Source organism: Anomaloglossus baeobatrachus, chromosome 4 (genome assembly GCF_048569485.1).
Source record: "Anomaloglossus baeobatrachus isolate aAnoBae1 chromosome 4, aAnoBae1.hap1, whole genome shotgun sequence".
Classification (NCBI taxonomy): domain Eukaryota; kingdom Metazoa; phylum Chordata; class Amphibia; order Anura; family Aromobatidae; genus Anomaloglossus; species Anomaloglossus baeobatrachus.
In genome coordinates, this window is record NC_134356.1 from 451,741,775 (window position 1) to 451,813,863 (window position 72,089).

Here is a 72,089-nt window from a genome sequence, read left to right on the forward strand (position 1 = left end):
CGCTATTCCAGAGAATAGTAGTCAGGCAGGGTCAAAACATTAATTGAGGAACAGGAACAGAATGGGACGGCCAGGACTTAATCAGAAAACAAGCAGAGGTGAAATGCGGATCGGCCAACAAGGTACATAAACAGCAAGCAGGAAAAGTAGTCAGGTAACAAGCACACAAAATCATAAAACTGAACTGGGGGTAAAATTAACCAGAGGTTCATAGCTATGTCTGGCAGTGGTCTGCAGACAGGATGGGCATAAAAAAGGGTGTGGTGTCTTCCCATTGGTTGTAGCTGAATGATGGTATTTCATCTGTGAGATACCCACCAGCTACATTCAGCCAGAGATTCTGCATCTGTCAAGGTAATGCAGCCCAGTGGGTGAGCATAACCTGCGTCCACCTGCGCCGCTGGCATCGACTACTCTCCCATCATCAGCACTATTCATGAAAGGAACACGTTGTCACCTGGCGACCGGACTACAAATTGACGGAGCGGACTCCGTTGGTGACTTAACAGCCGTGTGCGGCAATGATGCAAACCTGGCTGCGGGCCATCCTCAGGGCAATGTGACACACGTGCCTTGTATGGCTCACGTGTTGAACCGAATTCTCCAGCAATTTTTAAAACACCATCACGGCCTACATGGCCTTGTGCAGCGGGCACGCTCGCTATGTGCTCACTTCCATCGTGCGCACACAGCAGCTCAACAACTTTCATCACTCCGGAAGTCTTAGGGTCTGGCAGTTAAACGCAGGAAATGCGATGTTCCGACACGCAGGAATTGGAATCTGCACATGTTGCAGCGTGTGTGGCAGCACCGCAGAGCCCTGCTGAAATACGGTATGACATATAGCCTGGGATAACTTGATCAAGAGGTGGTGCAGATCACGCTGCTGGAGTGGTGTCAGATCAAGGACCTATGCACCCTGCTACACAGTTCACAAATGTCGACGAAGATGTTTAGCACTGGCAATGTCATTCTCAGCGTGACAATTCTGGTCATCTACATGATGGAGCACACTGTAATTATTATTCGGAGTCAGGTGTTGGGACAAGAGGAAGGGGAGGAATAACAGGAGGAGTCATATGCGGAAGGGATAACAAGATCTACGAGGTCCAGATGGTCAGCGGCACCTATGCGGCAGTCATGGTGAGGGAGAGGGATTAACAAGGGCGCATAGTATCAGCAAAAAGTGTTGATGAAAGTGCAGGAGCCCATGAAGAAATGGAGGACGAACTGGCGATGGGCATGGAAGACTCAGCAGATGAGTGAGAGCTTGCTCACATTTCGGTTGTGCGAGGTTGTGGGGAGAGGGCAGAGGAAGGATGCACGATTCTCACCTCTCTGCCACCAACACACCAAGGACTTGGTCCTCCTGGATGCACAAGACACATGAGCGCCTTCTTGCTGCACTACCTACATGACCCTCGGATTGTATGAATTTGAAGTAATCCTGAATACTGGGTTGCCACACTGTTAGATCCCCGGTACAAGACAAAATTTGGCGAACTAATTCCTGCCATAGAAATGGACGCACGTATACAGGAGTATCTGCAGAATGTGGTACGCAATCTTAGATCTACTTTTCCACTAAACACCAGTGCTGCACAGAGTGAATCTCAACGCTTTGTCATGGATAGGAGGAAATGGTCTTTTACTTGTCCACATCGGAGGGACCGAGGGATGGCTGCTGTGCTGAGATGGCGTTGAGTACGGTGTCCCTGCACAGTTGCACTTTTGGTCATATCCCAAAATGAGTTGAAAAAGGACAGATGCTGTTGGAAAGGGGAACAGGTGTGTTGGAAAGGGGAAAAAAGTTTTGGTCCGTGGATTTGGTGGTTAAGCAACTGTAACATTTGCTGAAGAAACACCATCTGTTACAGTGGGACTGGCAGATTTGGATAAAGTGGTATATAATCTGTGACCGCTATATAACGAAAATTAATAAGAAAAGAAAGAGAAAGGTATATATCCCCATCAGCAGTCAGTGTCCACCGTGCTCCCAGTTGGAAAAGGAGAGGTTGGCAACTGGAAGGTTTGGTGGAGGATACAGAGCTGTGTGGCTATGAAACTAATAGTAGCCTGAACCGAGTTAGACGCCATTCGGATCTGGAGACTGTGAGCCCTGTTAGCGTCACAGGGTCCACATGCCCACCCAGCCCAGGAACTCCCTGTTAACAACACAGGGGCCATTGAGTACGCTGACCGTGTGCGTAGGGGCCACACCTGTGGACAGCAGGCGCATCAGCAGCAGCAGGCCTGTTAATGCCACTGGGCTGCACAAGCAGGACTGGTAGGACAGGAGCTGGTCTTAACCATTCTGCGTTACCAACTGTGGTGGTGGCCTGCATCCACCACCCTATCCCTGCCTACCTCTGGCCTAAAGCCGCAATGGGTTCAACACATGGAGGTGTGCTCTTTCGGAGCATAATAGAAGACTGCGCACCTCCTTGTTGGCTCCAGCCCCTTTTATAACCTGGGTCCGCCCCAAACCAGGGTGAACCACAATGCACCTCCTGGAGACAAAAGTAGAGTGACACGTCATGAGTGGCATAACTAGCGTCCTATTTGGAAACGCAACTTCAATGATGACCTCATGGCTGCCATGACCCAAACACCTCACCAGTCATCGTCTGACCATCAATAATGCGGTGACAAGTCATAGGTGTGGGCCTCTGCAAGCCATTTGGGAGGACACCTGATGCCCTGTGGTCTATATGGGACCCCCACATCAGGGCCAGGGCCAAAGAGTTCATTACCGGACCTAGTCTCTGATGCAGGAAGTGCCTGAGCATGCTCAGTAGCATGAAATACAGTCTCTGAAAAAAGACTATCAGCTTTAGCATGGTGTCTAGGCACAAAACAGGACTTAGACCCGGCACGGAATGCAAGCACCTGTGCAAAGAGGCTTTTCACACTTAGTGTGGGAGCATGCGCTGTATCCCGAAAAGAAGACTTAGCGTCAGGAATAACACAGTCAGGCTGAGCATACTCACTACGCGAAACACTGTAATTATGCTGCAGCTGGGGTACATCGGCACACGCATGCGCACTAGCTGCCTCTCCACACTTAGATGTGGAGGGGAAAATGGTCTTGGAGATGCTGTCTATGAACAGAAGGAAAAGCTAAAGGAAGCCTGACTTTCTATCCCTCCGAATTATGAAATGCAGCAATGAATTCCATGAGTTTGCTATAACATTAGCGTAGCAAAATGTGCATGAGGGTGTGATGTAGAGGTGCTAGAAATAGCTTGTCACCAGTGGGGCACTAATGGAATACAACAGCCAGTTCTATGATGCCACTAAATGGCAGTATTTTGTGCTATCATTATAGCTTATTAAAAACAGAGCAGGAGGTTGTCATGCAGAGGTGCTGCACATAGATTTGCAGTAGTGTGAATAGACAAAAGTCCAATAGCCACGTTTAGGATGCCACTAGGTACACTGAGTGTTTGGTAGTATAATGGCTTAGTTTAAAAAAGTTTGAGTGTGCAATGCAGGCAGACGTGCTGCAAATATGTTTACAATAGTGTGAATAGACAAAAGTACAATAGCCACGTTTAGGATACCAATAGGTACACTGAGTGTTTGCTAGTATAATGGCTGAGTTTAAAAAAGTTTGAGTGTGCAATGCAGGCAGACGTGCTGCAAATATCGTTACAATAGTGTGAATAGACAAAAGTACAATAGCCACGTTTAGGATGCCACTAGGTACACTGAGTGTTTGCTAGTATAATGGCTGAGTTTAAAAAAGTTTGAGTGTGCAATGCAGGCAGACGTGCTGCAAATATGTTTACAATAGTGTGAATAGACAAAAGTACAATAGCCACGTTTAGGATGCCAATAGGTACACTGAGTGTTTGCTAGTATAATGGCTGAGTTTAAAAAAGTTTGAGTGTGCAATGCAGGCAGACGTGCTGCAAATATGTTTACAATAGTGTGAATAGACAAAAGTACAATAGCCACGTTTAGGATGGCACTAGGTACACTGAGTGTTTGCTAGTATAATGGCTGAGTTTAAAAAAGTTTGAGTGTGCAATGCAGGCAGACGTGCTGCAAATATCGTTACAATAGTGTGAATAGACAAAAGTACAATAGCCACGTTTAGGATGCCACTAGGTACACTGAGTGTTTGCTAGTATAATGGCTGAGTTTAAAAAAGTTTGAGTGTGCAATGCAGGCAGACGTGCTGCAAATATCGTTACAATAGTGTGAATAGACAAAAGTACAATAGCCACGTTTAGGATGCCACTAGGTACACTGAGTGTTTGCTAGTATAATGGCTGAGTTTAAAAAAGTTTGAGTGTGCAATGCAGGCAGACGTGCTGCAAATATGTTTACAATAGTGTGAATAGACAAAAGTACAATAGCCACGTTTAGGATGCCAATAGGTACACTGAGTGTTTGCTAGTATAATGGCTGAGTTTAAAAAAGTTTGAGTGTGCAATGCAGGCAGACGTGCTGCAAATATGTTTACAATAGTGTGAATAGACAAAAGTACAATAGCCACGTTTAGGATACCAATAGGTACACTGAGTGTTTGCTAGTATAATGGCTGAGTTTAAAAAAGTTTGAGTGTGCAATGCAGGCAGACGTGCTGCAAATATCGTTACAATAGTGTGAATAGACAAAAGTACAATAACCACGTTTAGGATGCCACTAGGTACACTGAGTGTTTGCTAGTATAATGGCTGAGTTTAAAAAAGTTTGAGTGTGCAATGCAGGCAGACGTGCTGCAAATATGTTTACAATAGTGTGAATAGACAAAAGTACAATAGCCACGTTTAGGATGCCAATAGGTACACTGAGTGTTTGCTAGTATAATGGCTGAGTTTAAAAAAGTTTGAGTGTGCAATGCAGGCAGACATGCTGCAAATATGTTTACAATAGTGTGAATAGACAAAAGTACAATAGCCACGTTTAGGATACCAATAGGTACACTGAGTGTTTGCTAGTATAATGGCTGAGTTTAAAAAAGTTTGAGTGTGCAATGCAGGCAGACGTGCTGCAAATATCGTTACAATAGTGTGAATAGACAAAAGTACAATAGCCACGTTTAGGATGCCACTAGGTACACTGAGTGTTTGCTAGTATAATGGCTGAGTTTAAAAAAGTTTGAGTGTGCAATGCAGGCAGACGTGCTGCAAATATGTTTACAATAGTGTGAATAGACAAAAGTACAATAGCCACGTTTAGGATACCAATAGGTACACTGAGTGTTTGCTAGTATAATGGCTGAGTTTAAAAAAGTTTGAGTGTGCAATGCAGGCAGACGTGCTGCAAATATCGTTACAATAGTGTGAATAGACAAAAGTACAATAGCCACGTTTAGGATACCAATAGGTACACTGAGTGTTTGCTAGTATAATGGCTGAGTTTAAAAAAGTTTGAGTGTGCAATGCAGGCAGACGTGCTGCAAATATCGTTACAATAGTGTGAATAGAGAAAAGTACAATAGCCACGTTTAGGATGCCACTAGGTACACTGAGTGTTTGCTAGTATAATGGCTGAGTTTAAAAAAGTTTGAGTGTGCAATGCAGGCAGACGTGCTGCAAATATCTTTCCACTAGTGTGACTACACAAAAGTACAATAGCCACGTTTAGGATGCCACTAGGTACACTGAGTGTTTGCTAGTATAATGGCTGAGTTTAAAAAAGTTTGAGTGTGCAATGCAGGCAGACGTGCTGCAAATATCGTTACAATAGTGTGAATAGACAAAAGTACAATAGCCACGTTTAGGATGCCACTAGGTACAATGAGTGTTTGCTAGTATAATGGCTGAGTTTAAAAAAGTTTGAGTGTGCAATGCAGGCAGACGTGCTGCAAATATGTTTACAATAGTGTGAATAGACAAAAGTACAATAGCCACGTTTAGGATGCCAATAGGTACACTGAGTGTTTGCTAGTATAATGGCTGAGTTTAAAAAAGTTTTAGTGTGCAATGCAGGCAGACGTGCTGCAAATATGTTTACAATAGTGTGAATAGACAAAAGTACAATAGCCACGTTTAGGATACCAATAGGTACACTGAGTGTTTGCTAGTATAATGGCTGAGTTTAAAAAAGTTTGAGTGTGCAATACAGGCAGACGTGCTGCAAATATCATTACAATAGTGTGAATAGACAAAAGTACAATAGCCACGTTTAGGATGCCACTAGGTACACTGAGTGTTTGCTAGTATAATGGCTGAGTTTAAAAAAGTTTGAGTGTGCAATGCAGGCAGACGTGCTGCAAATATGTTTACAATAGTGTGAATAGACAAAAGTACAATAGCCACGTTTAGGATACCAATAGGTACACTGAGTGTTTGCTAGTATAATGGCTGAGTTTAAAAAAGTTTGAGTGTGCAATGCAGGCAGACGTGCTGCAAATATCGTTACAATAGTGTGAATAGACAAAAGTACAATAGCCACGTTTAGGATGCCACTAGGTACACTGAGTGTTTGCTAGTATAATGGCTGAGTTTAAAAAAGTTTGAGTGTGCAATGCAGGCAGACGTGCTGCAAATATCGTTACAATAGTGTGAATAGACAAAAGTACAATAGCCACGTTTAGGATACCAATAGGTACACTGAGTGTTTGCTAGTATAATGGCTGAGTTTAAAAAAGTTTGAGTGTGCAATGCAGGCAGACGTGCTGCAAATATCGTTACAATAGTGTGAATAGACAAAAGTACAATAGCCACGTTTAGGATGCCACTAGGTACAATGAGTGTTTGCTAGTATAATGGCTGAGTTTAAAAAAGTTTGAGTGTGCAATGCAGGCAGACGTGCTGCAAATATGTTTACAATAGTGTGAATAGACAAAAGTACAATAGCCACGTTTAGGATGCCAATAGGTACACTGAGTGTTTGCTAGTATAATGGCTGAGTTTAAAAAAGTTTTAGTGTGCAATGCAGGCAGACGTGCTGCAAATATCGTTACAATAGTGTGAATAGACAAAAGTACAATAGCCACGTTTAGGATACCAATAGGTACACTGAGTGTTTGCTAGTATAATGGCTGAGTTTAAAAAAGTTTGAGTGTGCAATGCAGGCAGACGTGCTGCAAATATCGTTACAATAGTGTGAATAGAGAAAAGTACAATAGCCACGTTTAGGATGCCACTAGGTACACTGAGTGTTTGCTAGTATAATGGCTGAGTTTAAAAAAGTTTGAGTGTGCAATGCAGGCAGACGTGCTGCAAATATGTTTACAATAGTGTGAATAGACAAAAGTACAATAGCCACGTTTAGGATGCCAATAGGTACACTGAGTGTTTGCTAGTATAATGGCTGAGTTTAAAAAAGTTTGAGTGTGCAATGCAGGCAGACGTGCTGCAAATATCTTTACAATAGTGTGAATAGACAAAAGTACAATAGCCACGTTTAGGATGCCAATAGGTACACTGAGTGTTTGCTAGTATAATGGCTGAGTTTAAAAAAGTTTGAGTGTGCAATGCAGGCAGACGTGCTGCAAATATCGTTACAATAGTGTGAATAGACAAAAGTACAATAGCCACGTTTAGGATGCCACTAGGTACAATGAGTGTTTGCTAGTATAATGGCTGAGTTTAAAAAAGTTTGAGTGTGCAATGCAGGCAGACGTGCTGCAAATATGTTTACAATAGTGTGAATAGACAAAAGTACAATAGCCACGTTTAGGATGCCAATAGGTACACTGAGTGTTTGCTAGTATAATGGCTGAGTTTAAAAATGTTTGAGTGTGCAATGCAGGCAGACGTGCTGCAAATATCGTTACAATAGTGTGAATAGACAAAAGTACAATAGCCACGTTTAGGATACCAATAGGTACACTGAGTGTTTGCTAGTATAATGGCTGAGTTTAAAAAAGTTTGAGTGTGCAATGCAGGCAGACGTGCTGCAAATATCGTTACAATAGTGTGAATAGAGAAAAGTACAATAGCCACGTTTAGGATGCCACTAGGTACACTGAGTGTTTGCTAGTATAATGGCTGAGTTTAAAAAAGTTTGAGTGTGCAATGCAGGCAGACGTGCTGCAAATATGTTTACAATAGTGTGAATAGACAAAAGTACAATAGCCACGTTTAGGATGCCAATAGGTACACTGAGTGTTTGCTAGTATAATGGCTGAGTTTAAAAAAGTTTGAGTGTGCAATGCAGGCAGATGTGCTGCAAATATCTTTCCACTAGTGTGACTACACAAAAGTACAATAGCCACGTTTAGGATGCCACTAGGTACACTGAGTGTTTGCTAGTATAATGGCTGAGTTTAAAAAAGTTTGAGTGTGCAATGCAGGCAGACGTGCTGCAAATATCGTTACAATAGTGTGAATAGACAAAAGTACAATAGCCACGTTTAGGATACCAATAGGTACACTGAGTGTTTGCTAGTATAATGGCTGAGTTTAAAAAAGTTTTAGTGTGCAATGCAGGCAGACGTGCTGCAAATATGTTTACAATAGTGTGAATAGACAAAAGTACAATAGCCACGTTTAGGATACCAATAGGTACACTGAGTGTTTGCTAGTATAATGGCTGAGTTTAAAAAAGTTTGAGTGTGCAATGCAGGCAGACGTGCTGCAAATATCGTTACAATAGTGTGAATAGACAAAAGTACAATAGCCACGTTTAGGATACCAATAGGTACACTGAGTGTTTGCTAGTATAATGGCTGAGTTTAAAAAAGTTTGAGTGTGCAATGCAGGCAGACGTGCTGCAAATATCGTTACAATAGTGTGAATAGAGAAAAGTACAATAGCCACGTTTAGGATGCCACTAGGTACACTGAGTGTTTGCTAGTATAATGGCTGAGTTTAAAAAAGTTTGAGTGTGCAATGCAGGCAGACGTGCTGCAAATATCGTTCCAATAGTGTGAATAGACAAAAGTACAATAGCCACGTTTAGGATGCCAATAGGTACACTGAGTGTTTGCTAGTATAATGGCTGAGTTTAAAAAAGTTTGAGTGTGCAATGCAGGCAGACGTGCTGCAAATATCTTTCTACTAGTGTGACTACACAAAAGTACAATAGCCACGTTTAGGATGCCACTAGGTACACTGACTGTTTGCTAGTATAATGGCTGAGTTTAAAAAAGTTTGAGTGTGCAATGCAGGCAGACGTGCTGCAAATATGTTTACAATAGTGTGAATAGACAAAAGTACAATAGCCACGTTTAGGATACCAATAGGTACACTGAGTGTTTGCTAGTATAATGGCTGAGTTTAAAAAAGTTTGAGTGTGCAATGCAGGCAGACGTGCTGCAAATATCGTTACAATAGTGTGAATAGACAAAAGTACAATAGCCACGTTTAGGATGCCACTAGGTACACTGAGTGTTTGCTAGTATAATGGCTGAGTTTAAAAAAGTTTGAGTGTGCAATGCAGGCAGACGTGCTGCAAATATCGTTACAATAGTGTGAATAGACAAAAGTACAATAGCCACGTTTAGGATACCAATAGGTACACTGAGTGTTTGCTAGTATAATGGCTGAGTTTAAAAAAGTTTGAGTGTGCAATGCAGGCAGACGTGCTGCAAATATCGTTACAATAGTGTGAATAGACAAAAGTACAATAGCCACGTTTAGGATGCCACTAGGTACAATGAGTGTTTGCTAGTATAATGGCTGAGTTTAAAAAAGTTTGAGTGTGCAATGCAGGCAGACGTGCTGCAAATATGTTTACAATAGTGTGAATAGACAAAAGTACAATAGCCACGTTTAGGATGCCAATAGGTACACTGAGTGTTTGCTAGTATAATGGCTGAGTTTAAAAAAGTTTTAGTGTGCAATGCAGGCAGACGTGCTGCAAATATCGTTACAATAGTGTGAATAGACAAAAGTACAATAGCCACGTTTAGGATACCAATAGGTACACTGAGTGTTTGCTAGTATAATGGCTGAGTTTAAAAAAGTTTGAGTGTGCAATGCAGGCAGACGTGCTGCAAATATCGTTACAATAGTGTGAATAGAGAAAAGTACAATAGCCACGTTTAGGATGCCACTAGGTACACTGAGTGTTTGCTAGTATAATGGCTGAGTTTAAAAAAGTTTGAGTGTGCAATGCAGGCAGACGTGCTGCAAATATGTTTACAATAGTGTGAATAGACAAAAGTACAATAGCCACGTTTAGGATGCCAATAGGTACACTGAGTGTTTGCTAGTATAATGGCTGAGTTTAAAAAAGTTTGAGTGTGCAATGCAGGCAGACGTGCTGCAAATATCTTTACAATAGTGTGAATAGACAAAAGTACAATAGCCACGTTTAGGATGCCAATAGGTACACTGAGTGTTTGCTAGTATAATGGCTGATTTTAAAAAAGTTTGAGTGTGCAATGCAGGCAGACGTGCTGCAAATATCGTTACAATAGTGTGAATAGACAAAAGTACAATAGCCACGTTTAGGATGCCACTAGGTACAATGAGTGTTTGCTAGTATAATGGCTGAGTTTAAAAAAGTTTGAGTGTGCAATGCAGGCAGACGTGCTGCAAATATGTTTACAATAGTGTGAATAGACAAAAGTACAATAGCCACGTTTAGGATGCCAATAGGTACACTGAGTGTTTGCTAGTATAATGGCTGAGTTTAAAAATGTTTGAGTGTGCAATGCAGGCAGACGTGCTGCAAATATCGTTACAATAGTGTGAATAGACAAAAGTACAATAGCCACGTTTAGGATACCAATAGGTACACTGAGTGTTTGCTAGTATAATGGCTGAGTTTAAAAAAGTTTGAGTGTGCAATGCAGGCAGACGTGCTGCAAATATCGTTACAATAGTGTGAATAGAGAAAAGTACAATAGCCACGTTTAGGATGCCACTAGGTACACTGAGTGTTTGCTAGTATAATGGCTGAGTTTAAAAAAGTTTGAGTGTGCAATGCAGGCAGACGTGCTGCAAATATGTTTACAATAGTGTGAATAGACAAAAGTACAATAGCCACGTTTAGGATGCCAATAGGTACACTGAGTGTTTGCTAGTATAATGGCTGAGTTTAAAAAAGTTTGAGTGTGCAATGCAGGCAGATGTGCTGCAAATATCTTTCCACTAGTGTGACTACACAAAAGTACAATAGCCACGTTTAGGATGCCACTAGGTACACTGAGTGTTTGCTAGTATAATGGCTGAGTTTAAAAAAGTTTGAGTGTGCAATGCAGGCAGACGTGCTGCAAATATCGTTACAATAGTGTGAATAGACAAAAGTACAATAGCCACGTTTAGGATACCAATAGGTACACTGAGTGTTTGCTAGTATAATGGCTGAGTTTAAAAAAGTTTTAGTGTGCAATGCAGGCAGACGTGCTGCAAATATGTTTACAATAGTGTGAATAGACAAAAGTACAATAGCCACGTTTAGGATACCAATAGGTACACTGAGTGTTTGCTAGTATAATGGCTGAGTTTAAAAAAGTTTGAGTGTGCAATGCAGGCAGACGTGCTGCAAATATCGTTACAATAGTGTGAATAGACAAAAGTACAATAGCCACGTTTAGGATACCAATAGGTACACTGAGTGTTTGCTAGTATAATGGCTGAGTTTAAAAAAGTTTGAGTGTGCAATGCAGGCAGACGTGCTGCAAATATCGTTACAATAGTGTGAATAGAGAAAAGTACAATAGCCACGTTTAGGATGCCACTAGGTACACTGAGTGTTTGCTAGTATAATGGCTGAGTTTAAAAAAGTTTGAGTGTGCAATGCAGGCAGACGTGCTGCAAATATCGTTCCAATAGTGTGAATAGACAAAAGTACAATAGCCACGTTTAGGATGCCAATAGGTACACTGAGTGTTTGCTAGTATAATGGCTGAGTTTAAAAAAGTTTGAGTGTGCAATGCAGGCAGACGTGCTGCAAATATCTTTCTACTAGTGTGACTACACAAAAGTACAATAGCCACGTTTAGGATGCCACTAGGTACACTGACTGTTTGCTAGTATAATGGCTGAGTTTAAAAAAGTTTGAGTGTGCAATGCAGGCAGACGTGCTGCAAATATGTTTACAATAGTGTGAATAGACAAAAGTACAATAGCCACGTTTAGGATGCCAATAGGTACACTGAGTGTTTGCTAGTATAATGGCTGAGTTTAAAAAAGTTTGAGTGTGCAATGCAGGCAGACGTGCTGCAAATATCTTTCCACTAGTGTGACTACACAAAAGTACAATAGCCACGTTTAGGATGCCACTAGGTACACTGACTGTTTGCTAGTATAATGGCTGAGTTTAAAAAAGTTTGAGTGTGCAATGCAGGCAGACGTGCTGCAAATATGTTTACAATAGTGTGAATAGACAAAAGTACAATAGCCACGTTTAGGATGCCACTAGGTACACTGAGTGTTTGCTAGTATAATGGCTGAGTTTAAAAAAGTTTGAGTGTGCAATGCAGGCAGACGTGCTGGAAATATCTTTACAATAGTGTGAATAGACAAAAGTACAATAGCCACGTTTAGGATGCCAATAGGCACACTGAGTGTTTGCTAGTATAATGGCTGAGTTTAAAAAAGTTTGAGTGTGCAATGCAGGCAGACGTGCTGCAAATATCGTTACAATAGTGTGAATAGACAAAAGTACAATAGCCACGTTTAGGATGCCACTAGGTACACTGAGTGTTTGCTAGTATAATGGCTGAGTTTAAAAAAGTTTGAGTGTGCAATGCAGGCAGACGTGCTGCAAATATGTTTACAATAGTGTGAATAGACAAAAGTACAATAGCCACGTTTAGGATGCCAATAGGTACACTGAGTGTTTGCTAGTATAATGGCTGAGTTTAAAAAAGTTTGAGTGTGCAATGCAGGCAGACGTGCTGCAAATATGTTTACAATAGTGTGAATAGACAAAAGTACAATAGCCACGTTTAGGATGCCACTAGGTACACTGAGTGTTTGCTAGTATAATGGCTGAGTTTAAAAAAGTTTGAGTGTGCAATGCAGGCAGACGTGCTGCAAATATGTTTACAATAGTGTGAATAGACAAAAGTACAATAGCCACGTTTAGGATGCCAATAGGTACACTGAGTGTTTGCTAGTATAATGGCTGAGTTTAAAAAAGTTTGAGTGTGCAATGCAGGCAGACGTGCTGGAAATATCTTTACAATAGTGTGAATAGACAAAAGTACAATAGCCACGTTTAGGATGCCAATAGGCACACTGAGTGTTTGCTAGTATAATGGCTGAGTTTAAAAAAGTTTGAGTGTGCAATGCAGGCAGACGTGCTGCAAATATCGTTACAATAGTGTGAATAGACAAAAGTACAATAGCCACGTTTAGGATGCCACTAGGTACACTGAGTGTTTGCTAGTATAATGGCTGAGTTTAAAAAAGTTTGAGTGTGCAATGCAGGCAGACGTGCTGCAAATATGTTTACAATAGTGTGAATAGACAAAAGTACAATAGCCACGTTTAGGATGCCAATAGGTACACTGAGTGTTTGCTAGTATAATGGCTGAGTTTAAAAAAGTTTGAGTGTGCAATGCAGGCAGACGTGCTGCAAATATGTTTACAATAGTGTGAATAGACAAAAGTACAATAGCCACGTTTAGGATGCCACTAGGTACACTGAGTGTTTGCTAGTATAATGGCTGAGTTTAAAAAAGTTTGAGTGTGCAATGCAGGCAGACGTGCTGCAAATATGTTTACAATAGTGTGAATAGACAAAAGTACAATAGCCACGTTTAGGATGCCAATAGGTACACTGAGTGTTTGCTAGTATAATGGCTGAGTTTAAAAAAGTTTGAGTGTGCAATGCAGGCAGACGTGCTGCAAATATGTTTACAATAGTGTGAATAGACAAAAGTACAATAGCCACGTTTAGGATACCAATAGGTACACTGAGTGTTTGCTAGTATAATGGCTGAGTTTAAAAAAGTTTGAGTGTGCAATGCAGGCAGACGTGCTGCAAATATCGTTACAATAGTGTGAATAGACAAAAGTACAATAGCCACGTTTAGGATGCCACTAGGTACACTGAGTGTTTGCTAGTATAATGGCTGAGTTTAAAAAAGTTTGAGTGTGCAATGCAGGCAGACGTGCTGCAAATATGTTTACAATAGTGTGAATAGACAAAAGTACAATAGCCACGTTTAGGATGCCAATAGGTACACTGAGTGTTTGCTAGTATAATGGCTGAGTTTAAAAAAGTTTGAGTGTGCAATGCAGGCAGACGTGCTGCAAATATCGTTACAATAGTGTGAATAGACTAAAGTACAATAGCCACGTTTAGGATGCCACTAGGTACACTGAGTGTTTGCTAGTATAATGGCTTAGTTTAAAAAAGTTGGAGTGTGCAATGCAGGCAGACGTGCTCTGCAAATGTCTTTGCACTAGTGGGACTATAGCAAAGTCCAATAGCCACGTTTAGGATGCCACTAGGTACACTGAGTGTTTGCTAGTATAATGGCTTAGTTATAATGAGTTGGAGTGTGCAGAGGACAGGAGGGTACAGTGCCAGGATTGTGGTGCTCTGGGTAGAGGAATGGAAGCCTGCCTTTCTATTCCCTCCTAATGGTGAAATGCAGGGAGGAAATCCCTGACCTTGGCTACACAGACGCTGTTGCTGTTTGCAGGACCTGTCACCTATGGCTCTCTGACCCTGCCGGTTTGAGCCCTTAAAAGGACTGCTATAAAGTGCTCTCCCTAAGCTGTCTAACGCTGTGTATGCAGCGCATACAGCTGTATCGGCGATAGGACTCAGGAGGACGGAGCTGCGACAGTGATGTCTGACACCAAAGACGCAGAAGGCAGATAATGGCGTCCTGGAAGAAAATGTCCGGTTTTATAATGCAGGGACATGTGACATGGACATCCTATCACACATGCCATTGCTTCTCTGGCTCAAAGTCCACTTAGCTGTGTGTGTGTCTGGGATTGGCTGACATGCTGGCCCGCCCCACAAGACGCGCGCGCTTAGGGAAGGAAGACAAGAAAAAAAAAAAAAAAATGGCGATCGCCATTATAGAAACAGCAGTGATCTGAAGGCGCTGTTCACGCACACTATACACTGAAATGTCATAATAGTGTGATTCACAGAGTGACTTACACTATTACAGCAGAAACCAAGCTATGATTTAGCTGGTTTTTTGCTGCTAGAACCGTTCTCGAACGTTTCTAGAACTATCGAGCTTTTGCAAAAAGCTCGAGTTCTAGTTCGATCTAGAACAGGCCCCAAAATCACTCGAGCCTAGAACTGGAGAACCACGAACCACGAACCGCGCTCAACTCTATTCCCAAGCTCACCAGTCAATTCCTTTTCTCTCAGAATGTACCCGACTGTTGATTTTGCTACTCCAAGCATGTCTGCTATCTCTCTGATGGATTTTTTCTTTTTTTTCAGCCTCAGGATGTTCTGCTTCACCTCAATTGAGAGTTTCTTAGACCGCATGTTGTCTGGTCACAGCAACAGCTTCCAAATGCAAAACCACACACCTGTAATCAACCCCAGACCTTTTAACTACTTCATTGATTACAGGTTAACGAGGGAGACGCCTTCAGAGTTAATTGCAGCCCTTAGAGTCCCTTGTCCAATTACTTTTGGTCCCTTGAAAAAGAGGAGGCTATGCATTACAGAGCTATGATTCCTAAACCCTTTCTCCGATTTAGATGTGAAAACTCTCATATTGCAGCTGGGAGTGTGCACTTTCAGCCCATATTATATATATAATTGTATTTCTGAACATGTTTTTGTAAACAGCTAAAATAACAAAACTTGTGTCACTGTCCAAATATTTCTGGCCCTGACTGTATGTAAATAGTGAAATGTGTGACTTGCCCTCTCCTTTTCCAGAATGAAATTTGTATCAGTAAATGCCACTACAGATTTTGTTGCTGGAGGTCCGCAGTGGAGATGCTATATGGAAATGTAATCTAATTATTTTGGCTTTTTGGAACTTGAATTTTCGAGACTGATTCCATGAGCCGCACAGCAGCCAAGGAGGTGCCACACTCATTACTGTCGTTTTCAAGAACAGCTCCCCGTCTGGTCATTTTTGAGCTATATTCTTCTGTACTAATTTTTTTTAACCATGTCTAATTAAACTTTGGATTTTAAGAAACCTTTTATTACTAAGGCTAAATCCTCACACTGTAAAACACAGCCAAATCTTTGGTGCATATTTTCTTACAGATAACTGCTGCATTTCACAGGGCCAGCATAGTGCATGAGATTTTAAGAAATCTACAAAATATATTCACAGCATAAGGTGACAGGAAGTATGGATAGAAGTTTGTAATTCACTGGATGTCAAATTATGCTGTAGATCTAGATGCAAATTTCAACTTTTGCAATTCAAAGGGTGGAACATGTACCCAGGGCCGGCCTTAAGCGGGCTTTACACGCTACGACATCGCTAATGCGGAGTCGTTGGGGTCACGGAATTCGTGACGCACATCCGGCCGCATTAGCGATGCCGTTGCGTGTGACATCGATAAGCGATTTTGCATCGTTGCAAAAACGTGCAAAATCGCTAATCGGCGACACGGGGGTCCATTCTCAAATCTCGTTACTGCAGCAGTAACGAGGTTGTTCCTCGTTCCTGCGGCAGCACACATTGCTGCGTGTGACGCCGCAGGAACGAGGAAGCTCCCCTTACCTGCCTCCCGGCCGCTATGCGGAAGGAAGGAGGTGGGCGGGATGTTATGTCCCGCTCATCTCCGCCCCTCCGCTGCTATTGGGCGGCGGTTCAGTGACGTTTCAGTGACGTCGCTGTGACGCCGCACGGACCGCCCCCTTAGAAAGGAGGCGGTTCGCCGGTCACAGCGACGTCGCCGGACAGGTAGTATGTGTGACGGCTGTGGGCGATGTTGTGCGGCACGGGCAGCGATATGCCCGTGTCGCGCAACAGATGGGGGCGGGTACCCACACTAGCGATATCGGGACCGATATCGCAGTGTGTAAAGTAGCCTTTAGGCTAAATGGTGCCCTGTGCCAAATTACCCTTTGGTGCCCCCAAACCATGTCACAGGCGACCTGCAGCCAATCAGCAGCTGGTTTACTCTCTCATCCTTTAGATAAAACGGACATCCAGAGGAAGTCATAAAACATCAGCAGCTCTCACTTCTTCTGGATTACAGTTTTGAAAGAGGGATAGTGAAGCAGCTGCTGATTGGCTGCAGATCACAAGACCCCGGGGCCCGGTTGTATTGCTTTTCTGCTGCGTTTGTTTTTTTCATGTACTGTAAAATGACAAAAAAGCCTCGCCCTAAGCATAATGCAATTTAGTTATTTAAAAAAAATAAAAATCATTTGCAAAAAAACATCCTGAAAGTCTATATGTATGCGCCGCTGTTACTGGCTTCATTTCTGGTGTCTATTCAATGACGGTATTCTGTGTCCTTTAAGTATATAGAGCGAGGGGCTTCTTCCAATTTTAGCTGCCCCACGAATGAGAAGGTTACTTCTTTTAACCGTTTCATGGCTTTTGAAGCCTACAGCAGCTAAAATAATTAACCAAAGACACAACATGTGCACAGCAAACTCATTTTGAAATTGCTGTGCATCATGTCCCTTTGCTATGGTGTATTTGCAGCGCTTTTTTAGGCAGGTACGCCCTGTTGCTCACACGCTTTATCTGTTGTGCACAGAAACATGTCTGCTTTTTTCCGGCATCATTGATGTCCCACAGACCACACTATGGTGTGATCCGTGAAACATGTACCAGAAAAACACGGACATTGAAAATAAAGTGATTTTTACATTCAACTTCTCCAGCTGTCTACGGCCTCTGCTGACTGCTGCTTCCTGCCCGGCTAATTACTGTCATGCATATTCATTTATGCATGGCACAGCCAACCCGGAAGTACTTGCAGAGGGGAGTCACAGCGGCGGCCAGATGCAGCAGAGCAGGAGAGTTCAGCACCACGGACAACAGGAGCCGGGGCAGGTGAGTTTATCTCCATGTGCTATCATGTATCACAGATCACGGATTGCACATTGACAACCCACGTGTGCTGTGAATCACGGCACACAGAGGCACACATGCGCTTTTAACACGTCAGTGAAAAACGTCTGTTTTTCACTGACATGGAAAACAGGCCTAAAATCTTAAATCTTAGAATATGTCAGGACGGATGCAGTCAGTAATCTCTGGTGAGGTAGCAAAAACCTGCTGACAGATTCTCTTTGTTGGTGCTGTTACATTGATACCAGATTTATATTGTTCAGCTTCTATCACACAGTGAAAATGCTTTTTTTTTAAAAAAAAAAAAAGTTTTTTTCGTCGCCATATTGTGAGAACTGTAACTTTTTTCTTTTTGGAGCGAACAGGGCTGTGTGGAAGCTTATTTTTTGCGCAATAAGCTGAAGGATTTTTGGTACTATTATGGGGTACATACCAGTTCTTGATTGCTATTTATTCAGATTTTTGAGGGAAACCAGCAATTCGCTTATTCTTTTAAATTTTTTGCTCAGTTCACCATGCGATAAAAGTGATGACTGATTTATTCCTCTTGTCAGAACGATTACACTATACCAGATTTATACAATTTTTTTATACTTTGCGACTTTTGCACACTCAGGGTATGTGCGCACGTTGCTTTTTACCTGCTTTTTACCTGCTTTTTTGCTGCTTTTTCTTCTGCGCTGTTTAATGCCAAAATGGATGTGTTCTTCTATTCAAGCAAAGTCTATGGGAATTTGGGTTTCTTGTTCACACTATGTTGTTCAAAATGCTGCCTTTTTGAGGCAGAACTTTGGTCAAAAACTTAGCTTTTCAAAGAAGCAACATGTCAATTGTTTTTGCCATTTGGGTTTTGCACTGCAAAGCTGAGTTTTTGACCAAAGTTCTGCCACAAAAAGGCAGCATTTTGAACAACATAGTGTGAACAAGAAACCCAAATTCCCATAGACTTTGCTTGAATAGAAGAACACATCCATTTTGGCATTAAACAGCGCAGAAGAAAAAGCAGCAAAAAAGCAGGTAAAAAGCAGGTAAAAAGCAACGTGCGCACATACCCTAAAAGCAATATTTTACAAAAATTATTTTCTTTTTGCATCGCCATATTCTGAGAGCTGTAACTTTTTTAATTTTTTTTTGTTCAAAAGAGCTTTTAGGGCTTATTCCTTCACATATGACTTTTGTTGGCTTTTTATTAAATTTTTGTGTTTTCAGTAAGACTAAAAAACATTTTTGGAGTGATTTTCCACAAAGTTTTTTTTTTTTAAATTTACGGTGTTTGCGTAACAGCATTATAATTTCTTTATAATAACCTACACCTTAGGTTAGACATTTTCCTTCCACATTGCTTTGGTTGCTGTGAAGCACCTAAAGGGTTAATAAACTTCTTGGATGTGGTTTTGAGCAGTGTGAGGGGTGCAGTTTTTAGAATGGGGTCACTTTTGGGTATTTTCCATCACCTCGGCCTATCAAAGTCACTTCAAATGTGATGTGGTGCCTAAAAAAAATTCTTTTGCAAATTTTGTTGGGAAAATGAGAAATTGCTGATGAACTTTGACCCCTTCTAACTTCCTAACAAAAAAAAATTTGTTTCGAAAATTGCGCTGATGTAAAGTAGACAAGTGGGAAATTTTATTTAGTAACTATATTTTGTGTGACATATCTCTCAGATTTATGGGCATACATTTTCAAAGTTTGAAAATTGCAAAATTTTCGCAAAATTTCCTAAATTTTCACAAATAAACGCAAAAAATATCGGCCTAAATGTAACACTGACATGAAGTACAATATGTCACGAAAAAAGAATCTCAGAATCGCCAGGAAGGATTCGTTGAAGCGTTCCAGAGTTATAACCTGTCAAAGTGACACTGGTCAGAATTGCAAAAAATGGCCCGGTCATTAGGGTGTTTTAGTGGCCGGGGGTGAAGGGGTTAAGAGGTACTTTGCACGCTGCGACATCGCTACTGCGATATCATCGGGGTCATATTGAAAGTGACGCACATCCGGCGCCGGTAACGACGTCGCAACGTGTAAAGCCTAGATGCGCCGATAAACGATCACAAAAGCGTCGTAAATCGGTGATCTGTGTAGTGTCGGACATTTTCATAATGTCACACCAATAGGAGATACGATGTTGTTCCTCGTTCCTGCGGCAGCACACATCGGATGTCACAACGGATCAGTCGTTTTTTAGTTGTCAACTGATGCAACGGATGTGTTTTTCACAGGATTCCTTTCACAGGAATCCTGTGAAAAAACTGATCCATTGCATCCGCTGTGTTTTTTTGACGGATCAGTCATGATCCGTTTGTGTTTGGGACAGCCCAGTGGGTGTGCCAAACATGCTGGGCATGCTCAGTAGAGCATGACGGAATCCAGCGCTGGATTCCGTCGTAAGATGGATTAAGACGGAATCCAGCACCATAGACATACATTACAAGCGTGACGGACTGCGGCGGATTCCTGCGCGGTGCGTCAATTTTGACGGCCAGAAAAACGTTATATTCTGCGTTGCTCCCACCCGGCGGTCAGTCAAAAAATGACTGACTGCGACGCAGCGGATGCAACGCAAGGTCATCAGTTGCAATCCATCACTAAAAGAAGTCTATGGGGAAAAACTTTATTCCTGCAAAATATTTTGCAGGATACCGTAATTCCTCAAGGCGACGGATTGTGACTGATGCAAAACAACGGAAATGTGAACCTAGCCTAAGGGATCAGGGACTGGTGACATCTAGTGGTGGCTGGGAAACCTTGTACCTGAAGGCACACACATAAATAACATTTCACAATAATACACATATATTAACCATGACAACTTTAGGGGGGTTGCAGGGCACTGTACACCCTCCTACATTCTAATGCTGGGTGTGACCTGCTATGGCAGTCCAATAGCTGGTGATTCTGTGGGTAAATCATTCTGTCATTACTCACTGCCTGTTATGTAGACATAGTCTTCTTGCCGAAGTGTGAAAACCCAATCTTAATGCCTGTATCTACAGAGCCAGTGTTTAATTAGTCATTTGATTTGTTGGCTAACAGAGCTGACAGAAAGTTTAGTTCCAGAAAAATAAATTTATCTTATTCTGAATTCTCAAACCTTAACTCAAGATGAAAATTGCACTGAACTAAGGACACAATGGGAGAACGAACATGCCAGAAAGCCAGAATCCAAAAGCTGAAAGACGTGATAAGAGAATAATCAGATATGTAACGTTTTCAGAGTTTCAGTGCATTCACTCTAAACAATGGTAGACTATGAAGGAATGTGCTAAATTTGTCAAGTGAAGATATAATTAGAAAAAACACCAGCATCTTATATGGGAAAATATAAATAATAAATGTTTTCAGCTAAAGATAGCAGGGTGTTGGTATGTCAGTACCTTGCTATGGTCAAAAGTTACTGAATCAAGCTTCAAAATGTAAAAAGCTCCTGGATGTGTATGTGAGCCGACTAGAAGCCAAGTAAGAACATTGATTAAGTAAGGTTGGAGCAAGACGTGATCCAACTGACTAGAACTGAAATAATTGAACAAGATACTGTAGATATAATACCTAAAAAAAAAGGTTACCCTTAGATATAGACCAAACCAATGTATGGGGTATGATTCTAAAGCCCGCTTTACACGTTGCAATGTATCGGCGGGGTCACGTCGTAAGTGACGCACATCCGGCATCGTAAGGTACATTGTAGTGTGTGACAGCTACGTGCGATTGCGATTGAACGGTAAAACGTTCAACGCATGCACATCGTTTATTTCTCTAGAATTGAACGTCAGATTGTTCATCGTACCCGGGGTAGCACACATCGCAGTGTGTGACACCCCGGGAACGATGAACAGATCTTACCTGCGTCCTGCGGCTCCCGGCCAGCAATGCGGAAGGAAGGAGGTGGGCGGAATGTTTACATCCTGCTCAGCTCCGCCCTTCCGCTTATATTGGCCAGCTGCCATGTGATGTCGCTGTGACGCCGAACGTCCCTCCCACTCCAGGAAGTGAACGTTCGCCGCCCACATCAAGGTCGTATGGACAGGTAAGTACGTGTGACGGGGGTTAATCGTTTGTGCGGCACATTCAACAAATTGAACGTGCCGCACATACGATGGGGGCGGTTACGATCGCATACGATATCGTAAGGTGTAAAGCAGGCTTTAGCCAGTGATTTTGTATGAGTTAGGCTGGGGCCACACGGGCACTACTGCGATCCACTTGCATGAGACTCGGCTCGTGCTGGCAGTACAGCAGAGCCGAGTGTCATGCCTCTGTCCTTGCAACTGAGGTCCGTTCGTGCGAGCAGACCTCAGCTGCGGGGGGCGGGCCGGCACTCAGGAGGGGAGGGAGGGATTTCTCTCCCTCTCACCTGCATAGCCGGCTATTGCCATTCTCGCACTGCACTCGCGGTACACCGATGTACTGCGAGTGCAGTGCGATTTTTCTCTCGCCCCATTCACTTGAATGGGTGCGAGAGAAAGAGACTCAGCTTACAATCGCAGCATGCTGCGATTGTTTTCTCAGTCCGATTAGGGCTGAGAAAATAATCGCTCATGTGTGCTGACACACAGGCTAGAATTAGTCCGAGGGGAATGCGATGTTTTATCGCACTCCACTCGCACCGTTTTTCTCGCCGTGTGGCTTAGCCCTTACCTGCTAACTTGTGTCCTCATCTGGTACTTTGCATGCTGTAGTATTGCCATTTAATACATTTTTCTTGGCTGTGATTGACCTATTATATACTGGTTGCCACTTGGAGGTTGGGGTAGGTTTTTTACTCTGTTTATTCTGTGGGCTTTTTTCCATCTCTGCACCCCCACTTTTACTGCTGCTGCACTTCTATGTAATTTTTTTCAATAAAATAATCTCTCTTTTTTCATCTAATTGTGGTCCTGTGGTATCTCTTGGGTTTCCCCCCATGCATTGGTTTGGTCGATATCTAGGGGTAACCTTTTTTTAGGTTTAATGTTTATGCCTTTCGGACTGGTCTTTCCTTCTAGGAATAATTTTGTAGGTTGTAAAGATACTGTAGATAATTGCAGTCCAACAATTGCAGACGTATCGTTGTAACTGTAAATGTGGCAGTGCCACAGAATGCCACCTTTTTCCACAAGTCATTTTTTTCAAATTTTTGATCTGGTAATTCTCCTTGGTTAAATGAAAGAGTTTTTGAGTAAGAACAATTCGGCCACAAAGAAATAATCCATGATCCATAGAAAGTCACTGAGAGAGGCCATCAAGGGCTGAAGTGAGTGGCTGTTCCTTTGCTATTTCAAACATTAAGGCTAGGTTCGCACACTGCGACTTTTTGACGCTGCGTTTTTGTGCGTTTTTGGCCGCTAAAAACGCACAAAAACGCACCTGCGTCGAAAAAACGCATAAAAAAACGCATGCGTTTTTTCCGCGATTTGGTGCGTCTTTGGCTGCGTTTTGCTGCGTTTTTGATCTCTGCGTTTTGCTGCGTTTTTCAAATGCATTGCATGGGCGGAAAACGCAGAAAAACGCAGGAAAGAACTGACATGTCCATTTTTTTTTTTAACTCAAAAACGCAGGTAAAAAAAACAGATGTGTGTGGACAGCAAAAATGAAAACTCATACACTTTGCTGGGGAAGCAAAGTCCTGCAGTTTTGAGGCCAAAAACGCACCCGAAAAACGCACAAAAACGCCGCGAAAAACGCACTGTGCGCACATAGTCTAAAGAGTATATAACTTCAACTCATAGTGACCTCTGCACAAGAGCTGGGAATCAGGAGGTCCATTAACCGAAATTGCACATTGTGAACTCCAGGCAACATACCAGTTTTACAGTTTATGCACATTGTGATTTTTATATGCTGCCATCTGGGAAAAATAAATGAACATTGTAAATGCATAGCAACATTTATATAACTACATAGATCTGCTTACTGACTATAGAGTCGAGCATTTTTAAAACTGATACTTGCAAAGTGTGTAATAAATGAATAAATGGGTTATAAGGTTGACCCAGTAGACACAAGCCTAAGGTGCAATGAAAAACGACGACAGGACTGATATAAACAATGCCACCATTAGACTGTGGAGCAGTGGAAACGTGTTCTCTGGAGGGATGAATTTATATTATGTTTAATGGGCAAGTTTAGGTTTGGAAGTTGTCTGGAAAATACTACTTGCTGGTATCAGTCAAGTGATGGTGTGCTTCATATTACTGTAGCCATTGATGGTTTTAGATAAAAGTTGTTCATCCATAAAAAAACTATTTATGAACTTACTGATATACAGGACGATAACTAATAGGATAGTTGATAATGTTGCTGATCTCTTTAGGTTCACCCCAATGATCCAGGGGTGGGAGTTTCAAGTCCCCTGTTTCAATTGGATGGGGGTTAAGCATGTCCATGTCTATCAGTCCCATAGACTTTGAATACAGTGGCAATGTGTATGCCTGACCTACAATCCATTTAAAAGGTGGAATCTGGACCATCATTTTTGTGACTGCTTAGCATTCCACATGAACAACCCCCTGCAATCAAGTTACCACCTACTCTGTGCATTAATGTTAATTTACAATCTTATTACAACTTCTTTAAAGGATTTTTGTGGATATGGCCAAATTTGTTAAATATGAGGAAATATGATAAACCTCCCTCTAAATCCCTCTGCAGTTCTAGCATTGCTTCTCTGGTCAATCACAATGGTACGCCACTGAAGTCAGTAAATGAGAGCATTGGTCACTTGTGGTAAACTGCATGTCATCACTGCAAGCAAGTAAGCAGTGGGGAGGACCTGAGTGGCAATGCTAGAAGGGCTAATTGATTTAACAGGTAAGTACTGATTTTGCTAGTATTTAATTATTTTATCCCACTTACCCCCTTGGCAAATTTTATATGTTTACAAAGAAATCACTGCTAAAACGGAGTTCTCCCTAGATCACAATTATTTTTTTTCTTGCATTTCAACCCAGACTATTTGATTAGGTATTGCTCCATCCTCAATTGGCCAATGTTCCTTAGACTGGTTTGGCTCTAAACTCACCGAGTGTCATGGCAGCATCAGATGCTGTTCATACTTCAGACTCTGACATTTGACACTGTGCTTTCTTTGATGCTTCTAAGTTGCACAGGCAGGCTTGGGCATCGACCACAGTGTGCTCATTAGTGATCGGGCTAGCAGAAGTTAATTTCTGACTTTTTGAATCACATGTTGTGGGAGACTTATCACAGTTACTCCTTGACTTTTTAAAATGGAGGAATCTGTCTTCCCATGCCAACTATAGCTTTTGCTAATCTGTGCTATTGTGTTCCAGTTGGTGGTGATTTATTGCATGCTGCTTGGTGTGCTGTGAAAATCCTCTCATCATCTGGTTATTTCCTCACTGCTCTTTATTTCCTTCTTATCACGTAATGTCTTATATCTCCGTGTGTGCTAGCTGTGTGATTGCGTTTTGGTTTCCCCATTTTTCCATATCTGTAGGTTCAATCACTCCTGTCCTGGCCTTCCCCTGGGGTTGGGGAGAGGGGATATTAGATCAGGGCTGTCTAGTAGCAGGGCAAGAAAGGCCACTCAGATATCTTCACCATTAGAGGTATCTCTGGGATCAGGAACAGCTAGGGTCTCCTAGCCTAGAGCCAGATTAGGAGCCCTGGTCCCCTGTTATACCATCATACCCTTTGACACTGTGTTGCTACTGTATTATTACTGTTTCCCTGCACAATCATCAAATCATCAAAATCATTAAATTGTCCTGGACTCTTACAGTGATTGTCTCTATTTTTAGGTTAGGTCATGAATATCTGATCAATGGGAATGCCGCAAGTGTCATTACAAACAATCAGCTGTTGTTGGTGTTGGCAACAACTGCATGTGCTCATTGGAGCTGCATAACACAGCTCCATCAATGGTATTTTGGCCACTGTCAAGTACTGCATATCTTACCCACTGAGTTGAATAGGGGGCAGATGAGCAGTACCCTGTCATGGTCACTATACAGATGACATAACTGTGCATCTCCACAACTGAGAATTTCCGTCTGGCACTGGGAACAGCTGATCAGCGAGGGTTGCAGGTGTTGCACCCTCGTACTGAACAGATATTTATGACCTATCCTAAGGGGTACTTTGCACGCTGCGACATCGCAAGCCGATGCTGCGATGCCGAGCGCGATAGTCCCCGCCCCCGTCGCAGCTGAGATATCATTGTGATAGCTGCCGTAGCGAACATTATCGCTACGGCTGCTTCACATACACTCACCTGCTGTGCGACGACGCTCTGGCCGGCGAACCGCCTCCTTATTAAGGGGGCGGGTCGTGCGGCGTCACTGCGACGTCACACTGCAGGCGGCCAATAGGAGCAGAGGGGCGGAGATGAGTGGAATGTAAACATCCCGCCCACCTTCTTCCTTCCGCATAGCCGACAGGAGCCGCGGTGACGCAGGTAGGAGATGTTCCGCGCTCCTGCGACTTCAGACACAGCGATGTGTGCTGCCGTAGGAGCGAGGAACAACATCGAACCGTCGCGTCAGCGTAATTATGGAATTCGCTGACGCTACACCGATGATACGATTACAACGCTTTTGCGATCGTTAATCGTATCATTTAGGATTTACACACTACGATATGGCCTGTGACGCCGGATGTGCGTCACTTTCAATTTGACCCCACCGACATGGCACCTGCGATGTCGTAGTGTGCAAAGCCCGCCTAAGGATAGGCCATCAATGTAAATGTTCCAGACAACCACTTTAATCTTGCATGAGAACAGCTGTCATTTTTCTTGACGTGTGGTTTTGCATATCTAAGTGTGTGTGCACACAAAGTCTTTTAGATGCCGACAAACCCGCCAAATTTTTGACACTGAAAACGCTATAGGCATAAGTTAGTGATGTTTTTACTGATACCTTTTTTTTAGTGTTTTTGCACAATTTTTTGCTGTGGCTTAGCCATCAGTGTTTTTGTTTTCTAACTCTATGTATTAAATAGTGAGAGGCTTCCAAACAGTGAGGTCACTTTTTCCGGACTGCTTCACGGTTGTATAAGAATCTCAAAAGGCTGAACATATGAACAGTAGTGATGAGTGGTCGTGCTCAGCACTGCTCGATACTCGATCAAGCATCGGGGTATTCGATCACAATCGTTATTTGATTAAGTATTGCTGGTGTTTGAGTGTTATGCTTAAGTTCCTGTCCCCAATGCGTGGTAATGCCATAGCCATGTTGGTTCCTGGCATTACTGTGGTTGACTGGCAGCATTGCATCATCTTATATGAGACCTGGGGGCACGATGCTTGGCACACTCTCCTCTGGAAGCAGTTCAAGGAGAGTTGATCTAGGAGGTTGAGCTTGGATTAGAGCAGTGTTTGTAGACTTGCACCCTTTAGTGCCTTTAATGTGGCACTAAAGTTATTTTTAGCCTTGCTTAACCTAATAAATAATTTAAAAAAAATGGCGTGCAGTTCCCTCTATTTTAGATAATCAAAATGAGCAAAGGTAAAGCAGACAGCTGCAGGTTGGTACAGGTTGGGAAGGTCCATGGTTATTGGGCCCTTCAGAGCCTAAAAATACCAGCCCACAGTCACCCCAGAAGGAATGTATCCATTAGATGCGCCAATTCTGGCACTCTGCCCAGCTCTGGTGCAGTGGCAATCTGGGTAATATTTTTGGGGTTTATGCCAGATGTATAATGTCAGCTGACATCAAGCTCTGGTGTTAGAAATGGAGATGAATCTATCAGACACCCCATTACTAACCCAGTAATAAAAAAAAATCCCAAAACATACAGAGGAAAAAAAATAGTTTATTTGAAGAAAGACTCCCCCACACTATCACTTGTTCACCAAGTTATTATCAAAAATGTTCCCACAAAGCTCCTACATCATAGTCTGTGATCCTTGAATGCAGCTCTGGCAACAGTGAATAGCAGTAAAGTACAGCAATTCACAGGCACCGGGTAGTGACAACAACTCTCATCAGACCAGAATTGGCGCACCAAATGGGGCAGCTGTAAGCTGATATTTTTAGACTAGGAAGGGGCTCCAGCAGTCTGCTTTATCTTGGCTGGTTATCAAAAATAGTGAGGACTCCACATCACTTTTTTCATTTATTTATTTATTAACAAGTACAGTAAACTATGCAAGCAAGGAACACAGCTATCTGTCAGATATATATTTAGTGCCTTGCGTGTGTAGTTTACTGCATTTGTTAATAAATAAATGAAAAAAAAATCAATGTGGTGTCCCTCCTATTTTTATTAACTAAGGTAAAGCAGACAAGTGTGGGCTGATATTATCAGGCTAGGAAGGTCCATGGGTATTGAGCCCTTCCCAGCCTAAAAATAGCAGTCTGCAGGCACCCCAAAAGGGGCGCATTGCATTAAATGTGCCAATTCTGGCACTTCATCTCAGCTCTTCCCGATTGCCCTACTGTAATGCTTTTTGGTGTTGATGTCAGCTGTGTAGTTTCAGCTGGCATCAAGCCCTGGTGTTAGTAATAGAGAGACTACTATCAAACACTCAATTACTAACCTAGTAAGTTAAAAGAAAAAACCCACAAAAATATTTTATTTTAAAAAACCCACCCCAACTCTAGCCCTGGTTGACCAATTTATTAAAAAAAAAATCCATGCAGATCCGAAGTAGTCCATCCAATCTGACATAGGCAACAAATTGAAATGTGAAATACATAAAAAGAGAGAAAAACAAGATACTGTTCATTGTTCATCAATTTATTAATAAAAAATAATCCTCGCAGCTCTGCCGTAGTCCTTGGCGTTCCAACGATGTCCACCGATTCTGTACTGACACTTACGGAGCCTTATTCTCAGAACAACGCTTCAGAAGTTACTCCCGATCAGGCTGCGCTCTGCGATACCAGGTGAATGTGACGAGCAGTAACATGCTCATCAGTAATTTTACCGCTCATCACCGCTCTCGCCGGGTCACACAGAGGGCAGCGCAAGATCCGCAATGTCTCATGAGCGATGATGTTACTGAGTTACTGATGTCATGACCACTCTTGTATTGCCGGATATCACAGAGCGCAACCTGACTAAGAGTGACCTATGAAGCCTTCTCAGAACAAGGCTTCTAAGGTTGCACGACTACTTCAGATTCGGTAGACTAATTAGGATCTGCATGGATTATTTATTTATTTTTTTTAATACATTGGTGAACCATGGCTAGAGTCAGTGTGTTTTTTAAAATATAGTATTTGTCTGTATTTTTTTTTCTTTTAACTTACGGGATAAGTAATTGAGTGTCTGATACACACCTATCCATTACTTACACCAGTGATTGATGCCAGCTGACACTAAGCAGTTGACATCAACCACAACTACCATTACCCCGATTGCCACTGCACCAGGGCAGGATTGGCATATCTAATGTGATGTGCCACTTCTGGAGCGGCTGTGGGCTGCTATTTTTAGACTGATATCAGCCACCAGCTGTCTACTTTACCTTGGCTGATTATCAAAAATAGAGGTGACCCCATGTAGTTTTTTTTAATTAACTTATTTATTAACAAGTACACTAGACTACGCACGGAAGTCACTAATTATATCTGACGGATATCCATGTGCCTTGCGTGTGTAGTCTACAGTACTTGTTAATAAATATATAATTAATTGTGCTAAAGTTGTCAAGCTATAATTAGAAAAAAAAAACACCAGCTTCTTGTAAAAAAGGTAAATAATAAATGTTTTAAGCTAAAGATAGCAGAGACCAGGTATGTGAATAGATTGATATGATCAACAATTATTGTTATGTTAAGCTTCAAAATGAGTTTGACCTGTGAAATTTTCATCTAGTATCAAGGAAATATTGGATCTGAATATGTGATCACCAGCAAACTTTTACCAATTGGCAGTCGTTTACTAGGCAGACCAAATTAAATGATGCACACTGTTTGGTGTGGTTGTCAATAACATCTATACCGTAAATCCTAAAAAAAAAGCCACACACACTACCAAAAGAAATCAAAACAAAATTTCTGCTTTTTTATAAACAATTACAATGCCCTTCATGACCTTGGACATACTGGTAAGTCCTAGACAGTGTCTGTAACTTTAATGCAGGCTCTTGCGGCGAGCCCGCATGTTTCCCTCACGTCAACTGATCTGATCAGCCGACATTTGCAGCTAACAGGCATGGGTGGCTATCTGATCCACCTGAACCTGTTAAGTAGTTAAATACCGCTGTCAATCTCTGACAGTGGGGTTTAATACGCTCCAGCAGGGGCCGCCGATGGCATGTGACACAATCACGGGGTGCTGATAGGTTGTGATGACAGCCGGGCGTCAGCTGATGACCCCCTGTCACTGTCATGACATAGGTCCTGTGAAGGCCGGCTAAGCACCGACATTCACAGGAGATCAGCATTTCTGTGGTACAGAGTGACATCAGTTTGAACAGCAGAAGCAATCTGACCGTGTCAGCGTCAAGTCCCCGAAGGAGACTATTAATATCACTAGTAAAAAAAAAAAGTAAAAATATGAACAAAGTTCAAATTATCTCCCTTTTGCCCCATTAGATATAAAACAATAAAAAAATAAAAATACACATATTTGTTATTGCCGGGTTCAGAAATGCCCAATCTATCAAAATATAAAGTAAATTAATCTGATCGGTAAAAGTTGTAACGAAAAAAAAAATCAAATCGCCAGAATTACGCTTTTTTGGTCACCGCAACACTGCAATAAAATGCAATAAGATGTGAGAATGATATAATTAAAAAACATCATCTCAAGATGCAATAAATAAACCCTCACACAAAAATGAGAACAGAAAATGAGTCTCAGCAAATGGCAACAAAAGCACAATTTATTTTTTTTGACAAATTTCAGATTTTTTTTTTCAACACTCAAATAGAAATAAAACTATACATGTTTGATATATACAAACTTATACTGACCTGGGAAATCATATTGCCCGGTGAGTTTTACCATATCGTGAACATGGTAAATAAAAAAAAAAAAAATTAAAAACTCCCCAAACGATTGTGAAATTGCACTTTTTTTGCAATTTCACTGCCCTTGGATTTTTTTCTCATGTTCCAGTACAAAATGTGGCAGAAAGAATGGTGTTATTCAAAAGTACAACTCGTCTCACAGAAAACAAACGCTCAAATGGCTATATTGACGGATCCCCTGTCCCTCTCCCTATCTTTAGGGCTATAATTTACATCAGGAAAAGAGAGCCTTTTTCTGCCAAGGGCCGTTTAGAACTTTCTATTATCATTTGGGGGGGCCGCACAATATTATTAAATTGAAAATTACCCTAATATTTTTGGTCAAACAATTAATTAACTCACCCATACTGTGGTGACTGGAGCTAATTCTCCTTGGTGCAGCTGTGATGTAAGGTGATATTGATCATGTTGCTTTTCACAACTGGGGAGCAGTCAAGTCATAGGATAATACATTTTGGAAATCATATACATCAAATAGGAGACACTGGGACTGCTGTATATACATCACATAGGACACACATGGATTGAAGTATATACATCACAAGAGATGCACATACAGCACTGGGGGCACATGCACCACTGGGGGCACAGACATCACTGTGGAGCATAGACATCACAGGCAGGTATATACATCACTGGAGGGCACAGAGATCACTGGGGGGCACATACAGCACTGGGGATATGCAGGGGTGGGATTCGGCTGGTTTGGTCCGGTTCGGGCGAACAAGTTGTTAAAATGGCAGCCGCCGGTTCCCTGAACCGGCAAGAAATGGCTCCGGCGATCCAGGTCTCGCCACACTTCCGGGTTCAGTGGAGCCTGTCTGCTCCCTGACCTGGTGTGCAGCGATGCGCTGACGCTACAGAGGTCACGGCAGCGTGGTGAGGATGCTCCTCCTTCTGCCGCCTGCCAGCATCAGTGTTCCTGCAGAGTGCCGCATGGAGGACAGAGGACAGAAGACAGCCGGTGCTTGGAGCAGGTAAGCACTCAGTGAGCCGAAGATGCAGGGGGACACGAATCTGCAGGGGAGAGGAGTCGCATAAAATGGGAACTATATGGGAAGAGGTGCCACATGGGATGAAATCTGCAGGGGAGAGGAGGCTGCATAAGATGAGAACTATATGAGAAAAGGAGCCACATGCGATCCGCTGGGGAAAGAGGCAATGATGGGATCTGCAGGGGAAAGAAGCCATGATGGGATCTGCAGATGAAAGAGGCCATAATGGGATGGGATCTACAGGGGGAAAAGGCCATAATCGTATGGGATCTGCAGGGGAAAGAGGCCATAATGGGATGGGCTCTGCAAAGGAAAGAGGCCATAGTGGGATGGGATCTGCAGGGGAAAGAGGCTATAATGGGATGGGATCTGCAGGGGAAAGAGGACATAAAGGGATGGGATTTGCAGAGGAAAGAAGCCATAATGGGATGGGATTTGCAGGGGAAAGAGGCCATAATGGGATGGAATCTGCAGGGGAAAGAGGCCATAATGGGATGGGATCTGCTGGCGAAACATGCCATAATGGGATGGGATCTGCTGGGGAAAGAAGCCATAATGGAATGGCATCTGCAGAGGAAAGAGGCCATAATGGGATGTGATCTGCAAGGGAAAGAGATCACATGGGATGGGATCTGTAGGGGGAAAGGAGCCACATGAGATGCGATCTGCAGGGGAAAGAGACCACATGGGATGGGATCTGTAGGGGGGAAAGGAGCCACATGGGATGGGATCTGCACTGGAAAAGCAGCCACATGGGATGAGATATGTATGGGGAAGGTCGTCCATTTCAATTTTAGCAGGGCTCCTTTAGTAATAATTTATGAAAATTGCAGAAAAAACATTTATTACAATATGCCTGACAGTGACTGGAACGACTGGTACTGGACAGGAGAGTGAAGGTATAGGAGGGTAAGAAGGGGAAAGAGATTTTATTTTAAATTACTTGTATTTTTTGGTTGAGGAAAGTGCGTGAAAATGGGTGTGGCTAACAAAATGGGTGTGGTCATAGAATGGGTGTGGTTTTCAAATGAGCGGGGTTTGCAGAGAACCTGTTAAAAATTTGAATCCCACCCCTGGGGGTATGTACAGTGCTGGGGCACACAGACAGCACTGGAAGATATTTATATAAGAAGGGGCACAGACAGCACTCGGGGGTATATACATCAGTGTGGGTACAGACAACACTGAGAGGTATATACATCAGTGGGGGCACATACAGCACTGAGGATATATACATCACTGGGGCACAGACAGCACTCACTTGTGGTATATACATCACTGAGGGCACACACAGCATTGGGGGTATATACATCACTGGGGGCACAGACAGCACTGTTAGGCATATACAGTAGTGGTGGTATATACAGTGGGTACGGAAAATATACCCCTTTAAAATTTTCACTCTATTTCATTGCAGCCATTTGGTAAATTCAAAAAAGTTCATTTTTTCTCATTAATGTACACTCTGTACCCCATCTTGACAAAAAAACCCAGAAATGTAGACATTTTTGCAAATTTATTAAACAAGAAAAACTGAAATATCACATGGTCATAAGTATTCACACCCTTTGCTCAGTATTGAGTAGAAGCACCCTTTTGAGCTAGTGCAGCCATGGGTCTTCTCGGGAATGATGCAACAAGTTTGTTATACCTGGTTTTGGGGATCCTCTGCCATTCTTCCTTGCAGATCCTCTCCAGTTCTGTCAGGTTGGTTGGTGAAAGTTAGTGGGCAGCCATTTTTAGGTCTCTCCAGAGATGCTCAATTGTGCTTAGGTCATGGCTCTGGCTGGGACAGTCAAGAATGGTCACAGAGTTGTTCTGAAGCCATTCCTTTGTTATTTTAGCTGCGTGCTTAGGGTCATTGTTTTGTTGGAAGGTGAACCTTTGGCCAAGTCTGAGGTAAGGAGCACTCTGGAAGAGGTTTTCTTCCAGGATATCTCGGTACTTGGTCGCATTCATCTTTCCTTCAATTGCAACCAGTCGTCCTGTCCCTGCAGCCAAAAAACACCCCCATAGCATGATGCTGCCACCACCATGTTTCACTGTTGGGATTGTATTGGACAGGTGATGAGCAGTGCCTGGTTTTCTCCACACATACCGCTTAGAGTTATCACCAAAAAGTTCTATCTTCGTCTCATCAGACCAGAGAATCTTATTTCTTATAGTTTGGGAGTCCTTCATGTGTTTTTTTGCAAACTCCATGCATGCTTTCATATGTCTTGCACTGAGGAGAGGCTTCTGTCTGGCCACTCTGCCATAAAGGCCTGACTGGTGAAGGGCTGCAGTGATAGTTGGCTTTGTGGAATTTTCTCCCATCTCCCTACTGCATCTCTGTAGCTCAGCCACAGTGATCTTGGGGTTCTTCTTTACCTCTCTTACCAAGGCTCTTCTCTCACGATTGCTCAGTTTGGCTGGATGGCCAGATCTAAGAAGAGTTCTGGTGGTCCCAAACTTCTTCTATTTAAGGATTATGGACGTCGTTGTGCTTGGAGGAACCTTGAGTACTGCAGAAATTATTTTGTAACTTTGTCCAGATCTGTGTCTTGCCACAATTCTGTCTCTGAGCTCCTTGAGCAGTTCCTTTGTCACATGATTTTAATTTCGTCTGACATGCACTGTGAGCTGTGAGGTCTTATATAGACAGGTGGGTGCCTTTCCAAATCAAGTCCTATCGGGTTAATTAAACACAGCTGGACTCCAATGAAGGAGTAGAACCATCTCAAGGAGGATCACAAGGAAATGGACAGCATGAAACATAAATATGAGTGTCTGAGCAAAGGGTCTGAATACTTATGACCATGTGATATTTCAGTTTTTCTTGTTTAATAAATGTGCAAATGTGCCACCCCCGTGCCAGCAGCCGGTGCTGCTCGGATCCGGACCCGCTGCGTGGCTCAAGGGATCCTCCGGACCCGGGGGTCATGCGGACGCGCCGAATGAAAAGGGGTACGTAGTTGTACGGCCTTGAGCGTATTCGGTTTGTGACGCCACTCACGGTGTGTGATGAAGTGGGACACCACCACTGCTGTTATGGGATACCCGGAGGAGATGTAATGGCAGCCGGATGTTAACCCCTCCGTGGGTAGGGATGGTTGCCCCGGAGCCTAGTGTGGGTACGGCGATGGCAGGGTCTTGCGCGTCCGGACAGACCAGGGGATGTTTGGTTACTCACAAGTAAATGAATCACAGGAGTCTTTTGGTAAACCAAGGTGCTGGTGGCCGGCCGCCACGGCCGGTTGTACTCTGGTCCCCCACCCGGGCTGGTGGTCGCCATGTCTTCCTCTGCACTGGTTGTGGTTGTGTGTTTGGACTTCCCGGTGTGGAACACGGGAGTCCGCTCTCAGCTTTCTGTGAGCCTGAGGAGCCGTGCCCGCTGACGCTGACCCGTGGGATCTATGGGCCCTGGTGGTTGCCCTATCCCTATCTGTGGGTGGTTGTCTGCTTTTGGGACTTTGGTCTGGGAAGCATGTACAGTACTGGGGGTATATAAATCAATGGGAGCACATACAGCAGTGGGAGGCATGTACAGTACTGGGGGGTATATACATCAGTGAGGGGCACAAACAGCACTGGGAGGCATGTACCGTACTCGGGATGCTGGGGCTGCCGCTCCTCTTATCAGTTCTATGGGATGGAAGCACATTGCGTGCTAACCCCACTCACAAAGTACATCCACAACACGCTGGCACTGGCCAGTGTAAGGACCTACTCCTTTGGTGTATGTGCATGCACAGTTCAGTAGTGAATGCTGTATACACATAAGGTCCCGTCACACACAACGAGATCGCTAACGAGATCGTTGCTGTGTCACCGTTTCTGTGACGCCGTAACGATCTTGCCAGCGATCTCGTTATGTGTGACACCTACAAGCGATCAGGCCCCTGCTGTGAGATCGCTAGTCGTTGCCGAAGGGTCCAGACCATTTTCTTCAAAGATGATGTCCTGCTGGGCAGGACACATCGCTGTGTTGGACACCTAAGGGGTACTTTATACGCTGCGACATCGCTACCGATATATCGTCGGCGTAACGTCGTTAGTAGAGTTGAGCGCGGTTCGTGGTTCGTGGTTCTCCAGTTCGCGGCTCGAGTGATTTTGGGGCATGTTCTAGATCGAACTAGAACTCGAGCTTTTTGCAAAAGCTCGGTAGTTCTAGAAACGTTCGAGAACGGTTCTAGCAGCCAAAAAACAGCTAAATCATAGCTTGGTTTCTGCTGTAATAGTGTAAGTCACTCTGTGAATCAAACTATTATGACATTTCAGTGTATAGTGTGCGTGAACAGCGCCTTCAGATCACTGCTGTTTCTATAATGGCGATCGCCATTTTTTTTTTTTTTTTTTCTTGTCTTCCTTCCCTAAGTGCGCGCGTCTTGTGGGGCGGGCCAGCATGTCAGCCAATCCCAGACACACACACAGCTAAGTGGACTTTGAGCCAGAGAAGCAACGGCATGTGTGATAGGATCTGCATGTCACATGTCCCTGCATTATAAAACCGGACATTTTCTTCACGGACGCCATTATCTGCCTTCTGCGTCTTTGGTGTCAGACATCACTGTCGCAGCTCCGTCTTCCTGAGTCCTATAGCCGATACAGCTGTATGCGCTGCATACACAGCGTTAGACAGCTTAGGGAGAGCACTTTATAGCAGTCCTTTTAAGGGCTCCAACCGGCAGGGTCAGAGAGCCATAGGTGACAGGTCCTGCAAACAGCAACAGCGTCTGTGTAGCCCAGGTCAGGGATTTCCTACCTGCATTTCACCATTAGGAGGGAATAGAAAGGCAGGCTTCCATTCCTCTACCCAGAGCACCACAATCCTGCCACTGTACCCTCTTGTCCTCTGCACACTCCAACTGATAACTAAGCCATTATACTAGCAAACACTCAGTGTACCTAGTGGCATCCTATACGTGGCTATTGGACTTTGCTATAGTCCCACTAGTGCAAAGACATTTGCAGAGCGCGTCTGCCTGCATTGCACACTACAACTCATTCTAAACAAGCCATTATACTAGCAAACACTCAGTGTACCTAGTGGCATCCTATACGTGGCTATTGGACTTTGCTATAGTCCCACTAGTGCAAAGACATTTGCAGAGCGCGTCTGCCTGCATTGCACACTACAACTCATTCTAACCAAGCCATTATACTAGCAAACACTCAGTGTACCTAGTGGCATCCTATACGTGGCTATTGGACTTTGCTATAGTCCCACTAGTGCAAAGACATTTGCAGAGCGCGTCTGCCTGCATTGCACACTCCAACTCATTAAAACCAAGCCATTATACTAGCAAACACTCAGTGTACCTAGTGGCATCCTATACGTGGCTATTGGACTTTGCTATAGTCCCACTAGTGCAAAGACATTTGCATAGCGCGTCTGCCGGCATTGCACACTCAAACTCATTTTAACTAAGCCATTATACTAGCAAACACTCAGTGTACCTAGTGGCATCCTATACGTGGCTATTGGACTTTGCTATAGTCCCACTAGTGCAAAGACATTAGCAGAGCACATCTGCCTGCATTGCACACTACAACTCATTCTAACCAAGCCATTATACTAGCAAACACTCAGTGTACCTAGTGGCATCCTATACGTGGCTATTGGACTTTGCTATAGTCCCACTAGTGCAAAGACATTTGCATAGCGCGTCTGCCTGCATTGCACACTCAAACTCATTTTAACTAAGCCATTATACTAGCAAACACTCAGTGTACCTAGTGGCATCCTATACGTGGCTATTGGACTTTGCTATAGTCCCACTAGTGCAAAGACATTAGCAGAGCACATCTGCCTGCATTGCACACTACAACTCATTCTAACCAAGCCATTATACTAGCAAACACTCAGTGTACCTAGTGGCATCCTATACGTGGCTATTGGACTTTGCTATAGTCCCACTAGTGCAAAGACATTTGCAGAGCGCGTCTGCCTGCATTGCACACTCCAACTCATTAAAACCAAGCCATTATACTAGCAAACACTCAGTGTACCTAGTGGCATCCTATACGTGGCTATTGGACTTTGCTATAGTCCCACTAGTGCAAAGACATTTGCATAGCGCGTCTGCCTGCATTGCACACTCAAACTCATTTTAACTAAGCCATTATACTAGCAAACACTCAGTGTACCTAGTGGCATCCTATACGTGGCTATTGGACTTTGCTATAGTCCCACTAGTGCAAAGATATTAGCAGAGCACATCTGCCTGCATTGCACACTCCAACTTTTTTAAACTAAGCAATTTTACTAGCAAACACTCAGTGTACCTAGTGGCATCCTAAACGTGGCTATTGGACTTTGCTATAGTCCCACTAGTGCAAAGACATTTGCAGAGCACGTCTGCCTGCATTGCACACTACAACTCATTGTTACTAAGCCATTATACTAGCAAACACTCAGTGTACCTAGTTGTATCCTAAACGTGGCTATTGTACTTTTGTCTATTCACAGTATTGGAACGATATTTGCAGCACGTCTGCCTGCATTGCACACTCTAACTTTTTTAAACTCAGCCATTTATAGTAGCAAACACTCAGTGTACCTAGTTGTATCCTAAACGTGGCTATTGTACTTTTGTCAATTCACAGTATTGGAACGTTATTTGCAGCACGTCTGCCTGCATTGCACACTCAAACTTTTTTAAACTCAGCCATTTATAGTAGCAAACACTCAGTGTACCTAGTTGTATCCTAAACGTGGCTATTGTACTTTTGTCTATTCACAGTATTGGAACGATATTTGCAGCACGTCTGCCTGCATTGCACACTCTAACTTTTTTAAACTCAGCCATTTATAGTAGCAAACACTCAGTGTACCTAGTTGTATCCTAAACGTGGCTATTGTACTTTTGTCAATTCACAGTATTGGAACGTTATTTGCAGCACGTCTGCCTGCATTGCACACTCAAACTTTTTTAAACTCAGCCATTTATAGTAGCAAACACTCAGTGTACCTAGTTGTATCCTAAACGTGGCTATTGTACTTTTGTCTATTCACAGTATTGGAACGATATTTGCAGCACGTCTGCCTGCATTGCACACTCTAACTTTTTTAAACTCAGCCATTATACTAGCAAACACTCAGTGTACCTAGTTGTATCCTAAACGTGGCTATTGTACTTTTGTCAATTCACAGTATTGGAACGTTATTTGCAGCACGTCTGCCTGCATTGCACACTCAAACTTTTTTAAACTCAGCCATTTATAGTAGCAAACACTCAGTGTACCTAGTTGTATCCTAAACGTGGCTATTGTACTTTTGTCTATTCACAGTATTGGAACGATATTTGCAGCACGTCTGCCTGCATTGCACACTCTAACTTTTTTAAACTCAGCCATTTATAGTAGCAAACACTCAGTGTACCTAGTTGTATCCTAAACGTGGCTATTGTACTTTTGTCAATTCACAGTATTGGAACGTTATTTGCAGCACGTCTGCCTGCATTGCACACTCAAACTTTTTTAAACTCAGCCATTTATAGTAGCAAACACTCAGTGTACCTAGTTGTATCCTAAACGTGGCTATTGTACTTTTGTCAATTCACAGTATTGGAACGTTATTTGCAGCACGTCTGCCTGCATTGCACACTCAAACTTTTTTAAACTCAGCCATTTATAGTAGCAAACACTCAGTGTACCTAGTTGTATCCTAAACGTGGCTATTGTACTTTTGTCAATTCACAGTATTGGAACGTTATTTGCAGCACGTCTGCCTGCATTGCACACTCAAACTTTTTTAAACTCAGCCATTTATAGTAGCAAACACTCAGTGTACCTAGTTGTATCCTAAACGTGGCTATTGTACTTTTGTCAATTCACAGTATTGGAACGTTATTTGCAGCACGTCTGCCTGCATTGCACACTCAAACTTTTTTAAACTCAGCCATTTATAGTAGCAAACACTCAGTGTACCTAGTTGTATCCTAAACGTGGCTATTGTACTTTTGTCTATTCACAGTATTGGAACGATATTTGCAGCACGTCTGCCTGCATTGCACACTCTAACTTTTTTAAACTCAGCCATTTATAGTAGCAAACACTCAGTGTACCTAGTTGTATCCTAAACGTGGCTATTGTACTTTTGTCAATTCACAGTATTGGAACGTTATTTGCAGCACGTCTGCCTGCATTGCACACTCAAACTTTTTTAAACTCAGCCATTTATAGTAGCAAACACTCAGTGTACCTAGTTGTATCCTAAACGTGGCTATTGTACTTTTGTCTATTCACAGTATTGGAACGATATTTGCAGCACGTCTGCCTGCATTGCACACTCTAACTTTTTTAAACTCAGCCATTATACTAGCAAACACTCACTGTACCTAGTTGTATCCTAAACGTGGCTATTGTACTTTTGTCAATTCACAGTATTGGAACGTTATTTGCAGCACGTCTGCCTGCATTGCACACTCTAACTTTTTTAAACTCAGCCATTTATAGTAGCAAACACTCAGTGTACCTAGTTGTATCCTAAACGTGGCTATTGTACTTTTGTCAATTCACAGTATTGGAACGTTATTTGCAGCACGTCTGCCTGCATTGCACACTCAAACTTTTTTAAACTCAGCCATTTATAGTAGCAAACACTCAGTGTACCTAGTTGTATCCTAAACGTGGCTATTGTACTTTTGTCTATTCACACTACTGCAAATCTATGTGCAGCACCTCTGCATGACAACCTCGTGCTCTGTTTTTAATAAGCTATAATGATAGCACAAAATACTGCCATTTTGTGGCATCATAGAACTGGCTGTTGTATTCCATTAGTGCCCCACTGGTGACAAGCTATTTCTAGCACCTCTACATCACACCCTCATGCACATTTAGCTACGCTAATGTTATAGCAAACTCATGGAATTCATTGCTGCATTTCATAATTCGGAGGGATAGAAAGTCAGGCTTCCTTTAGCTTTTCCTTCTGTTCATAGACAGCATCTCCAAGACAAATTTCCCCTCCACGTCTAAGTGTGGAGAGGCAGCTAGTGCGCATGCGTGTGCCGATGTACCCCAGCTGCAGCATAATTACAGTGTTTCGCCTAGTGAGTATGCTCAGCCTGACTGTGCCATTCCTGACGCTAAGTCTTCATTTCGGGATACAGCGCATGCTCCCACACTAAGTGTGAAAAGCCTCTTTGCACAGGTGCTTGCATTCTGTGCCGGGTCTAAGTCCTGTTTTGTGCCTAGACACCATGCTAAAGCTGATAGTCTTTTTTCAGAGACTGTATTTCATGCTACTGAGCATGCTCAGGCACTTCCTGCATCAGAGACTAGGTCCGGTAATGAACTCTTTGGCCCTGGCCCTGATGTGGGGGTCCCATATAGACCACAGGGCATCAGGTGTCCTCCCAAATGGCTTGCAGAGGCCCACACCTATGACTTGTCACCGCATTATTGATGGTCAGACGATGACTGGTGAGGTGTTTGGGTCATGGCAGCCATGAGGTCATCATTGAAGTTGCGTTTCCAAATAGGACGCTAGTTATGCCACTCATGACGTGTCACTCTGCTTTTGTCTCCAGGAGGTGCATTGTGGTTCACCCTGGTTTGGGGCGGACCCAGGTTATAAAAGGGGCTGGAGCCAACAAGGAGGTGCGCAGTCTTCTATTATGCTCCGAAAGAGCACACCTCCATGTGTTGAACCCATTGCGGCTTTAGGCCAGAGGTAGGCAGGGATAGGGTGGTGGATGCAGGCCACCACCACAGTTGGTAACGCAGAACGGTTAAGACCAGCTCCTGTCCTAACAGTCCTGCTTGTGCAGCCCAGTGGCATTAACAGGCCTGCTGCTGCTGATGCGCCTGCTGTCCACAGGTGTGGCCCCTACGCACACGGTCAGCGTACTCAATGGCCCCTGTGTTGTTAACAGGGAGTTCCTGGGCTGGGTGGGCATGTGGACCCTGTGACGCTAACAGGGCTCACAGTCTCCAGATCCGAATGGCGTCTAACTCGGTTCAGGCTACTATTAGTTTCATAGCCACACAGCTCTGTATCCTCCACCAAACCTTCAAGTTGCCAACCTCTCCTTTTCCAACTGGGAGCACGGTGGACACTGACTGCTGAAGGTGATATATACCTTTCTCTTTCTTTTCTTATTAATTTTTGTTATATAGCGGTCACAGATTATATACCACTTTATCCAAATCTGCCAGTCCCACTGTAACAGATGTTGTTTCTTCAGCAAATGTTACAGTTGTTTAACCACCAAATCCACGGACCCAAATTTTTTTCCCCTTTCCAACACACCTGTTCCCCTTTCCAACAGCATCTGTCCTTTTTCAACTCATTTTGGGATATGACCAAAAGTGCAACTGTGCAGGGACACCGTACTCAACGCCATCTCAGCACAGCAGCCATCCCTCGGTCCCTCCGATGTGGACAAGTAAAAGACCATTTCCTCCTATCCATGACAAAGTGTTGAGATTCACTCTGTGCAGCACTGGTGTTTAGTGGAAAAGTAGATCTAAGATTGCGTACCACATTCTGCAGATACTCCTGTATACGTGCGTCTATTTCTATGGCAGGAATTAGTTCGCCAAATTTTGTCTTGTACCGGGGATCTAACAGTGTGGCAACCCAGTATTCAGGATTACTTCAAATTCATACAATCCGAGGGTCATGTAGGTAGTGCAGCAAGAAGGCGCTCATGTGTCTTGTGCATCCAGGAGGACCAAGTCCTTGGTGTGTTGGTGGCAGAGAGGTGAGAATCGTGCATCCTTCCTCTGCCCTCTACCCACAACCTCGCACAACCGAAATGTGAGCAAGCTCTCACTCATCTGCTGAGTCTTCCATGCCCATCGCCAGTTCGTCCTCCATTTCTTCATGGGCTCCTGCACTTTCATCAACACTTTTTGCTGATACTATGCGCCCTTGTTAATCCCTCTCCCTCACCATGACTGCCGCATAGGTGCCGCTGACCATCTGGACCTCGTAGATCTTGTTATCCCTTCCGCATATGACTCCTCCTGTACTTCCTCCCCTTCCTCTTGTCCCAACACCTGACTCCGAATAATAATTACAGTGTGCTCCATCATGTAGATGACCAGAATTGTCACGCTGAGAATGACATTGCCAGTGCTAAACATCTTCGTCGACATTTCAAAACTGTGTAGCAGGGTGCATAGGTCCTTGATCTGACACCACTCCAGCAGCGTGATCTGCACCACCTCTGGATCAACTTATCCCAGGCTATATGTCTTACCGTATTTCAGCAGGGCTCTGCGGTGCTGCCACACACGCTGCAACATGTGCAGATTCCAATTCCTGCGTGTCGGAACATCGCATTTCCGGCGTTTAACTGCCAGACCCTAAGACTTCCGGAGTGATGAAAGTTGTTGAGCTGCTGTGTGCGCACGATGGAAGTGAGCACATAGCGAGCGTGCCCGCTGCACAAGGACATGTAGGCCGTGATGGTGTTTTAAAAATTGCTGGAGAATTCGGATCAACACGTGAGCCATAAAAGGCACGTGTGTCACATTGCCCTGAGGATGGCCCGCAGCCAGGTTTGCATCATTGCCGCACACGGCTGTTAAGTCACCAACGGAGTCCGCTCCGTCAATTTGTACTCCGGTCGCCAGGTGACAACGTGTTCCTTTCATGAATAGTGCTGATGATGGGAGAGTAGTCGATGCCAGCGGCGCAGGTGGACGCAGGTTATGCTCACCCACTGGGCTGCATTACCTTGACAGATGCAGAATCTCTGGCTGAATGTAGCTGGTGGGTATCTCACAGATGAAATACCATCATTCAGCTACAACCAATGGGAAGACACCACACCCTTTTTTATGCCCATCCTGTCTGCAGACCACTGCCAGACATAGCTATGAACCTCTGGTTAATTTTACCCCCAGTTCAGTTTTATGATTTTGTGTGCTTGTTACCTGACTACTTTTCCTGCTTGCTGTTTATGTACCTTGTTGGCCGATACGCATTTCACCTCTGCTTGTTTTCTGATTAAGTCCTGGCCGTCCCATTCTGTTCCTGTTCCTCAATTAATGTTTTGACCCTGCCTGACTACTATTCTCTGTAATAGCGGTGTGACTCACATTTCCCATACATTTCAAAGTAAAACTTTGACCGCCTGATGGCATTGAGCTCTGCTGCCAGCATAGTAAGGAGGTGTGTGGTAGTCCTTGTGCGCAGTTGCAAGGAAGGGTGGCCTGACCACACAGGGTTTGCGCAAAGGTAGAGGACCCACACGAGGTTGAAGAGGCAGAAGCAGTGTATTAACTTCTACATACAGAACAAGGATTGAAACAACTCGTGGGGACGGCAAGACTTGTACAGCAGACCCTTCTCCATCTCTCACCATAGTTTGCCAGTGCCCAGTCAGTGACATGTAATGACCCTGTCTATGCTTACTGGTCCAAGTATCTGTGTTGAAATGCACCCTGTCGCACACAGATTTTCTCAAGGAAGTGGTGATGTTGTGTGCGACATGCCGGTGTAGCGCGGGCATGCTTTTCTTGGAGAAGCAGTGGTGATTGGGCATCTGGTACTGGGGCACAGCGACAGACATAAGGTCTGTAAAATCCTGTGTGTCCACTACGCGTAAAGGCAGCATTTCGGTAGCCAACAGCTTACAGAGGGATAGAGTCAACCACTTAGCTTTGTCATGGGTCGCAGTAAGTGGCCTTTTATTTGACCACATCTGAGGGACAGAGATCTGGCTGCTGTGTGTAGACGGTGTTGAGTCGGGTGTCCCTGGAAAAATGCAGCTTTGTGAGGAAAGTGCAGGCGGAGACATGATGTTGCCTTCATCCAAAGTTGGTGCTATCGATGTCTGAGAGAGCTGTACACACTCACTTGTTTCCCCTTCCAAACCAACTGACGACCTACCAAGCAAACTGCCTGTTGCGGTTACAGTGGTGGAAGTTGTGGGTGGAAAAACAGGTGTGACAGCTGTCCCCACAGTCCTAGAAGATGACGAGCGCGCGGATGCACTGGAAGGGGCAGGCGGTGGATGGTTCGCTCCGCTAGGCCGCATTGCAGCACGGTGAGCTTCCCATCGGGCCATATGATATTTATTCATGTGACGATTCATGGAAGAAGTTGTCAAACTGCTGAGGTTTTGACCTCTACTAAGAGAACCATGACAAATTTTACAGATCACATAATTTGGGCGATCTTTTTCTATGTCAAAAAAGGACCTGGCTAGGCAAGGCTTAGAGGCCATGCGACCTGTTGATCCACCCCGAATAATGCTCAGAGGCAGAGTGGTGGCTGAGGATGCAGTTGTAGACGTGCTACCAGTGCTCCGACTGTGTCCAGGAAGGCGCCAGGTTACTTCGACGTCGGTTGCATCCTCCTCCACCGCCTCTGTTGACCTCCTCGAGTGTCTGACTGTGGGTTGACAGTAGGTGTGATCTAGAACTTAATCATCAATTGTTGTGTTTGCACTCCCCTACCCCTCAGACCGAGTTTCTTCTTGCCCTGACCGAATATTTAAGTTGTCATCCCAATCGGGTATCTGCGTCTCATCTTCATCAGTATGTTCCTCATTGCCTATAACCACAGTTGTTGGAAAGGCAGCATTTTGGTAGCCAACAGTTTGCATATGATGAAAGTCAACCTCCAAGCCATTTCATGCCCTTCTAAAAGCATGTAAAACACAGCGAGGGGACTCCAACCACAGTCTCCCTCGTTGCCACTAACTGGGCCACACACACCCCACTTGACTGGCATCGGTTGACCCCCCCTTTTGACAAAGAAAAAGATGCTTTGCATGAAGCACTCTCAAAAATACGCGTGCCTTTCCCGTCCCCTGGCTGACCCAGGGGAAGAAAAGTCCTCTGAGAGCCATGACTTGTTCATCTTGGTTCTTTTAGAGACACAGCGAGGGGACTCCAACCACAGTCTCCCTCGTTGCCACTAACTGGGCCACACACACCCCACTTGACTGGCATCGGTTGAGCCCCCTTTTGAAAAAGAAAAAGATGCTTTGCATGAAGCACTCTCAAAAATACGCGTGCCTTTCCCGTCCCCTGGCTGACCCAGGGGAAGAAAAGTCCTCTGAGAGCCATGACTTGTTCATCTTGGTTCTTTTAGAGACACAGCGAGGGGACTCCAACCACAGTCTCCCTCGTTGCCACTAACTGGGCCACACACACCCCACTTGACTGGCATCGGTTGAGCACCCTTTTGAAAAAGAAAAAGATGCTTTGCATGAAGCACTCTCAAAAATACGCGTGCCTTTCCCGTCCCCTGGCTGACCCAGGGGAAGAAAAGTCCTCTGAGAGCCATGACTTGTTCATCTTGGTTCTTTTAGAGACACAGCGAGGGGACTCCAACCACAGTCTCCCTCGTTGCCACTAACTGGGCCACACACACCCCACTTGACTGGCATCGGTTGAGCACCCTTTTGAAAAAGAAAAAGATGCTTTGCATGAAGCACTCTCAAAAATACGCGTGCCTTTCCCGTCCCCTGGCTGACCCAGGGGAAGAAAAGTCCTCTGAGAGCCATGACTTGTTCATCTTGGTTCTTTTAGAGACACAGCGAGGGGACTCCAACCACAGTCTCCCTCGTTGCCACTAACTGGGCCACACACACCCCACTTGACTGGCATCGGTTGACCCCCCCTTTTGACAAAGAAAAAGATGCTTTGCATGAAGCACTCTCAAAAATACGCGTGCCTTTCCCGTCCCCTGGCTGACCCAGGGGAAGAAAAGTCCTCTGAGAGCCATGACTTGTTCATCTTGGTTCTTTTAGAGACACAGCGAGGGGACTCCAACCACAGTCTCCCTCGTTGCCACTAACTGGGCCACACACACCCCACTTGACTGGCATCGGTTGAGCCCCCTTTTGAAAAAGAAAAAGATGCTTTGCATGAAGCACTCTCAAAAATACGCGTGCCTTTCCCGTCCCCTGGCTGACCCAGGGGAAGAAAAGTCCTCTGAGAGCCATGACTTGTTCATCTTGGTTCTTTTAGAGACACAGCGAGGGGACTCCAACCACAGTCTCCCTCGTTGCCACTAACTGGGCCACACACACCCCACTTGACTGGCATCGGTTGAGCCCCCCTTTTGACAAAGAAAAAGATGCTTTGCATGAAGCACTCTCAAAAATACGCGTGCCTTTCCCGTCCCCTGGCTGACCCAGGGGAAGAAAAGTCCTCTGAGAGCCATGACTTGTTCATCTTGGTTCTTTTAGAGACACAGCGAGGGGACTCCAACCACAGTCTCCCTCGTTGCCACTAACTGGGCCACACACACCCCACTTGACTGGCATCGGTTGAGCCCCCTTTTGAAAAAGAAAAAGATGCTTTGCATGAAGCACTCTCAAAAATACGCGTGCCTTTCCCGTCCCCTGGCTGACCCAGGGGAAGAAAAGTCCTCTGAGAGCCATGACTTGTTCATCTTGGTTCTTTTAGAGACACAGCGAGGGGACTCCAACCACAGTCTCCCTCGTTGCCACTAACTGGGCCACACACACCCCACTTGACTGGCATCGGTTGAGCCCCCCTTTTGACAAAGAAAAAGATGCTTTGCATGAAGCACTCTCAAAAATACGCGTGCCTTTCCCGTCCCCTGGCTGACCCAGGGGAAGAAAAGTCCTCTGAGAGCCATGACTTGTTCATCTTGGTTCTTTTAGAGACACAGCGAGGGGACTCCAACCACAGTCTCCCTCGTTGCCACTAACTGGGCCACACACACCCCACTTGACTGGCATCGGTTGAGCACCCTTTTGAAAAAGAAAAAGATGCTTTGCATGAAGCACTCTCAAAAATACGCGTGCCTTTCCCGTCCCCTGGCTGACCCAGGGGAAGAAAAGTCCTCTGAGAGCCATGACTTGTTCATCTTGGTTCTTTTAGAGACACAGCGAGGGGACTCCAACCACAGTCTCCCTCGTTGCCACTAACTGGGCCACACACACCCCACTTGACTGGCATCGGTTGAGCACCCTTTTGAAAAAGAAAAAGATGCTTTGCATGAAGCACTCTCAAAAATACGCGTGCCTTTCCCGTCCCCTGGCTGACCCAGGGGAAGAAAAGTCCTCTGAGAGCCATGACTTGTTCATCTTGGTTCTTTTAGAGACACAGCGAGGGGACTCCAACCACAGTCTCCCTCGTTGCCACTAACTGGGCCACACACACCCCACTTGACTGGCATCGGTTGACCCCCCCTTTTGACAAAGAAAAAGATGCTTTGCATGAAGCACTCTCAAAAATACGCGTGCCTTTCCCGTCCCCTGGCTGACCCAGGGGAAGAAAAGTCCTCTGAGAGCCATGACTTGTTCATCTTGGTTCTTTTAGAGACACAGCGAGGGGACTCCAACCACAGTCTCCCTCGTTGCCACTAACTGGGCCACACACACCCCACTTGACTGGCATCGGTTGAGCCCCCTTTTGAAAAAGAAAAAGATGCTTTGCATGAAGCACTCTCAAAAATACGCGTGCCTTTCCCGTCCCCTGGCTGACCCAGGGGAAGAAAAGTCCTCTGAGAGCCATGACTTGTTCATCTTGGTTCTTTTAGAGACACAGCGAGGGGACTCCAACCACAGTCTCCCTCGTTGCCACTAACTGGGCCACACACACCCCACTTGACTGGCATCGGTTGAGCCCCCCTTTTGACAAAGAAAAAGATGCTTTGCATGAAGCACTCTCAAAAATACGCGTGCCTTTCCCGTCCCCTGGCTGACCCAGGGGAAGAAAAGTCCTCTGAGAGCCATGACTTGTTCATCTTGGTTCTTTTAGAGACACAGCGAGGGGACTCCAACCACAGTCTCCCTCGTTGCCACTAACTGGGCCACACACACCCCACTTGACTGGCATCGGTTGAGCCCCCTTTTGAAAAAGAAAAAGATGCTTTGCATGAAGCACTCTCAAAAATACGCGTGCCTTTCCCGTCCCCTGGCTGACCCAGGGGAAGAAAAGTCCTCTGAGAGCCATGACTTGTTCATCTTGGTTCTTTTAGAGACACAGCGAGGGGACTCCAACCACAGTCTCCCTCGTTGCCACTAACTGGGCCACACACACCCCACTTGACTGGCATCGGTTGAGCCCCCCTTTTGACAAAGAAAAAGATGCTTTGCATGAAGCACTCTCAAAAATACGCGTGCCTTTCCCGTCCCCTGGCTGACCCAGGGGAAGAAAAGTCCTCTGAGAGCCATGACTTGTTCATCTTGGTTCTTTTAGAGACACAGCGAGGGGACTCCAACCACAGTCTCCCTCGTTGCCACTAACTGGGCCACACACACCCCACTTGACTGGCATCGGTTGAGCCCCCTTTTGAAAAAGAAAAAGATGCTTTGCATGAAGCACTCTCAAAAATACGCGTGCCTTTCCCGTCCCCTGGCTGACCCAGGGGAAGAAAAGTCCTCTGAGAGCCATGACTTGTTCATCTTGGTTCTTTTAGAGACACAGCGAGGGGACTCCAACCACAGTCTCCCTCGTTGCCACTAACTGGGCCACACACACCCCACTTGACTGGCATCGGTTGAGCACCCTTTTGAAAAAGAAAAAGATGCTTTGCATGAAGCACTCTCAAAAATACGCGTGCCTTTCCCGTCCCCTGGCTGACCCAGGGGAAGAAAAGTCCTCTGAGAGCCATGACTTGTTCATCTTGGTTCTTTTAGAGACACAGCGAGGGGACTCCAACCACAGTCTCCCTCGTTGCCACTAACTGGGCCACACACACCCCACTTGACTGGCATCGGTTGACCCCCCCTTTTGACAAAGAAAAAGATGCTTTGCATGAAGCACTCTCAAAAATACGCGTGCCTTTCCCGTCCCCTGGCTGACCCAGGGGAAGAAAAGTCCTCTGAGAGCCATGACTTGTTCATCTTGGTTCTTTTAGAGACACAGCGAGGGGACTCCAACCACAGTCTCCCTCGTTGCCACTAACTGGGCCACACACACCCCACTTGACTGGCATCGATTGAGCACCCTTTTGAAAAAGAAAAAGATGCTTTGCATGAAGCACTCTCAAAAATACGCGTGCCTTTCCCGTCCCCTGGCTGACCCAGGGGAAGAAAAGTCCTCTGAGAGCCATGACTTGTTCATCTTGGTTCTTTTAGAGACACAGCGAGGGGACTCCAACCACAGTCTCCCTCGTTGCCACTAACTGGGCCACACACACCCCACTTGACTGGCATCGGTTGAGCCCCCCTTTTGACAAAGAAAAAGATGCTTTGCATGAAGCACTCTCAAAAATACGCGTGCCTTTCGCCTCCCCTGGCTGACCCAGGGGAAGAAAAGTCCTCTGAGAGCCAGGTCCACATTGTCAGTGGACAGACACGTGTGCTTATCTGCCAGCAGACCCCCAGCAGCACTGAAGACAGGTTCCGAGAGAACGCTGGCTGCAGGACACGACAAGATCCTCAAGGCGTACGTGGCGAGCTCAGGCAATTTATCCAGATTGGAAGCCTAAAATGAGCAGGGCTCAAGTTGCACAATAATGGAATCGATGTTTCTTTGCATATACTCATATATCTGTGTGTCTCCCTCTTTTTCCTTGTCCAGCTGTTTTGTTTTCACATGAGTATATGTCCTTGTCACTTTCCCATGTGTTTGTGTTATGTTGTGAGTTGTTTGTCACCTTTTGGACACCTTTCAGGGTGTTTTCTAGGTGTTTTACTGTGTTTGTGATTGCCTGCCATTGTTTCCTATGGGCTCGAGTTCGGTTCGTCGAACGTTCGACGAGCCGAACTCGAGCCAGACCCCCCGTTCGGCGAACCGCCTCGAGCCGAACCGGGACCGGTTCGCTCATCTCTAGTCGTTAGTGACGCACATCTGGCGCCGGTAGCGACATCGCAGCGTGTAACACTAATGAGCAACGATCAACGATTGCAAAATCGTTTCAAAACGATGATCATTGACACGTCGTTCATTTCCTTAATATCGCTGCTGCCACCGGTACGATGTTGTTTGTCGTTCCTGTGGCATCACACATCGCTATATGTGACACCGCGGGAGCGACGAACATCTCCTTACCTGCGTCCACCGGCAATGCGGAAGGAAGTAGTTGGGCGGGATGTTACGTCCCGCTCATCTCCGCCCCTCCGCTTCTATTGGCCGGCCACTCAGTGACGCCGCAGTGACGTCACTATGACGCCGAACGCACCTCCCCCTTGAAGGAGGGATTGTTCGGCAGTCCCAGCAACGTCGCTGACCAGGTATGTGTGTGTGACGCTGCCGTAGCGATAATGTTCGCTACGGCAGCGAGCACCAAATGTCGCACAAGCGACGGGCGCGGGAGCTATCGCGCTCGACATCGCTAGCAATCGCTAGCAATGTCGCAGCGTGTAAATCACCCCTAACAATGACCTCCTATACAGGTCGCTCATCGTTATACAGGTCGCTCATCGTTACTGCATCGTTGGTAAGGTCTGACTGTGTGACATCTCACCAGCGACCTCCCAGCGACTTAGTCTATGTGCGCACGTGTGCGCTCTGCACCGCACCTAAAAGGTGCGCTTCAGAGCGCAGCTGAAAAGCTCCGTTCTGAAGCGCATGGTGCCGGCAGAGAACGTGCGCTCTGCATGCAGCTCCTGCCATAGACAGAGCAGGGGCTGCCGGCAAAGCGCACGGAAGAAGTGACATGTCACTTCTTAGAACGCGCGCTTCGGGCAGCAGCCGAAGCGCTGCGCTCTAAGACGCTACGTGCGCACGGCCTCTGCATAATCTCCATAGATTATGCAGGGGACACATGCAGTTACGCTGCGCTACAAAGCGCAGCGTAACTGCATGTAATTACGCAACGTGCGCACATAGCCTAACAGTGATCCTTAACAGGTCACATCATTTTCGGGATCGCTGGTAAGTCGTTAAATGTGAGGGGGGCTTTACTCACAGCACACGTTTAAAGCAAGACACAGCTGACACCCAAGCACTGCAGTCCCCGGGAATCTGTCTGGGGCTGCAGAAAAGGTCAGACTGGAGGTTCCCCATCACCTATAATGGCCGTTTCCGCCTTTAAAGATGATGGAATCTTCTCCTCCATGCCGATAATAGTTTTTGTGATTCTGGTCCATGTGTATGGTTATCCAGTCTCTGGTGAGGAGGTATTAGAACTAGGGCTGATCAGGCGTCAGGGCTATGCTGGTGGTCCAGACATCTTCACCTTCAGAAGTACCTCTGGTTTAAGGGACAGTTAGGGCCTTAAGTCCAGTTTAGGAGCCTCTATTCCCAGTTGCTACGTTACCCTTGTGACACTGATGTTACATTATAATCAGCCCAATTTTTTTCCAGGATTCTAATATGAATCCAGTCGCAGCTCTTGCACAACAAGATGCAGAGTTTATTTCTGGAATTGACGGATCTGCAGGCACAGTTTGTGCCACAACTGCAGCAGATTGCGGGTCTGTTTGTCTCGGCATGCAGACAGACTCAACTCATGATAGCCCTACAAGACAGATTTTCTAAGGGGACGGATATATTTATTTCAAGTTTCGTCCTTGCTCTTCATGGAGTGAGGAGCATCAGGATGGCACTGTTGTCTCACTCCTGCAAAGGGATCCTTAGATTTGGGCCTTCTCCCTTCTGACCAATTCTTAGTCCTTTCAGTGGGTAAAGTTTAATCTGTCATCACAGCTGTCATCAAGTTAAACAAGGAGAACAGAGAAGGAAATGGCACTTAGGCAATTGCAATTAAAGATAAAGTTTATTTACAAATTTTTATCAAAATATTTAATCAATAGTATCAGGATAATTAATGGATATGCAAAAATAAATTAAGGTCAAAAGAGATATAGATGGAAAACAGTGATGGGTACATTAGAAAACACAATTGTAATAAAACCAGAACACCACCTCAAACAGTCCTGAAAGAGTACAACAAGGGGGGTTTTTTATGGGGTAAACCCAGTAGGTGGCTCTTGTAATGGCTGCAGTAAAACAGAACACCTCAAAAATGGTTCAAGGTCAATGGAAGGCCCCGTGGTCATATCCAGAGAAAAAGAAGGAGGGTAAATGTGTAGTAGTTGTGGATCAAAGAGGTGAGGCTGCAAAAGCCCAAAATATGCAGCCCACCAGTTGATAAGGGCTGAACCCAGAATTTATGAAACACGATTGTAGTCGTGGGTTACCAGAGGTAGGGCTGTGAAAGTTAAAAAATGCAGGCTTTCACAGGTGAAAAGTCAATCAGTATGATCTTGAAGTTTTACCACCGGACAATATAAAACAAGATGGCTAAAAAATAGTAGTCATGGGTCACGGGGGTAAGGCAAGAAGATCACTGTGTGTGCAGCCCACCGATCATTAAAGGCAAATGCCCAGTGATAATGATACACAACAATAGTCGTGGGTCGCAAGAGGTAAAGCTATAAAGTTAAGAAATTACAGACCATAAAAGATGGCAGATCAATCAATATGATTAGAATGAAGACCAAAAATGCAGGGGTAGTACCAAGAGAATTGTAGCCCCCTGAGTATAGAGATAGAGAGACAACAGGAAAGGATGGTGCGGTGAACGGATCTGCCAATGTCAACCAGAGTAATAAAGTAGTAGATTAATTGTAGAAAGCCCAGATACATAAACCTGTATAAAACAGGGAATGCCAAAGGGTAGACAAAAATAAATGTTGGTGGACAATGGCAGAACCGCAAACCGGACAATCCAAGACTAGAAAAGAGAGAACCAGTAGTAGAAGAAATAACAGGGTGAGTGAACTGCAGTCAAAATACAAAGAAGGAGAGAGTGTGTCAGCGCAGAGAAATTGTAAATGGAAGTCCAAAAAGTCGCTGGCACATATGAACAAGAGCTGACTATTACCTAGTGGAATGACAGAACGAGGTGGTGGAGGGAAGGCTTCAACGTCCGTTTCGCATAGGCGCTTTTTCAAGAAGGTGAGCTGTTTGCGAGCGCTGACAGCATATAAAGGGTCAGCGCAGGTGTCACGGATCATGGCATAAGTGGCCACTACTGCGCGTGCGCAGGGGCGGAGGCCGGAGGGCGGAACAGACAGAAGACCACTGTCAGCAGAGCGCATGCGCGGGAGATCGGACGTCTCCATAGCTCCCGCGCATGCGCTCAAAGTGGACAGTGTCATGTAACCGCCCACCAGCAGTCAGCCGACCGGCAGACGCGCACAGCCACAAGAGTAAGTGAAAATGAAGGCAGCGTATGGTAGTGAGAAAAGGAGACATAGGCAAAAGAGAATGAGAAGGTATATAATACAACAGCATATTGGCAATAAACACAGTCATATATGGATCCAATCTTGTTCCAAATATTCGAGAAGTCCACCGATGGGGAAGGAGTAGTGATGGAAGTCATGACAAATATGCTGGCCACAGATACATAGAAATGCCTATGAAGAAAAACATCATACACAAAAGAAAAAGGGAAAGTGTAAGAATGACATAAAAATGAATTAAAAAACAAGATAAAAACAACAGCAATTGTGTTCAAAAGGATGGTGCAACCTTTTAAACAGGGGCAGGTTCAATACAACAATTAAAGAGTAAAATCGATGCATATTAACTATACATCAAATATTAGTGAGAAAAAGCCCCCAAAGGACCAGGATTACAAGCCCTGATGCACAAAATATACAGGATCTATAAATTACAAAAAAGGAGAGTAGCTGACCGTCTCATTGAGACCGTGAGGGACCAGGGTGTTAAGGGAGACAATCCACTTCGACTCCCGTTGTGCAAGAGTCTTACGCAGATTGCCCCCCCGAACACCCCCGTGGACCACGTCAGCAGACAAAAGACGCCCAGGAATCAGCTACTTCATTACCAACCATAGTATCATAGTATCATAGTATCATAGTTTTTAAGGTTGAAGGGAGACTCTAAGTCCATCTAGTTCAACCCATAGCCTAACATGTTGATCCAGAGGAAGGCAAAAAAAAAAAAACCCCAATGTGGCAAACAAGTTCCAATGGGGAAAAAATTTCCTTCCTGACTCCACATCCGGCAATCAGACTAGTTCCCTGGATCAACACCCTGTCATAAAATCTAATATACATAACTGGTAATATTAAATTTTTCAAGAAAGGCGTCCAGGCTCTGCTTAAATGTTAGTAGTGAATCACTCATTACAACATCATGCGGCAGAGAGTTCCATAGTCTCACTGCTCGTACAGTAAAGAATCCTCGTCTGTGATTATGATTAAACCGTCTTTCCTCAAGAAGTAGCGGATGCCCCCATGTTCCAGTCGCAGGCCTAGGTGTAAAAAGATCTTTGGAAAGGTCTCTGTACTGTCCCCTCATATATTTATACCACGTCGGCCAACCACAGATAACCAAGTGAGATTTATTGGTACGTTTAATCATCAGTGGGATGCGATGAGGGATATCCTGGGCAGACATTGGCCGGTCCTTTTTACGGACCCCCTTTTGGCTGATCTTCTGCCCAGGAGGCCCCTCATGACGGCCAGGCGGGCGAGGAACCTCGGAGATCTTCTCATCAACAGCCATTACATCCCTCCCCGCCCTAACCCCTTCGGCTCTGGTGTTCCTCTTTGGGGTTGTTTTCCGTGCAGCCATTGTGTAGCATGCCCCAATATTTTGAGAACTGCGTCTTTTGTCTGCTCAGAGGGGAAAAGGATGTTCTCCATTGACCAGCGCATTACTTGCGCATCCACGCATGTGGTGTACTATGCCACCTGCCCATGCTCCCTAATCTATGTTGGTCTCACTTCACGCGAATTGCGCGTACGAGTTAGGGAGCACGTCAGGGACATTAATGCTGCTGGTTTGGTGGAGGACGTTTCCTTACTTAAGACACTTCCCCGCCATTTTCGCAGACACCATGGCTGCGACGCGAGGTCCTTGAAAATTCGGGGTATAGACGTGGTCCACGGGGGTGTTCGGGGGGGCAATCTGCGTAAGACTCTTGCACAACGGGAGTCGAAGTGGATTGTCTCCCTTAACACCCTGGTCCCTCACGGTCTCAATGAGACGGTCAGCTACTCTTCTTTTTTTAATTTATAGATCCTGTATATTTTGTGCATCAGGGCTCGTAATCCTGGTCCTTTGGGGGCTTTTTCTAACTAATATTTGATGTATAGTTAATATGCATCGATTTTACTCTTTAATTGTTGTATTGAACCTGCCCCTGTTTAAAAGGTTGCACCATCCTTTTGAACACAATTGCTGTTGTTTTTATCTTGTTTTTTAATTCATTTTTATGTCATTCTTACACTTTCCCTTTTTCTTTTGTGTATGATGTTTTTCTTCATAGGCATTTCTATGTATCTGTGGCCAGCATATTTGTCATGACTTCCATCACTACTCCTTCCCCATCGGTGGACGTCTCGAATATTTGGAACAAGATTGGATCCTTATATGACTGTGTTTATTGCCAATATGCTGTTGTATTATATACCTTCTCATTCTCTTTTGCCTATGTCTCCTTTTCTCACTACCATACGCTGCCTTCATTTTCACTTACTCTTGTGGCTGTGCGCGTCTGCCGGTCGGCTGACTGCTGGTGGGCGGTTACATGACACTGTCCACTTTGAGCGCATGCACGGGAGCTATGGAGACGTCCGATCTCCCGCGCATGCGCTCTGCTGACAGTGGTCTTCTGTCTGTTCCGCCCTCCGGCCTCCGCCCCCTGCGCACGCGCAGTAGCGGCCACTTATGCCATGATCCGTGACACCTGCGCTGACCCTTTATATGCTGTCAGCGCTCGCAAACAGCTCACCTTCTTGAAAAAGCGCCTATGCGAAACGGACGTTGAAGCCTTCCCTCCACCACCTCGTTCTGTCATTCCACTAGGTAATAGTCAGCTCTTGTTCATATGTGCCAGCGACTTTTTGGACTTCCATTTACAATTTCTCTGCGCTGACACACTCTCTCCTTCTTTGTATTTTGACTGCAGTACACTCACCCTGTTATTTCTTCTACTACTGGTTCTCTCTTTTCTAGTCTTGGATTGTCCGGTTTGCGGTTCTGCCATTGTCCACCAACATTTATTTTTGTCTACCCTTTGGCATTCCCTGTTTTATACAGGTTTATGTATCTGGGCTTTCTACAATTAATCTACTACTTTGTTACTCTGGTTGACATTGGCAGATCCGTTCACTGCACCATCCTTTCCTGTTGTCTCTCTATCTCTATACTCAGGGGGCTACAATTCTCTTGGTACTACCCCTGCATTTTTGGTCTTCATTCTAATCATATTGATTGATCTGCCATCTTTTATGGTCTGTAATTTCTTAACTTTATAGCTTTACCTCTTGCGACCCACGACTATTGTTGTGTATCATTGTCACTGGGAATTTGCCTTTAATGATCGGTGGGCTGCACACACAGTGATCTTCTTGCCTTACCCCCGTGACCCATGACTACTATTTTTTAGCCATCTTGTTTTATATTGTCCGGTGGTAAAACTTCAAGATCATACTGATTGACTTTTCACCTGTGAAAGCCTGCATTTTTTAACTTTCACAGCCCTACCTCTGGTAACCCACGACTACAATCGTGTTTCATAAATTCTGGGTTCAGCCCTTATCAACTGGTGGGCTGCATATTTTGGGCTTTTGCAGCCTCACCTCTTTGATCCACGACTACTACACATTTACCCTCCTTCTTTTTCTCTGGATATGACCACGGGGCCTTCCATTGGCCTTGAACCATTTTTGAGGTGTTCTGTTTTACTGCAGCCATTACAAGAGCCACCTACTGGGTTTACCCCATAAAAAACCCCCCTTGTTGTACTCTTTCAGGACTGTTTGAGGTGGTGTTCTGGTTTTATTACAATTGTGTTTTCTAATGTACCCATCACTGTTTTCCATCTATATCTCTTTTGACCTTAATTTATTTTTGCATATCCATTAATTATCCTGATACTATTGATTAAATATTTTGATAAAAATTTCTAAATAAACTTTATCTTTAATTGCAATTGCCTAAGTGCCATTTCCTTCTCTGTTCTCCTTGTTTAACATGTTTTGTCTTGAAGTTGGCACCCCTCCTGTGGGAACCTTTGGAGTGTTTCCCCCAGAGTATTAATTTAGCCATGTATTTTTTGTTTACAAACAGCTGTCATGAAGCCTGAGATTAGTAACGGAGATAGGTCTATGAGACCCCCCATTAGTAATAATGTAAGTAAAAAGAAATAAACACAAAACACAGAGAAAAATCCTTTAACAAAAATAAAAAAAAAACACTTGTGACCAATCACAGCTGTTATTAACCTCTTATATTATAACTTATTCCCACCGCTCAAGGGCAATTCGGATGGGCTGGGTAAGCGCCAGGATTGGCGCATTTAATTGATCCATCAATTCAGGGGTGGCAGTTGGCTGCAGTTTTTTAGGCTGGGGAGGGCTCAATAACCATGGACCTCCCCACCCTGACAATACCAGCCCCCTGCTGTTTGCTTTATCTTGGCTGGGTATCAAAATTGTGGGGGATCACACTCTGTTTTTTAAAGTTATTTATTTAAATAATTTTAAAAAGCTCCATGGGGTCCCTTGTACTTTGATACATGGTCAAGATAATGCATACAGCTGGGGACTGCGGTCTTTAGCTGTCTGCTTTATCTGTACTGGGTATCAAAATATGGGGGACCCTACACCATTTTTTCCAGTTACCGTATTTTTCGCTTTATAAGACGCACCTGATTATAAGACGCACCCCCAAATTTGGTGAAGCAAAAGAGAATTTTTTTTTTTTAATGTTAAATGGGGTCCATCTTATAATACCAGTGTCTGTCTAACAAATCATAAAGGGTATATGTCCCTCATAGCCCCCCATCCTAAAATTAGCCCCCTTAATCTGGGTATGGCCCCCTTATATTGATGATAGCCCCCTTGTGCTGGCACATGTTCCACTGTGCAGCCTATGGCCCCCTATGGATTGCACCCGTTCCCTGTGCTGTCTATGGCCCCCTATGGATTGCACACATCCCTCTGTGCTGCCTATGGCCCTCTATGGATTGCACACGTTCCCCTGTGCTGCCTATGGCCCCCTATGGATTGCACACGTTCCCCTGTGCTGCCTATGGCCCCCTATGGATTGCACATGTTTCCCTGTGCTGCCTATGGCCCCCTATGGATTGCACACATTCCCCTGTGCTGCCTATGGCCCCCTATGGATTACACATGTTCTCCTGTGCTCCTATGGCCCCCTATGGATTGCACACATTCCCCTGTGCTTCCTACTGCCCCTATGGATTGCATACATTCCCCTGTGCTGCCCTTGGCCCCCTATGGATTGCACACATTCCCCTGTGTTAGATATCACCCCATGCTGCTGCCCATAGTAAAATAAAACACTTTTTTCTTACCTCCTCCAGCGCTGATCTCCCTCCTGTCTTGCTCCATGCTTCTGTTCCTCCACTTCCTGGTTCTCGGTGCGGTCATGTGATCGGCACAGCAGAGTGAGATCATCGCTGCCTGCCTGATCGTAGTGGAAGCAGGGACACGGGGAGAAACGCTGGAGGGGGTAAGTAAAGCTTTTTTATTTTAGGATGAGCAGCAGCATGGAGGCCATATCTAACACAGGGGGGCGCGGGCTCATATAATATGCTCCGCTGCCCCAGCCCATCACTGTGGTGCGGTTTCAGCACCACGGTGATGGACAGCGGCTGTGCATATTATATGAGCAGAAGCAGGAGATCTAATGCTGCCGCCCGCAGCGTTCACCTGCACCCAGCAGCGCTCCAGAGCTGCACCCACCTCCCCTGGACCCTGCAGTGTATATATATATATATATATATATACACCCCGCCCCGGATATTCGGCTTATAAGACGCACCCTTTACTTTCCCCCAAAATTTGGGGGAAAAAAGTGCGTCTTATAAAGCGAAAAATACGGTATTTATTTATTTTTACACTTCACTTCGGAAACCCAGACAGCTTGTTTTAAGGCAACCAATCACAGATGCCGGCACGTCGGCAGTCTGATTCCAACCAATCACAGATGCTGTCAAAGAGGGTGGCCAGGGGAAGCAGTGAATATTCATGAGATGTAATGAACAGACCTGGAAGCAGTGTGACAGCCTCAAGGAAACACTGTAAGTATAACTGTCCTGCTTTAATACACATTTTGATTTCTTTTGCAGTCCCCTAGCCCTTACTACCACCATTTTATAACATTTAAGTTTTGGTCCCTTAGATTTATGACGTTTGGCGTACGGGGACAAGTTCGGGTCAAGTCCGATCCCGAACCGAGCTTTTTATTTTAAGTCCGGCCTGACCTGACTCGCCGAACCCAAACATCTGTGGGTTCTCCCATCTCTTGTAACTAGTCCATGCATACAATTTTATGTCTCAGTATGCACAAAACAATAACACAATATAAGAAGTTTTGCAGGGTCACTCATTCAGTTAAATCCTATTTTAAAGAAGATCCATGAAAAGTAAGTAAAAAAAAAAGTTAAATTTATATAGAAAATAATAAATACATTTATACAGAGAATAAACTATACCCATATATGGTGTGATGTACTTACGATGATCTTGTTTGGCGTGTTCCTTAACTCCTTTTTTAATAATGTTTTATTAAATATGCACAATAAAATATATTTTGATTTCTTTTGGTGGTGGGTGTGGCTGTTTCTTGTAGGATGTATAATTGTCATTGACAACCACACCAAACAGAATTTCGTAATCTTCGAGAAGGTCTATGACTTTGGATGTTTTGGTAGGTTCGATAAACTTTCCATGTAAACAGTCTGCCGATCAGCAAATGAAGGATCACAACGCTTGTTCATCAAGTGATACGATCTATTGCGCGGTGCAAAAAAAACATCATTCTCTGTGTTAGGCCGGAGTCACACTTGCAAGAAACTCGCGCAAGTCTCGCATCACATCACTCTCAGGAGCGTCTCAGGTGCATAGAAATACATGCAGCCGACCCGTTCCTGTCAGGAGAGTGTGTGGCCGTGCCGGGTGATGTGATGCGGTATTCGCGCGAGCTTCTTGCAAGTGTAACTCTGGCTTTAACAGCACTCACTGCCGAGAACAACGGCAAACTGTGTGCACTGAGCAGTCTATTACGGACAGCTCAGTGCGCATCATTTAATTGGGTCTGCCTATTAAATGACCGCTGATTGGTAACCGTTTACCCATGATCACGTATTCGGATCCAATGTTTCCTTGAAACTAGAGGAAAATGACACAGGTTAAACTTATTTTGAAGCTTGACAAAATAGTACTTTTTGATCATATCAATCTATTCACATACCTGGTCTCTGCTACCTTTAGCTTAAAACATTTATTATTTACCTTTTTACAAGATGCTGGTGGTTTGTTTTTTTTCTAATTATAGCTTGACAATTTTAGCACATTCCTTTGTAGTCTGACAATGTTTAGAGTGCATTCATCACAATTTTATAAATATTCCATATTTGATTAATAGCTCAGCTTTTCAGACATCATTTTACTCCTGCACATATTGAGAAGAGAGGAATAAACCTGCAAAATATCTTTGTGAAATTTTACAAAAAACCCTGTCATTTTATTCATTTCAGGCACCAATTTGAAACTCTGTAGTGCAGCAGAAACTAGGTACAGTCAAATTATGTTTATTTTTCATCTTAAAAAATGGTTATCTAATCTAAGGCGGGCTTTGTACACTACGACATTGCAGGTGCGATGTCGGTGGGGTCAAATTGAAAATGACGTACTTCCGGGATCGCATGCCACATCGTAGTGTTTAAAGGCTCGATGATATGATTAACGAGCGCAAAAGCGTCGTAATGGTATCATCGCTGCAGCGTCGGTGTAATCCATGATTATGCTGACGCGACGGTCCGATGTTGTTCCTCGTTCCTGCGGCAGCACACATCGCTGTGTGTGAAGCCGCAGGAGCGAGGAACATCTCCTACCGGCGTCACTGCGGCTTCCGTAGGATATGCGGAAGGGAGGAGGTGGGCGGGATGTTTACATCCCGCTCATCTCCGCCCCTCCGCTCTTATTGGCCGCCTGCCGTGTGACGTCGCAGTGACGCCATACGACCCGCCCCCTTAATAAGGAGGCGGGTTGCCGGCCAGAGCGACGGTCGCAGGACAGGTGAGTCCATGTGAAGCTGCTGTAGCGATAATGTTCGCTACGGCAGTTATCACAACGATATCGCCGCTGCGACGGGGGCGGGGACTATCGCGCTCGGCATTGCAGCATCGGCCTGCGATGTCGCAGCGTGCAAAGCCCGCCTAAGTTGTATTGCGCATGCAGATTTGTGATGAAGTTTTGAGAGCAGTAAAAATATGTGTTATTTAGGTTGTGTGCGCATACTGAATTTTGAGTTTTTGTTGTTGCGTTTTTTTACAGCGTCTTAGGCTATGTGCCCACGCTGCGGAAAATGCGTGGAATTTGCTGCGGATTTTTCGCGGAAATTCCGCGGATTTTTCAAAACTCTGCAGCACAGCTACTCCCCAGCCATTTCTATGGCATTTGGGAACTGCGGTGCCCACGCTGCGGATTTTTCCGCAGCTGAAATAATGCGAATTTCCCTGCGGAAAAATCAGCAGCATGTCAATTATTCCTGCGGATTTCTCCGCAGGGTCCCATATACAGTCAGGGCCAGAAATATTTGGACAGTGACACAAGTTTTGTTATTTTAACTGTTTACAAAAACATGTTCAGAAATACAATTATATATATAATATGGGCTGAAAGTGCACACTCCCAGCTGCAATATGAGAGTTTTCACATCCAAATCGGAGAAAGGGTTTAGGAATCATAGCTTTGTAATGCATAGCCTCCTCTTTTTCAAGGGACCAAAAGTAATTGGACAAGGGACTCTAAGGGCTGCAATTAACTGTGAAGGCGTCTCTCTCGTTAACCTGTAATCAATGAAGTAGTTAAAAGGTCTGGGGTTGATTACAGGTGTGTGGTTTTGCATTTGGAAGCTGTTGCTGTGACCAGACAACATGCGGTCTAAGGAACTCTCAATTGAGGTGAAGCAGAACATCCTGAGGCTGAAAAAAAAAAAAACCATCAGAGAGATAGCAGACATGCTTGGAGTAGCAAAATCAACAGTCGGGTACAGTCTGAGAAAAAAGGAATTGACTGGTGAGCTTGGGAACTCAAAAAGGCCTGGGCGTCCACGGATGACAACAGTGGTGGATGATCGCCGCATACTTTCTTTGGTGAAGAAGAACCCGTTCACAACATCAACTGAAGTCCAGAACACTCTCAGTGAAGTAGGTGTATCTGTCTCTAAATCAACAGTAAAGAGAAGACTCCATGAAAGTAAATACAAAGGGTTCACATCTAGATGCAAACCATTCATCAATTCCAAAAATAGACAGGCCAGAGTTAAATTTGCTGAAAAACACCTCATGAAGCCAGCTCAGTTCTGGAAAAGTATTCTATGGACAGATGAGACAAAGATCAACCTGTACCAGAATGATGGGAAGAAAAAAGTTTGGAGAAGAAAGGGAACGGCACATGATCCAAGGCACACCACATCCTCTGTAAAACATGGTGGAGGCAACCTGATGGCATGGCCATGCATGGCTTTCAATGGCACTGGGTCACTTGTGTTTATTGATGACATAACAGCAGACAAGAGTAGCCGGATGAATTCTGAAGTGTACAGGGATATACTTTCAGCCCAGATTCAGCCAAATGCCGCAAAGTTGATCGGACGGCGCTTCATAGTACAGATGGACAATGACCCCAAGCATACAGCCAAAGCTACCCAGGAGTTCATGAGTGCAAAAAAGTGGAACATTCTGCAATGGCCAAGTCAATCACCAGATCTTAACCCAATTGAGCATGCATTTCACTTGCTCAAATCCAGACTTAAGACGGAAAGACCCACAAACAAGCAAGACCTGAAGGCTGCGGCTGTAAAGGCCTGGCAAAGCATTAAAAAGGAGGAAACCCAGCGTTTGGTGATGTCCATGGGTTCCAGACTTAAGGCAGTGATTGCCTCCAAAGGATTGGCAACAAAATATTGAAAATAAAAATATTTTGTTTGGGTTTGGTTTATTTGTCCAATTACTTTTGACCTCCTAAAATGTGGAGTGTTTGTAAAGAAATGTGTACAATTCCTACAATTTCTATCAGATATTTTTGTTCAAACCTTCAAATTAAATGTTACAATCTGCACTTGAATTCTGTTGTAGAGGTTTCATTTCAAATCCAATGTGGTGGCATACAGAGCCCAACTCACGAAAATTGTGTCACTGTCCAAATATTTCTGGACCTAACTGCACTTACCTGCCTCACCGGAGTCACTTTCTCCGTCCGGTGTACAGGAGCGCGGTGAATCCAGGTACAGGAAGGAAGTGGTGGGCGGGGCCTGCACGAGCTCCGGTCATGTGAGAGCCGGAGCTAGTTCAGGCCCGCCCACCTTCTCCTGCAGACGCTGACAGAGTGACCCGGCCGCCGGAAAGCGAGGTGCTGCATGATGGAGGTAAGTATGAACACCCGATCACTGCAGCACTTGTTCTGCATTGAGGATGCAGTGCCGAAGCCATGGTACTGTATCCTCAATGCAGAATGCCCGCACCATATCCGCAGGACATTCCGCAGCATGGAAACAGACAGAAGTTGTGGTGTGGTTTCCTGGGAGCTCCTGCAGAATGTCCTGCGGATATATCCGCAGGACACTGTCCCCGTGGGCACATAGCCTTATAGTTCCAGCAAAATACATGGGATTTTTAGAAAACTGATGCCCACTGTGCTTCTTCTTCAGGCCACGTGCGCATGATGAGTATTTGGTGAGTTTTTAACTCGGTATTTGGACGCCAAGACCAGGAGTGGGTAAAAACTGCAGAAATGGTGAATTTGTTTTTATTATGCTTTTATTTTTTTATACTTATACTTTTTATTTCATTATACTTTTCCTCTGATTGGTTCCTCTCTTGGTTTTGGCCACAAATACTGAAGTGAAAAACTCACCAAATACTCAACATGTGCACATGATCTTAGTGTAAACTGACCTGTGGTTTGTGTTTCCAATCTGCAGCATGTCAATTTCTCCTACTGGTATGCCAATTTTTGTGCAGATTTTCCCTAAATGTCATTTCTGTGGCAACACTGGTCCCTGCAGGCTGGTGGGTACTCTGAGTGCACTGACAGTGCATACTGCACTGTGCTGCTGGATCTACTGATCTGAAAATTGCACAGTGCACAACAAGCAAGGAAGGGACACAGCAGCCCCTGAAATGCGCGTCACTGATAACAGTGACAGCAGCCTCTGCTTCCTGATGACGCTTTGTCTGAGTATCGCTTTATGTACTGGGATTCTCAAAGAAATCATCATCAGACAGGAAGTAAAGGAAAAAAAATCAGTAATGGTTAGATAGTGTAATCAGGGAATGGGTAGAACATTTTTAACACAACCAATTAGCTTAGATAGGGGCAATAGATAAATAGGGATTTAGATTGAAATTTCATCAGCGTTCAGACCACCTTTTTAAGGAAACACATGCACCAAAATGCACAATTTCACAGGGTCTTTAAGCAGTTTTCATGAAATCACATTAACTTTGTTTGTGTAATAGGGTGACCAGTGCCCTACTGTGACGCCCTGGCAAAACCAGGTAGTCACAGAAGTTGTACAAATCTTTCAGGTACAATACTCCATCCACCTTGGCATACCAACACAAAATCCACACCCGGGTACACCACACAACCAGTAAAGCCTAGTCACCCCCTTATGACAATAGGGACACACCAGTGGGCGGGACCAGGCGGATGCGAACGCCCACCTAGGGGTCCTGAGGTGTCAGGGGCGGGAACACAAGACAAGCTCAGACAGTTGACAGTGGAGGAATGTGGAAGTGCAGTGGAGTCAGGGGTTGGGGCCCCTGGACTACCGGACTAGGTGGCAGATGGCAAGCAGAACCACAGGCGACGGAGATCCGGTGGTCATGGGAGACCTAAAGTGGACCGGGGCAGGGTTGTATCCCGCCGGTGCTGACAGCGGGAATCCGGTCCAGAGGCTGTGCACAGTCGGGGTACCTGGACCCTAGGACGAGGATGGTTGCAAGCCCCCTTGTTAATTGACCAGCCGGGGACAAGGTTTCAGGCCTTGTTCCACAGAAGCCCAGAGAGCGAAACGGCAGCCCAACGTGGGGGATAGGGTGTCCGTCAGAACCCACAGAAATCCCAAAGGTCAGATTTCGCGGGCCACAGCTCCCAACATACACAGTACCGGGAGTGGACTTCCCCGTTCCAAGCGGAGTTGTCCCAGTGAAGACACAAACACTACGTGCAGGAGGAAGGGACCCCTGTTTGCAACACCCAGGTGTGGGACCCGAATACACCCGCCGGAGGCGACCGGTCACTGGCAATTTGGTTTACCACTTGACTTGTGTGCGATTCTTTGAACTGTGAGTATACCATTGACCCACGGTCCAACCCGGCACGTCCCCTCCAGCAGCCATTGCTCCCGTGTACCTGGGCCCCGGGACTACACGTCCCCTACCCGTGGAGGGGATTCCATCCTGCTGCCCCGCTCCATCAGCTTCGGGCACCCCATCACCAGGCAGCGGCGGTGCTACCAACTCTCACCGCAACCCACGGGTGGCGTCACGGACAAAACCATACCCTGTAAATACTCCCTTCCTACGGTTGTGAGGACGGACGGCCATGCGAGCCCGTGTCCGGCCACCTCTCGCGCCTCAGTGACGAACCCGGATCCGAGCAGCCCCTGCAGTGGCTCCGGCCACCGTCCGCAACACTACCACCCCCACTTCCTTGTGGTGTTGGATAGACTTGAAGTATACTTGCTTTATGTGTATTGTTTTTCCCCCTTTGTAATATGGCCGGCTGCCACTAGAGGTCATGGTCCAGGGTCCCTCAGAGACAGGGGATAGTCCGGGAGATAACAGGGCAGCGGGAGTTAATCAGGGAGGGACGATCCCCAGGATAGGAGGGGATAAGAGGTAAGAAGCTATGTAGGCCAGCTCAGATATGGAGACGCTGTGATAGTGTAAAGAATGAGACAGAACAAAGGAGGACCAGAATGTTGCAGAGTGAAGCGAACTGGGTGGAGGTGGTTGAAGCAGGACAGAGACAGGACAGCAAGTGTTGAGGGTGGGGGCACAGACCCCGGCAGGGGGGCTACTCGAGACGCTCGGATCCGGGATTGTGGCTGTGGCTCGAGTGGCAGCCGGATCCGGGGCTCGTGCAGCAGCCCGTTGCCCACAACTGAATAAAGGGGTTATTTACAGGGGAGAGTTTGTCAGTGACGCCACCCGTGGGTTGCGGTGATAGTTGGTGACACCACCGCTGCCTTGGTATGGGGCGCCCGGGGTTGATGGAGCAGGGCAGCAGGATGGTATACCCTCCACGGGTAGAGGAGGTGTTGTCCCGGGGCCCAGGTGTAGGTGGGGCGGAATGCTGGGACACAGTTGTGACGCCCTGGCACAGCCAGGTTGTCACAGAAAGAGTTAATCCTCCTTGGTGATCTGATCTCACACCGGTGCAGCCAGACAAGCACAGCCCCCAGTGTAAGGGAAAAGCAGAGGAGAGGGGAGGGGCTGGAGCAGAGAGTGTGTGGAGGGCAGAGAGTACAGAGGTCTGGAGTTATCTCCCAGGCTGGGAGTGAAGCGTGCTCCAAAAGGGCCGGGACAGGCCGTAGTGAGGAAGGGGCCAGAACAGGTAGCCGGAGCCGGGCGGTGGTTCCTCGGTACCTGGGTACCCGGATCACTACAGGGGAGTAAATTCCCCGTTCCCGGCTGAGGAGAAAGAGGAAGAGAGAGGAGAAAAAGGCACTTTGCTGCAGGGAAGGAAACAACAAGGGCTGCTGCACCGTGTGTGGGACACTAACACCCCCGTACCGAAGGCTGCGGACACCGGCAATTCTTAGTTCACCAGTGACTCCGTGTGACTTTCTTGTGAGTACACCCGTGCCCTCGGGCACCGCACTGCAGCACTGCGCCCTGCTCCCTGCTTATCCCATCACCGGGCCCCGGGACAACCAACCCCCTACCCACGGAGGGGAGAAATAACATCTAGCTGCTCCATACCATCGCTCCCGGGATCCCCATCCAAAACAGCGGTGGTGTTCCAACCTCACCACAACCGTGGGTGGCGTCACGGACAATTCCCCTTACCCAAATCCCCTTTTACTGTGGAGCCTGGGATCACAGACCGGGTCACGCCACCGTGATACCCACAGAAGTGACTCTGTGGCCCGGATCTGAGTACCCCTGGTCCCCGGGCGAAACATTTGGCGTCACGAACAGGATCGAACCCATCCAGTTACCTGGAGGAAGTGCGCCTTGCCCCGTCCGTCAGCGGCGTCCCGCTGAGGAAAAATCCCGAAGTCCGCCATTTTAGCCGCCATTTTAGGCGCCAAAAACAACAACTTGGCGCCTTCTTCTCCGAGCGGCGGGCGCGAAAAAGAGGCTCCGCCCCCTGAGAACGCGGGCGGAAGTGAAGCTCCGGAGGACCGGAAGCGAAAGGGAAACTTTAAAAGTTGCTGGAAGGACTGCTCCCGAGTACCAAGGGGGAGCAGTAGGAAGGAACTGCAGTTCATGTGACCAGGACTGTAAAGGCAGGGACGCCAGGACTCTGCCAGCTTTTGGTTCCTGGAGAGGCTGCCGCAGCGAGGCACCGACCCGTTACCCCTGTTACCGGTAGCGGAGCCCGCAGCGCCTGTTGGAGAGGACCCAGACCTGGGGTCCCCAGGCCTCACCTTTGTCACCGCCCTGCCACCGGCCCCGGCAGTCCGCCCGGCCGCGACGGAGATGACGACGGCTCCGGCAGTCCGCCCGGCCGCAACGGCAGCGAAGTACCGGTCCTGTTGACCAATCTGGAGCTGTTTCTGGACTGGGGTCAAGGGGTGCTGCCTGGGTTTTAGGGGCAGCACCAAGGCTAGGTTGTTTGGGTGGGTGACTGAAGGACACGTTATGTTGACATTATTAAAAGTGTTTTGTTGTTGCAACATTGAAGCAATGTGCATCCCGCTGTGGGAAGATTGAAAATGTTTAAAATGTTTTATCCTTTTTCCAGTTTTAATAAATGTTGGTGCCTCGACGGCCCAAGGACGGGCCGTGTTTTACCAAGGGGGTGTGTGACGCCCTGGCACAGCCAGGTTGTCACAGAAAGAGTTAATCCTCCTTGGTAATCTGATCTCACACCGGTGCAGCCAGACAAGCACAGCCCCCAGTGTAAGGGAAAAGCAGAGGAGAGGGGAGGGGCTGGAGCAGAGAGTGTGTGGAGGGCAGAGAGTACAGAGGTCTGGAGTTAGCTCCCAGGCTGGGAGTGAAGCGTGCTCCAAAAGGGCCGGGACAGGCCGTAGTGAGGAAGGGGCCAGAACAGGTAGCCGGAGCCGGGCGGTGGCCCCTCGGTACCTGGGTACCCGGATCACTACAGGGGAGTAAATTCCCCGTTCCCGGCTGAGGAGAAAGAGGAAGAGAGAGGAGAAAAAGGCACTTTGCTACAGGGAAGGAAACAACAAGGGCTGCTGCACCGTGTGTGGGACACTAACACCCCCGTACCGAAGGCTGCGGACACTGGCAATTCTTAGTTCACCAGTGACTCCGTGTGACTTTCTTGTGAGTACACCCGTGCCCTCGGGCACCGCACTGCAGCACTGCGCCCTGCTCCCTGCTTACCCCATCACCGGGCCCCGGGACAACCAACCCCCTACCCACGGAGGGGAGAAATAACATCTAGCTGCTCCATACCATCGCTCCCGGGATCCCCATCCAAAACAGCGGTGGTGTTCCAACCTCACCACAACCGTGGGTGGCGTCACGGACAATTCCCCTTACCCAAATCCCCTTTTACTGTGGAGCCTGGGATCACAGACCGGGTCACGCCACCGTGATACCCACAGAAGTGACTCTGTGGCCCGGATCTGAGTACCCCTGGTCCCCGGGCGAAACACAGTCTGCAGGCTGGACCGGATGATACCAGTGTACTCACTGTTTTTGAATAAATCACACAAAGTCCAGATAGTAAAATAAGTGCCGGATACCAGTAGCCTCCAGAAGGGTGTGCTCGGGCCCTTCCTCCTGCACTTTTGTTTGGTGTCTCGTGTGTTGACTAGTCCGCACGGAACGGGAAAAGTCCACTCCCTATGTCTTTGCTGTGGGAGCTGTGGCCCGCGAGATCTGACCCTTGGGATTTTTGAAGGCACTTGCAGACGCCCTATCCCCTGCGTTGGGGTCCGTCTCGCTCTATCTGGGCTACTAGTGGGACAAGACTTGGAATCTTGTCCCCTGCTGGTTGATTGGAAAGGTGCTTGAAGCTGTCCTCGCCCTAGGGTCGACTAGGGGTATATAGGTTGACAATCAAAATACCGAGGCAAGAAACACAAGGCACTGCAAATCCAAAGTTTGCTACTTGTTCGTTCCTAATGAGCACAGGGTCCGGGTGCACATTCCAGGGCGTAGACCACAAATGTATCCAGAGAAAGATAGAATAGGCAGCACTCAGCGGGATCCAAATGCAGAATTTTTTATTCTGAATTCATACCAGAGGGTACAGGTGGTGGGGGAGGGTGAGGATTAGGCACACAACGCCGGACGACGGAGAGTCATTTCGCACCTTTGTGCTTCCATGGGTCCAGTGAATTGAGACCCAAGAGCTGTCTCTTTTACAGAGTAAAGCGGATCTTGCATCTTCAAGTGATTAAAATATATTTAAATAAACAACACCAGTTGCAAATTACAAAGATGGACATACATTTTTTTAGAGCAGGCAAAAAATATATATTATTAAGAGGAAATGTACATAAAACTGTCAGGAAAGTAACAATCTAGTTCTATTCATCTAACTTTTATAAGAAAACGCTTAGGTCGTTCTCATCGTTCATACCTAGGGGGCCAAGAGCTTTTAAGTCCATAATAAGTCTGGACTCCTTCTGGAGTAAAGGCCCTGTCACACACAGAGATACATCTTTGGCAGATCTGTGGTTGCAGTGAAATCATGGACATATTGTTCTATTTGTACACAGCCACAAACCTGGCACTGATTGTCCACAATTTCACTGCAACCACATATCTGCCACAGATTTATCTCTGTGTGTGACAGGGCCTTAAGAGGCGATGGGTGTCATCTCCTGTAGCGCGAGAGTTAATCTTTGTTATTTCGGCAAACCTTAGGAGCCGAGGATTGCCTTCATGACAGCCCTGTGTGGCGCCCTGGACTAGCCAGGGGCCACAGGTAACACACACACACCCCCACCCCCAGCAGGTCACAGCAGTCATCTCCAGTGAGACCTGATTTCCTCCTTCAGGTTCAGACAGACACACCAGGTGGGCGGAGTCAGGCAGGTGAACACGCCCACCGAGGAGTCTAGCTGGTCTGAGGCAGGAAACAAGAGAGACAAGTCCAGGCAGAGGAAGGGAGAGGAGGTGTGCAGAGTGGCAGAAGCAGACGGGGGCCTAGGTTGGAGCCTAGGGCCCTCGTGTAGCAGTCAGGCAGATGGTAGTGGCCGTCTGCGGGAGCCGGGAAGACAGTCTTGGTGGAACCGTAGGTAGCCGGGGTTGGGCGGTGGCCCACCGATACCGAACCGGTGAGCCAGCTGGAAACCGGAGCCCAGGAGGAGCGTACAAGAAGGTGCAGGAAAGGACTTACACTACCAACCTGGGGTCAGGAAAAACACCGCAGCCACCTGTGGGACCCGTCCATCCAGCCGTTTGTTTCACCAGATACTCCGTGTGCGTTACTGGCTGAGTAAGTACCACCGTGCCGTCTGGCACTATGCTGCCCCGCGACCCTGCACCTGGCCAGGCCCCGCAATCCACCTTACAGACAACAACTCCGGGCCCCGGGACTACCGAAATCCCCCTACCCACAGAGGGGAGGAAAACATCCCAGCTGCTCCCTGCCATCGTTCCTGGGATCCCCGTACAGAGCAGCGGTGGTGCCCCAACCTCACCACACACCGTGGGTGGCGTCACAAACCGACATCCCAAACCCCAACAAACCACCCCTTTCACTCACGGGCGAGGAGCGCCGCTCGAGTCCCCGGGATCCGGCCCACCGCTCGAGCCACCGAGCAGCAGTAGTAGCAGCGCCAGACCCGAGCGTTGGCGAGCGCAGCGCCCCGTCGCCCGCGACACCTGCATATGTTTTATTAAGCGAGGTGAACCCATCCCAGATGTAATGGACTTAAAGTGCTCCCTGAACCTGACATAAAGTGGCCGAATTGTCTTCCCTATGTAAAAGCGCTGACACGGACAAAAAATAACGTAAATTAAAAAGTTAGATTTACATGTAATGAAATCATTTACTTTAATATATTCATTACCGATTTTTACGATATCACCTGTGCAGCGGTATTCACAAAAAGGGCCATTGCCACATTTAAAGTTACCTATGGCTTTTTTGTGATCTAACCAAGTTTTTTCTTTTTTAGTAACATAGTGATTTTTTTTACTAGTATGTCACTTAGGTTTTTACTCCTTCTATAGGAAATTAAAGGACCATCAGCGGCTATATCTGCAAGATCTTTATCGTTTTTATTAAATACCAATTTTTTCTGATGCTGGATTTAATAGCATCATACATGGGGCTG